A 58,948-nucleotide genomic window follows, 5' to 3' on the forward strand; every position below is an offset into this window, starting at 1 on the left:
CACCTCATGGATGAGAACTGAGTGCATCTGTACAGTGGGTGACACCTCAGCACCACTCCAGTCCAAATGGACCAGTATAAGTTTTTTCCAGTGTCTGAAGTGCCAATCCTGCCACCAACCCTCAAATTTTCCTGTAAGCTGGAGGACCTCCTTACAGAGCTGGATGTAGATTAACGTCATACCCAGGGCGAAGCAGTTGCAGGTTAAGAGCCTTGCTCAAGGACCCAACAAGGTAGGATCACTCCTGGTATTCAGGGGATTGAACTAAAGGAAGGATTCAAAAAGCAGGGTAGACCTAACAGTAGAGTGTGCTTAAATCACAAACAGGCTCTGTATGAGAAAGAATACACTGGATTACATGGAAGAAGCAAACCCATAGATTGAAGGTTTATAAAAGTGAGAAGTACTGTTAGTCTACTGTAAAATAGAGGTATTAGTGGTTTGTACAGAGGTTTGATGTTAACATGTGTTAGTCCCAGTAACTTGGGCAGTGGAGGCTTGATGGTTAAGGAAGCACACTTGTAATTGAAAGATTGTAGGTTCAAATCCCCAACCAGCAAGGTGCCACCCCCAAGCACTGCTCCCCGGGTGCTGAATTAGCTGCCCCATGCTATGTCACAAAAGTCACATATGGGTTAAATGCAGAGGACACATTGTGGTGTGTTGACACTGATCACTAAATTCTTGAAGGTTCATTCTAAATTGGCTGAAGACACTTTTTGGATGCAGCCAGATGCTACAGTATTACAGCAATCTAGTCTGAAGGTATTAAAAGTGAACCAGTTTTTTGTGCTTTATTCATAGACAGCATTTTTTGACCTTGGCTTTATTCTGTGAAGGAAATGTGGAAATAGACTTTATATTTGAATGGTAAAAAAAAGGTATTTTATATTTTAGATAAAGGTTTTGGCATTTACATAAATCAAAAGGTATTTTTATGATAGTTCTGGGCCCCCGTATAATGGGAAAGTACAGTTTAGTTAAATTTGGTAGGATACATCATGTTTTTCAAGAGCCTGCTGTGTCATCCTAAGTCCCTAAATTAGGGTTAGCCAACTGAAGCTAGGGTTATGGTTAGAAAATATATGGCTTTTTCTGAAATTTTCAAGATAGTTCTAGGCCCTCACATAACGGGACACCACAGTTAAGTTCAATTGAGTAGGATATTGAGTAGGACACTGACGAAGACTTTGCCATCTTTGATAAGAAGATTGCTCAAATCTGTCAGACATTGTCTCCCACCCAAACGATTACACTACAGGTGCAGATGTCTATCACCGCCAGTCCCTGCTGAAACTAAAACAGGGACAAGATAATAACCCTGAGGATGGACTGTTGGATAAGCTACGCAGCCTCGACTTGCTACAGGGACCAGGCCCTCAGACAGCAGCATCTCCTGATGGCATTGGCTGGAGGAGGAGACATCGCAAGCGGTGCGCAAGGAAGTGGGCAGGGGTCCATGCTAAGCTAAAAGCTAACGCTACCCGGCCAGCTATCCTATCCATCCTATGCACCAATGTTAGCTCGCTGGATAATAAACTGGACTATATCCGACTCCAGTGGTCTACCCAGCATGAGTTGAGAGTCTGCAGTGTTTTTTTTTATGAAAACATGGCTCAGCGAATGTGTCCCGGATAATGGAATACAGCTATCCAGCTTGCTAGAGTTTCGTTTGGATAGAATTGAAGCTCTGTCCAGTAAGACCCTATGTAGCTGCATCACAGCTTGGTATGGGAATTACACCACTTCGGGCTGCAAGACTCTACAGGAGATAGGTAGGACAGCGGAGAAGATCATCGGGGTCTCCCTCCCTTCTGTCGCAGACATTTACACGTCCGCAAAGCCACCAGCATTGTGGATGATCCATCGCACTCCTCCCACATCCTCTTCTCCCTCCTTCCGTCTGGCAAAGGGTTCCATAGCATACAGGCCTTCACTGCCAGGATGGGAAACAGTTTTCTCCCTCAGGCTATCAGACTTCTGAACCAGAAATAAATAACAAACTCTATTTCATATGCCATTTATTATATACTGCACACTCATGTACTGCTAATACTGGTTGCCCTTCCGCACTTTTATTACTATTTATTGCTGTCTTGCTGCTAAAATACAGTATAGGTTATACTACTTATTCAATATCCACTCAAACCAGCACGGTAACTACTGTTGCTACTGTCGACTGCACTGTGTGTTGTCGCATCCCGTAAATTGCACTGTGTAGTCCTGTGTTATTTCTGTCTTTTTGATTTTTTGTGCACCTTGGTCCTGGAGAAACAATGTTTTGTTTCACTGTATACTGTATAGATGGCTGAAATGACAATTGAACCTACTTGACTTGACATGATTACCAACTGGTACCACTTCTCTCTTTTCTTTCAAAAATCCTTGAATACAGTTTACAATCAACTAATGTCTACCTCCAAGAGTCTAACCAATCAGGCTTCAAAGCAGCACATTCAACAGAGGCTACCCGTTTTGCTATCACTGAGAAGCTGCATGCTGTCAGAGCGGCCAAACTGTCATTTGCTTCCATCCTTCTTGACCTTTCAGCAGCAATTGACACAGTCAACCACAAGACTTTCTTGTCCATCCTTATGAGTCTTGGAATTTGAAGCTCAGCATACCAATGGTTTGCTTCCTACCTAGAAGGTTGGTCATATAAAGTGACACGGAAGAGATCCACATCTACTCCGCGCAGAGTCTCTACTGTCGTCTCTCAGGGCTCAATTCTTGGTCCTCTTCTGTTCTCCCTCTTTACTCGATCTCTTGGTGAAGTCATACCCTCACATGGGTTCTCATATCACTGGTATGCAGATGGCACTCAACTTTGCAGCCTCGGGGTAATCATGGACAATCACCTGTCCTTATCCTCTCACATTGCTAATCTTTCCCACTCATGTCGATTCCTCCTCTTCAACATCAGAAGTGTTCGTTCATTTCATTCCACACAGGCCACACAGGTGTTCAATCCCTCGTCATCTCGAGACTAGACTACTGTAAGTCAATCCTAGTAGGTCTGCCTCTGAGCACCTTGCGTCCTCTGCAACTGATCCAGAATGCAGCTGCCTGACTCATTTTCCACCTTCGCAAGTTCTCCCACACCACACCATTGCTACGTTCCCTCCTCTGGCTTCCTGTAGCTGCCTGCATCAGATTCAAGACACTGATGCCTGCCTACAAAGCCAAAAATGGACCAACACCCTCCTACCTAAAAGAACTTCTCACCCTGCACTGTACCTCCTTCTCTCTGATCCTTCTTCACTGCTCTAGATTTCCGAATAGCTGAGTCACTGGGTGTCTTCAAACGATGACTAAAATCCTACTTCTTTCAGAAGTACTTGAATTTAGCAAGCACTTCCAGAATTATACTCTTATTTGGAAAAAAAAAAAACTTGTTAACAGAGTTACTTGTTAACAGAGTTTCTTAGAGTGATAGTATTCTTAGCCGGGTATTATTGAACAAGTATCAGAATGTATTACCTGATGAGACTTCTAAGCACTTCTGTGAGTTGCTCTGGCTAAGGGAGTCTGCCAAATGCCATAAATGTAATTGTTCCATATTTTGCAATGGCCTGTCATGTAACCCTATTTCCCCAAATTAGGAGAGCCAACTGACGCTATGGTTACGGTTAAAAAATGTATGACTTTTTCAGGCATCATAAGGTGTTTTTATGATACTTCAGGGCTCCCGTATAACGGCATTAACTCAATTTAATAGCACATTTCATACTTTCCAACAGCCTGTGGTGTCACCTTGAGTTAGCCAACTAGGGCTGGGGTAAAAAAAGAGCATCTCGTCACAGTTCTGTGGGGGAAATTCTGTCTCGTTTCGTTCCTAATGTTTAAATATGTGTCATCGAGGTAGAAATGACACTTACCAGCAACCCAATTACATATAATTTGATTAGGTCTGGTGATGACCTGACAGAATCAAGATTTTCTTCTCTACCTAAAACAAAATGGACAATATTTACTAAATGTGATCATTGTGTTACAGTCCAGATCTACTTCAAATTAGCTGGGCTTGTTTTGAAATGTTAACGTAAACAAAAAAATTGATTAATCACTTTTTTTAAAATGCTAATACATAATTTATTACACTGTATATGATATAGCAAATTTTTGCCCTTACTGTGAACATCAGGTTGGTGTAGCACAACCAAGTCTTCCATCCATCTTCCAACCGCTTATCCTTATCAAGGTCACGAGAGACCTGGAACCTATCCCAGGAAGTATAGGGCACAAGGCCGGAGTACACCCTGGACATGATGCCAGTCTGTTGAAGGGAGCAGTTACCCAAGGTAGGGTACCAGCATTTTAACAGCAGTATTTGAATACTTCATTTTAGCTAATATAGCTTAACGTAATTTTAATTTGGATCCAACATATTTCAGATTTAAAAGGTTCATTAAATGAATCAAACTAAAATTAATTAGCTACTTCAACTAAATCAAAACTCAGCACTGATGGCAGACATCTACGACCTGTCTAGGTTTGGGAAATGCTGACATACGAGAAGTTCTCATATTCTGTCAGCACATTTTTAAAATATTATTTCACAAGAAAGCCCTGACTGGCTTACAATAGTTGATGACAGTTTCTTTAGACATGATTGCATTTTACCAGTCTGCTCACCTGATGGTAATGGTATTCCTAGCTTTCAGTTTGCTTTATGGAAGAAATAGCATTTAAAAAGGATTTAATAGCAAACATGCACTGCATGTTCTATGACTGAAGGGCGCATTAATGCACAGCCTGACCTAGACTGAAGTCCAGAGCATGCTAATTGTATATATATGTTTAATTAAAACAATATCCAAGTTTTAAGTGGTGTGGGATTCGGGTAACAAGCTCAGGAGCTTCCAAAATCAGTATCATGGTCTTTGCATTAGGGCATGAGAATGAGCTGGTTTTTTTTTTTTTTTTAAAGCAATTTTTATTTCACAATTTCTGAACAGTTATACCAAATATACAATGTTGACTGTACAGATTTCAAATGTTTAATCAGCATTGTTCACAAGACCACTCTGGCGGGGGAAAATGATGTCATTTTTACAAAAAACAATTATGTATGAAAATTGCCAGTCTCAAACATTTAAATTCAAGTTACACATACAGAAATTGGAAAATGTCACAGGGGGAAGTTACCGTGTCTTTATAGAAAGTGCATCTTCCGGTTCTCCAGAACACAACCTCAAATCCACATCATTTGTTTTGGTATTGTTGCCTTTGTCCAGTGTCAAGTCAAAACCCTGAAGCAAGCATGGGAAAATACCATACTCTGTATAAGAAGGAAGTATTTCAGGAACCAAAAAGCTAAGTCAATATGCAAAGAAGCATTTCAGGAACTAGATAAAAAAAAAATATCTAAAAACACTGGAAGCAATTTAAAGTAGAACTCAATCCAAGTTATTCTACAGATCATTTTGAAATATTGGAGAAAATGTAAGCAACATAAAGGCACCAAATGGACCTGTTTGGCACAAGAACAACTGTCAATGCCAACTGTTCATCAGAAGGGTTTGTTTTGCTTTTATTTCACACATCCATCCATCTTCCGGATGCATACCCAGTACAGGGTCGAGACCTTTATTTTCAAACCCAAGTTACATTAAAGGCAAAGCAGCACATACTAACGGTCAATGGTAAGTATGAAAACCCAACATTTGTTTAAATAGTTGTACTCTAGAGATGTAAAAGTAATACCAAGTATGAAATACATTTGTAAATAATTAGACTGAATGTTTTTTTAAATAAAATGGAGCTATTACTGAAGCTAGTGTATTTTGTAAGGTGAGAAAATATTCAGTCCAGGAGCAGCCCACTGATCAGTTACCATGTCTGGATTCTCCAAAGGGAAATCTGTTTTACCTTGCATGAGGAAAGTGGAAATGAAATGTGCTCTCTCTAACTGGGCCACAATATAAGTATCTACTCATGGATGCGATGTTTTATACAAAACACGGCCATTTAATCATGCCCTGAATTAAAATGCTTGCAATACAAAGTGATGAAATTCAGCACACACATTTCTGAACAGTCTGAAGAGCGCATTCTGATGCATTATTTAAATCTCAACCAAAACCCAACAGAATCTTCCCCAGAGGCTTTGGAAAAAGCCACTAGGTGCCCTTAAAGTGAATGATTTTAAATGAAAATAAAAATATGTTCAGGTGAACAAAGGAATCTTCCCAAAAATGGAATTCTAGGGTATGGCCAAATACTAAAATAAAAACCTACAATACAGCACACTAATCTGTGTCGCCATTTTAAAGAAACAGCTTTATAGATACTGCATAGTAATATGACACCATGGCTTCCTTTATCTTAACAAAACGGATGAAATGTCATTTCACAGTGCACCATATAAAACTGTCAAAATTTAAACCTGCACCCTTTTCGAAAGAAAAAAAAAAAAGACACATGAAAGGTGATAATTGTTCCACTATCTAGCAACTGCGCTCCTACACTGTGCACTGTCCCTTTAATGCAGGAAAGGCGAAACACAGACATTACATACGTTGTCTTTGCTGGATGAAAGGGTAAATTCGACCCTAAATGTCTTTTTCCCATTATAAAAATGCTTCGACGTTGAGTTCAGGCTCAACAAGGCATTGGTAGAAAAGTAAAAATAAAAGCTAGTTGCAGGGATCATGCAGAGCTTTTGTAGCATGAGTATGATTTACACGGGGTAAGTGATGAGTGGTTGAATTTCAATAACGGGCGACAAATTAACTTGCAAAATCTTCTGGGCTTTTCTTCGTACCTCTTCATCTGTGATGGAATCATCCACCTTGATCACCTTGAACCTAAGATTGTTCTCGTTTAGCCTGGAATCCTCTTGACCTTTCACAACCCAGACTCCGTTTTTAGCCGTCTTCCTCAGCATCTTGTCCTCGGCTTCCTCATGCCGTTTTCTCTTCCGCACCCGAGCTGCACCCTTATCCCTCAAGCCCAGCTTTTTGTTAGCCACAGTGGATCTGCGACGTTTTATGGGCACTGGTTTGTAGTTGTTGCTTTCCTTCAAGACCCTACCATTCTCATGTACTGCTGGAACAGTCTCTCGTTTCAGCATCACTCCCAACTTTATTGGGCAGGAAACCATTCTTTTCTCCAAAGCTACCACTTTAGCAGTTTTTGCTGAATGTTCCAGTGGTTGCACAGGTATCTCTGACAGTCCAGGTAACCTGTGGGAGTTGGGCAAAGCAACTGATCGAGACCCTAATCCTGTATGAATCTGCAACTTTGCTGTATGGCCCCTAGAGGGCCCTTTGATATTAGTCAGTTTAAGACATGGCATCTGGACAGGCCTGATGTTTAAAACCGGTCGCTTGGAATGGACTGTCCGTTTTAAAGTCTCTCTTGAGAGGTTTGTCAATAGAATTTTAGGTTGATTCTTCAAAATGAGTTTAGCCGCTGCACTCAAGAGTGTATAATTAATTTCTTTCTTCTTGGTACCAGGTTTCCTTCTGCGTCGCTTACCAGATTTTTGTAACTTTGGAACCTTGTTAAAAGGTTCCTGTATTTTTGATAACTTTGCTTCCGGAATTGGTTCTGCTGTGCAGGAATTGTAGCCATAGACATCCTTGCTCTTCAGCACAGTGGGCTTATGACCTTCTTCTTTGAGGCCCTGAAGAAAGGATACCAGCTGTATCTCAGTGTCCAGAAGATCCTTGGACATGGGACTAAAAACCCTCAAGGCTTCCAAAAGTGCAGTCTTTCCAGCCGAGGTGAACCTGGACCAGGAATGCACTGCCTTCTCTGTAACCTCGTCTTCACAATTCATGCCAACTGTATGTCAACAGTGAAACTGCATGAATCACTCAAATTACTGGAGAAGACGTTCCCTGAAAATGGAAGAAGCATGGAAATTAGTTTGCATGATACTCAAGTATATGCTTGGGCATCAGCAACAGAGCACAAAAGGATCATCTCAAAAACAAAACAAGTAACCTCTCTAGGTTTTCACTCACGGTCACATTTATCGATAAAGATGCGACTTCAAGGGTTTTTTGTCATTCAAATGTACCGAGCCTGGGTGGCCAGAAGGCAGCTCCTCCACTGATCCACATCCCTGCCTACTCTGACCTCTTATCTTACTACAAGCTGGTTCCATGTTAGAGGATATACTTCTTGTATGAGTATTATACACCTCTAACACCTGCAGAAAGAAAAAGGTCTAATTTGCCTGATAGACTTGACAAAGAAGACAGCAAACTCCCTGCAGATTTACCATCAACCCTTCCCATGTCAGACGAACCTTATTTACTCTTCCGTCAGAAACAGAGCAGTCCAGATCTTAACTGTGCTCCAGAGATAACTCCCCACTCGGTTAATGCTAGGGTAAAGGCAAAACACCATCTCAATCTTATTCATTTTATATGAGCTAATTTGGTTTTTACAAGCAGAAGGCAAGTGTATGCTCATCCAATTCGTTACAGAAAATGGCAGCTTGTCAGACCGCTTAGCTAGGCCATGCTGAAGAACTGGCTGCCATTATATGGGCTGCATAACAAACAACTCAATCCACAATCAAACACTGGTGGTTATGCTGCGCTTATTATTTATTCATTTGTTGCATCAAGGGGTTGAACAGAATAACTGTTCTGCTGCATAAGATTCTAGAAGTGAATTAGCTCTGCTGTATCCCATGTTGTAAAACCTCTACTTTCCTGCCAGTTTTTGTCTTGCTTATTAATTTGCTTGTTTTCTGTGGATGCTTTGCCCACTGTTATCAGATCAAATGCACAAAAAACTGGGCGGGTGGGGAGTGAGACACAGTGGGTGAACAGACATATTTAATTATTCCAAAATTAATCAAGGACAGTTTCCTTAACTGTACATCCCATCCTTCTAGGGCACTGACCTGACCAGCAAGTAAACAAAGGAAATAATCCATATTTTTGTCAGCCCTTTAATTATGTCAGATGTTTGCCCAGGGCCATAATACATCAGCTATATATAACCAGTGCAGTTTAGATTGATACAGTTGTGAGAAAAAGTTTGTTGATATTATCGGGGTTTCTGCATGAATGGCTCCATTAACGTGATCCAATTTTCTTCCAGTCGAAGCCATTACAACAAAGACATTAAAACACACACATTTCGTTACCATATCTTTATAGAACAAATATTGTATGTGAACCCTTATATTAACTAATTAATACACACTGGCAATACACGGCACTCGGATGGCAGTTCCATATTTCAGCCAATTCCTCTGTATTAAATAGATTCAGCTGATACATTATTTTTTGGGATGTGTTGCTTGCATGCCTGTTTTCACTACATATGAAAAGCCGAGATACTAAGACATAATTATGAGATGACGCAGACCAATCACATTGCTTCATATACACAGCTTGCACCTCATATTCGATATTCAGTTTTTCAGCTGGAACTATATCTTATATAGCATGATGCAAGCAATTTTGAAAACTTTTCTAGTTTCATGAGCTTCAACAGCTTCTCTTCTGCAGTACCGCTGGGATTTCTTGGGATTGGCCCATATCATACTTGAACACAAGTCTGTTGTGAAGAGCAAGTAACCAAATTCAGGTGGTTGCGCAGCAGGGCAGGCTGAAACCATATCTCAACTCACTGGAACACTGGGCTCCAATTACTTTTTGAAGAGATCATTATCCTAGAAGTTCACATACTTTGCCCATCAATGACCTTGACTGTTCAATGCTGTATTTTGATTAGGGATGGGCCGATCCACATTTTTTCAGTTCTGATCTGATTCCGATACACAACTGCTGATACCAATACGGATTCCGATACAAGAGCTCTTTTTACTTTGTTATATTTTATATATTAATTTTTTTAAGCTAGTAAATAGACGGAAAAAATGTATGACAAAAAATATTTAATTAGGCTACTACAAACATACATAACGTACTGTTCCACCTCATTTGTACGTTTTGTTTTAAGTGTTTTTGAGGCATTTGCAGTTAAATATGAATATATTCAAAACAAGTATATACAAGTGTCAAATGCTTAAAATTTTAACACAATTCTTCTCCCATTGGTGTCAGCTCAGTTACACTGTTGCGATGGCGCCCCTCTTGTATCCCAAGCTGCAGCGAGTTCGCAAAACAGTCCAAGTTAGCGACTCCCAAACCATCCTTTGCTTTTTTTTTTTTTTTTTAACCGCACAATTCATATTTCTTTTGTTTTAAAAAGCTTCTAAGCGATATTTCAAAATGGGTGTGACGTACAAAGACATGAATTACAGTTAATACTTAAAACTGAATTAATTCCTTAATTAGTTTCCTTCACTCTCAAAGGGTGCTTTTCCACAACACCAAGTACCATACTTTTTGCACATTCCCCTTTTCCATTGACTTCCAGTTGAGTACCAGTACTAAAAGTTCCTGTACCAAAAGCGCCAAATCAACTGGGATACTTCTTTGGTACTTAGGTACTTTGGGGTGTGACTTGAAACGCTTTCTTTGTCAATTGGTTATGCAAATAGCCTGTGAACAGCGAAAGATATAAATCAAATATTGACAAAAAAGTCAATTTTCAACTGTTATTCTTGCACGGTTTATGTCAGATGGTACAACCCATGAAAAAAAACATTAAAATACTGTAATATGATACAACTATCGGTTTTTAAAGTTGTACATATACATTAGATATCAAGAACAAACGTTTGTGCAGGTGTTCAAAGATATGTTTGTTTAATTTGAAATGACTTAAAATGCAGATGGTACAACCACAATTAATATTATTACTAATCATAAATTCAAAAAACAAATAGCAATTAACAATGTACGATGCATTACAGAAACTTAAATGGTTAATTTATGAAGGTTTTCATTTGGAATAAAATAATTGTAAAATATACATTTTTGGTTGCACCACCTAACATTTTTCAGTTGGTGAAAGCCTTATTTGTTATTCACCCAAGAGTTAAAGGAATCTTCATTTTCTGGTTGATGTCTTTTAATTTTTGAAAATGTTCCATATGTTAAAGCGCATAAAGGCTTTAGCTTACTCTATATAAGGCTATGTCAGGAAGGAGTATTAAAGCACTGGGGTTCCTTTGCACAAAAGATGTGATACTCTCATTTCCACCCACACACAGAAATGCACACAATAGTAAAAACCGCCCTAGTAGACGGCAGTTGATGAGAAACGGGTACAATCCAGGAGCAGAAATAGAGGTAAAAAAAAACACAGCAACCATGATGTCTAACCTGAAGACCACTTGATCAAGGCCAACATTCTCGCACCCACTGCAATGATAACAGAAGAGCCATCAATTCAAATGATTCAAGCCCATTTTCCTTTTATACCCCTGGACCGGCAATCTTAGAGGACCTGACCATTTAATCATCTTCTGTAGACTATTATAATCCTTGCCATTTATTCCCGAACAGTCTGCATAACCATTACTTAAACATTCATGCACTAATGAAGGCATTTCACAATTACAGGTTATTCGGCTTCTCCAGCACAAAGCACAGCTGCAGTCACATGGTTTGCTCTGTCTGGCAGCCATTTTACCCCCGAAACACAAAATGGAGCACAGGTAAGCTCAGGCATGAAATATGTTAGCAAGACGATTAATAATGATACTTTAAATCATGATGCGAAAATAATCTGTTTTGATGCATTCTGGTATCTGTTGCAGTAATTACTATCGTCAATACTCTTGCACAATATGCACAGAGAAACACAGGCTTAAATCGGGGTTCATTTATATAGTGTTGCACTATGTTCAAGACATCAGTAATTTCCAGACGTACTTTTTTTTTTTTAAACAACTGGACCACTACTTTCAATTGTTTCCCTTGGAATTCCTCAGACTTAGCTAATGATTATGGGAATGGATGGGTAAAAAAGAAGGGACTTGGCAGTAGTGAACGGCACAGTCTGTGTCCTGCTTGAAAACACTTTTGTTTTCAAACGAAAATATCCAGGGCTTTCTCATCCTATTAAATAACAGATGAGTTCATGAACTGCCAGATGATTAACCAAACTGGTAATATGTTTCAGAATGTTGCTAATTTACTACAAAAATTTACTACTTCATTTAATCATTAGGTCAACTGTGTTATGCAGAGGACAAGCTACTGTCAAAAGAAATTAATGTATTTCAGCATCTAGCTGTAGTAAAATTAATATATACAATTTATCCATTTAAATTGTGTATTGTCTATTAAAATACTTCAAATACTTCGAAAAAAAATCTCAAACCATACTAGTCAAATGTAATACAACTATTAAAAATTTGATGTGGTAACATTAATTTACTTTGCAGTTGTAAAATAGACAACTGTTATTAATGGGCTGTATCAGCTATGAATTTGACTTGTGCTACAATGCTATTAACCGATATACACTAGGGATGTAAATCGTTGGCTAATTATGATTATTGAAGCAATTCTTTGCATTGGAAATATAGTTGAGCGAGGTATCAAATTTGTCTATTATACTCGATACATTTTTACATACAATATTGATTTTATTGTAGACATAAAATGACAAAATGAATAGATCAGTCAGTACCAGAAAAAGTAACGTGATATACGCATGCTCAAAAATGCTAGGCATGTGCATACATGTGAGGTACAAATCAGGCAGGTGATATGGATTGTTGATCAGGGGGCAGAAACCCCCCACAAAGCCCTGCCCACCCACACCTTGTCAAAAAGTGGCAAAATAGTGAAATGCAAAGAAAACTGTAGCACAAAGGGAAAAAAATATTGCAAAGGTCAGCGCACATGCAGTAAAATATATATTCAAAAACCAGCAAAGAAAGAAATCTTAATACATTGATTTTGTCTGCAGTATATGTGTTTTTGTTTACAGTACACACATTTGTTTGCAGCACTATGTGGCTGCAATTTAACTCCATACAGTAAACTTCTGAACAACCTAGCTGTTAAATATTTGAAACATGAAACTGTCTTTTAAAATTTTCAGTTTTTCCCCTCTCCGGGTCCCTTCTAGGGCTCTGTACATATTTACTTAATTTGTTATTCTTTTTTTGTTGTTTCTTTTTCTTTGGTTCATGTGGAACAGTTCAGCAGAGGAACACAACGGTACTGAAAAAAATGTCATATAATACCTTATTCGGATATAAGCATTTACCTGAAGAACCTATGTGTTACATACTTGAAATATTTGTTTACATATTTTTTTCATATTTTAACATCTTATGTGATATTGCATTGTTCAGCAGAAATGCACTTTTCATGTTTTCCAGTTGGGAAACATGGATGTGAATAAAACCATAATTCATGACTTAGTCCTGACATTTTAAAATAACTTTTGAAAATTTTTAATAATATCAATATCAATTGATTATCGATACAGTAACCTAAAATATCGAGATGATGTTTTTCAGCCCAGTCCTAATTGGAAATCTTTCATTCATATCACAATCAGATTAATCAATTATTGGATTAATTTTACAACCTAAATTCATATCTTTTTTAACCTCACTGAAAAAAAAAATCACAAATGTTACCTCAGGAATTTAATTACACACTATTAATAGAATACAAAGATATTGTCAAAAAACCAACTACTATACAGAAGAAGAAAAAATCAAACACATTAAAGAAAACAGGGGGGGGATTTTGCTGGCACAGATTATGTGGATTTTTATTCTGTGGAAAGCAAAACAAAGATTTGTGGGTCAGATTAAATAATGAATTATAAACATGCTGCAGGTACTTAGATACATCTTGTGAGTGGTGAATGAGGTGACAAAATCTCTCATCTTCCACTACATGGCTGATGGTACAGAGTAATCTCCATTAATTTAGTAGATTTTAGTGTCTGTGGCTCTGGTGCTGCTAACTTTGAATACTGATAAAGTTTAAATATCAGCTGGCAATAAAAATTTTGCCAGCAAAAATTGATTGATACAGTGGAATCACCACCTTAATAAAATCAGTTCATCATGATGCATCAATACTTTTCTATGCCCCCAATATACAGTACAGCTTTTACATTGCTGTGTGTGCACGCCATATGAAGAGGGTGGAAGAGATCGTTACTGAAGCAATCATCATGTAGATCCATTATTTCCCTAATGGCTTTCAGGTTATTTTCCTGTTTCCATGGTTGCTGTATGGCTATTGACACAATGGATAGTATGTGTGAGGAAATGCAATGCACGAGGCCTTCTTTGTGGCACCAAAATAAATGGTAGTATTAGTGGTGCAACGATACGGAAATTTTGACCAATACCGATAACCAATATATTTTTGTCTAATATCATCGATACCAATAAACTTGCCAGTGCAGATTAGTGGAATAAATATTTTTTTTTCATTCTGTGGAAAAGTAAAGATTGATCTGTGGGGTAGATTTAACAAATTTTAAACATGCTGCAAGCCATATAAAACTGTCTCACAGGCTGGAACTTTGAGACCTCTTCAGAGTAGAGTTCGTGTTGTACAGGATTGTTCTATATTGTGAAATTAAATGCTTTGACCTGTTTTGAACCAATAAGGGACACGATTTATTCCATATTTTTGGATCATGTGATCAATCCTCCCCACTTCTCACCACTCGTCAAAGGTTGCCTGCATGACAAAATTAAAAAGTTTCTTTTAATTTTTTGTTCTGGTGGCAACAGTATCATTAATGCAATGGTGCACCGCCACTGAAGGAATTAAAGGACAAGACATTAGTCTGAGGGTTTTTTTTTTTATTTAAGTTTGATTTTTTTTCAAGCCTCAGGTAACCTGCTGGATTCTAAATCCACTATTAACAGGAGTGACTCAGAGTCAGAACTAATTACAAAAGGAAACTTTACTTCATTGGATCAGTCAAAGCAAAACCTAGGTGAAATTCACAAACAAATACAGTGGTACCTCAGTTCTCGAACTCATTAGAAATTGAATTTCTTAAAAGTGGAACCAACCAGTTCGAAAAAAAATAACCTAGAACTCAATCTGAATCTCAGAAGTCAAACCGTGAACGCCGACCCAAGATAACTTGTACGCACGGGGAAATGAGTCACGCGGCACGTCTCTCACTGGAAACAAATGGTAACGCTTCAGTCTTAGCCTCGCATTCGCTGTGATAGCATCGTGCATGTTTACACTAGCTGAATACATATATTGTCAGTAAAAAATTTAGACAATGATAGTAACGGTAATTATTATATAATAATAAAATATATTTAAAAATAGATTTCTTATTAATTATTTTAATATCATTAATAATAAACCATTAATACATTTAATTATTATAATATTGTTCTGCGGAGCGGGTATGGAACGGAGACAAAGGTGAAGACGTCAGGGTATCGGGGAATACGGAGTTTAATTACAGGTAAGGCAGGCAAAACGCAGACAGATAATACAATGACCAGACTGGGGAAACAAACTGAAGCGCGGACTAAATACATAGGACTAATGACAACAACCAGAAACGGCTGATCACACAGGGATTCCACACGGGGTTAACGAGGGGGCGTGGCACATGGAAGAAGCGGCTGATAGGGGCAGGACACATTGTTTTTATTTTTGTTTTTTTAACTTTACACATTGTTTGAATACATTTATTTTCTTACTTTACAAATTATGTTTTGATAAATGTGCTTAGATGTGTTTAGTACAGTACATGCTCTTCTTGTTTTATCCCGTTCATTTTGTCTTTAAATGCTAAAAAAAAAAAACATATTTAGGTGTAATTTTTTGGGGCCGGGAACCCTATTAATTGGTTTTCCATTACTTACTATGGGGAAAATTCGATCAAAACTCGAACTTTTTAGGATTCGAACCCGAGTTCTGAACGGATTAAGATCGAGTTCTGAGGTACCATTGAAATTCCAAGTAGTACACTAAGACCTTAAACAAAACCTTTGGATCACATCATATATCAGGCTTAGCAGTAGAAAGCAGCAACCACGATAAGCAGCAAGCATGACTAGTTGCAGAGATCAAAGAAAAAGCCATATTTGGCAAGTGCATAGCACAACTAACAATTCTTGGCATAAATAAATCACTTTATACAATTTAAAATACATACTTCATTAAATAAAAAGTATATATTAATTCATATTTTAAAAAATAATATTCAGCATTGTATAGTAAAATTAAGTTGCTATGACTATTGAGAAAAACAAATATTCAAACAGAAGTATATCACATGAACTTCCATATTAGCATACCTTAACGTCTGCCCTGGCAGAACGGAGTACGTGCTACTTTCAACTGAGTTTGTAATTAGCTTGTAATAAAATATTCAAAAACTGGCATTGGTCCAGCCTTATTACAACAGATGCAGACAATTTTAATTAATTGCCCTGTTTTATTAAAACTCCTGAAAGTAGTATTTTCACTGGGGAAGATTCATTTCAGTAAGTGGATAGGCAAGTTGTAATGTTTTTCAGATTAAAAGTTAATGCACTTCGTAAACTAGACATAAAAACATTCTGCATCTGTCAATTCAGAAGCATGCCTTATTTAAAATGCCAGACTACATAAACCTATTTTGATTAGTTGGCTGGATGAAATCTGAATGACAGTGTAGATTAGAATGACATAAAAATTTATGTCTCAATGTTGTTGGTTCAATAACTTTTTTTTGCAGAATCACAAAAGTCTACTGATAGTATAAAAAGATTGGAAAAAAAGACAACAGCATTCATGAGTCAATCATAATGCAATTTTGCACTATAAGGGCTAAAATGGTTACAAATACAACTACAGAAAAATGACTGTTGCCAACAGCAACAACTTGTAACGGCTGTCTAAAAAGAAAGGAGGACTATCTGAATGTGTGTAGCATAACAAGGTTTGTATAATTCAGGGGTTTCAACTTTAAATAGCAAAAAAAAAAATAAGGATGTTTCTTAATGCACTACGAAGCATTAAAGATGAGGGCTTCCATAATGCATTATAATGGTCAGTATAAGAATGAATAAAACATTACAGAATTTTTTATTGACGGTCATAAGGCATTACAGTGTTGATAATACTTTATAAGCTCCAAAAAGTTCTCATCTATAATGTATTACAGATACCTTCATAATACATTACAAAGCATCCCTCATTCTTATACTGACCATTATAATGCATTATGGATGCTATAAGATGCTTTTTGAAGGTATCTATAATGCATTTTAGATGAGAGTTTCAAGTAAAATGTTACCAAAAACTGTTGTTTACTAGTTAGTCCTGCTACAACGCGTGATATCACACCGGGAGTCTGTTCTAACAAAATTGATATATTGGTACCAAAGTCTAATACATTACGGAATCGCATTCGTATTTGTGTGATTTTCAGTCGGAGAGAAAAGCACAATGTGAACTAAAACGTGATATGGTCTTAGCAAAAAACACTATTTGTTCGCAAAAACAGCTATACAAGTGAACAATATTGATGCCAAAAACAGGAACAAAAAATTCTTCTGAAGCGGTTCTTTTCAGTATCTGCATACCATAATCCATTGTTTTTATGCTGTGCGAATGCCCGACTGCAGGGTGACTGTGGCTCACTACTCCTGACCAATGATGGCTAAAGCGAGACTTCGTGACACTTTGCATTATCGTTTTAAATTTTTATTATTATTAAAACTGGTGCTTTGAAGAAAAAAAAATCTCTATGCTCAACCATTCCCAGACACACGTGTGCAGGTGCAAGAAGCAGCGTGGGTTCGTTTTATGTAGGTAAAAAGATGGTGGAAACAGTTACAGCACTCTGGAGATTTTTCAGCCATTTAAGAGGACTAAGTCTGGTGTGGTCGCATTTTCTTCATGGCCACCACCCACTACTTCATAGCAAATGCCAGGTAAGTTAACTTTTAGTTCAATGCATGATGTTGGAACTTCAGATTGGGAAGGAAATGTCGTGGTTTGTCTATTAGCAAGTATTTTTTATGCAAACAATACATGCAGAGTGCTGCTAAAATTTGTGGTTTTCAATATAAAACTGTGAAATTTTAATAAACAATAATAGTGCGTTTCACAGACTTACAGTGCAGCACAGACCTCAAAGCAAAGTTTAACTGATGCAAACAGACCCAGACATGACTGCCCAATTTCACGATTGCACAAGTTACCCTCATCTTCACTAGAGTTGCCCAAATAGTTCAAGCAGGTAATGTCTCTTTGGAAGCACATTTCTTTGTGAGACACTTTTCCCCCACTATGAACTTCAATAAATCACAATACAGACCCAGGCTGTCTAATGTCTGATGGCCATGTCCAGGCTATTCTCCGAGTGTCCACTGTCAAGTCCCTCAATGCAAATCTTACTCATCTTACTCAGCAGGAGCAATGCTGTGTTTCTGGTAGTAAGTGATAAACAAATACTGACCAGATCACCAGAATGACTGTATATATTTAAACTTTCACTTGAAAAAGATGGAAGACTTTTTTTTTCTTTGTGTATGATTTATCACATGGCCCCCTTGGGGTATCACCACATAGCCAGTGGCCCCCAGGTAATTTGAGTTTAAGACCCCTGCCCTAACCCTATTTTTCCCAATGGATGTGTATTTTAGTACAAAATTTTAGTGAATGCGAGTTTTTAAGAAACATATGAGTTGCACTGTAGCAGGACTGACTTGTACAAATTCAACCAAAACACAAATATTGCATACAAGAGTATGACAGTTCATTCTTTTAAAAAAAATATATTGCCAGAAGAAAGCTGAGCATCAACACCAAATTTTTGTTGGCTCATCTTCAGATATATGGGAATACATGGTAAAAATATGAAAATGATGGTTTACTGCCCACATGTTCAAAAGAGGACATGAAAATAGGTGATTTTGAGGAACTGAAAATACTGCCCATTTCAAAACATTATTCTGACACTCCTATAACAGTAATAAATATTGTTACTCCATATTCATGGCCTAATATGTCATAAATGACAAGGGAAAAAACCTGAGTGCTTTATCAAGCATACTGTTTCAGTGAGAAGCTTTGAAAGGGGCATTATGTTATATTTTGAATTTTCTGCTATTTTCAGAGCCTTGGAAGAGGAAATGTACTTAAGATTTACCTGATCTGATTGCACTTTTGAATTGTAAAGAAAGAATTAACCCTAATCGTAACGTTTCAAAGCGGAACATGCCACATCAAAGGAGATATGAATGTGGGAATCTTGGACCAAAAGGCTCATTCAGCAAACTGGATAAAATTAAAAATGATAAAGGGCTGTAGTTTCAAAACGCTTAGATATATAGATATAATATTTAGGATTTCTACATAAGTTTGGTGTAAGAGCACCTGTAATTTTTTTCCAGGGGAATCTGGGAGGGTGATCTGGGACCCTGTGGGTGATTTAATTTGGGTCATTCCATAATGTTTTTTCCTAAAGGGGTGTGCCTGCCATATCTACCTGACCCTCCAGTCTCCTCCTTCACGTGGGTCTAATAAGCCACACCTGTTACTCGTTTATCTTACCTCTCATTCCTACCCTTGTGTTAATCACTCCCAGCTGCCTCTCATTAGCTCCCTCAGTCTGGTATATGTGCTTCCCAGTCCTGTACTCCCCAGTCCAGCCACTGACGGCGTACCTTCTGTTAGGTCGTGGCCATTCCAGCATTCTCATTTTGATCCCTCACTGTTCTTTTTACTTCTAGTTCCTTTTGTTTAGTTTAGTTCAATAAAAATCCCTTTTGTTTTGACCAACATCTGCCCTCGAGTCCTTTGTCCTTCGTGTAATGACAGGATGTTTTACGGTTTCGTCCATTTAAACATGGTGCATTTAATGGAGCAATTCAGTTCAAGTTTGTGTTTAGGGACATGAAAAAGCAGCATTCAACTTACAACACAACATCCTTAGCCACAAAGAGTAGGTACTGGCAGATAAAAATTGAATATTGGTCCAGGTTAGATTGTCAGATCAGACTATTATTTTGATTACAAAATAAAGCAAATAAATAAATAAAATCAGTGGGATATGACTATTGAGGTCATTTTTGACTTGAGTGGGGACTTCACTTTCATTTCCATGGTGGATTTTCACCATTGGTTGTGAGGTTTTGCCCAGAATCGGCTGAAAAACTTCACAAGCTTTTTTGGTACTTAGTATAGGGGGAGTTTTCATGGGGTTCTATGAAAACACCGAGGGGGAAACTGACCAATATTTCTGGTTGAACTGTTGAAACCTTGATTTTAGTTTCAGTGCAGATTTCAGAAATAAGGTATAGAATGGAAAAAAAAAATATATATATATATATATATCCTATTATTGGGGAAAAAAATAAATAAATATATATATATATATATATATATATATGTGTGTGTGTGTGTGTGTGTGTGTGTGTGTGTGTGTGTGTGTGTGCACTCACCTAAAGGATTATTAGGAACACCTGTTCAATTTCTCATTAATGCAATTATCTAATCAACCAATCACATGGCAGTTGCTTCAATGCATTTAGGGGTGTGGTCCTGGTCAAGACAATCTCCCGAACTCCAAACTGAATGTCAGAATGGGAAAGAAAGGTGATTTAAGCAATTTTGAGCGTGGCATGGTTGTTGGTGCCAGACGGGCCGGTCTGAATATTTCACAATCTGCTCAGTTACTGGGATTTTCACGCACAACCATTTCTAGGGTTTACAAAGAATGGTGTGCAAAGGGAAAAACATCCAGTATGCGGCAGTCCTGTGGCCGAAAATGCCTTGTTGATGCCAGAGGAGAATGGGCCGACTGATTCAAGCTGATAGAAGAGCAACTTTGACTGAAATAACCACTCGTTACAACCGAGGTATGCAGCAAAGCATTTGTGAAGCCACAACACGCACAACCTTGAGGCGGATGGGCTACAACAGCAGAAGACCCCACCGGGTACCACTCATCTCCACTACAAATAGGAAAAAGAGGCTACAATTTGCACGAGCTCACCAAAATTGGACAGTTGAAGACTGGAAAAATGTTGCCTGGTCTGATGAGTCTCGATTTCTGTTGAGACATTCAAATGGTAGAGTCAGAATTTGGCGTAAACAGAATGAGAACATGGATCCATCATGCCTTGTTACCACTGTGCAGGCTGGTGGTGGTGGTGGTGTAATGGTGTGGGGGATGTTTTCTTGGCACACTTTAGGTCCCTTAGTGCCAATTGGGCATCGTTTAAATGCCACAGCCTACCTGAGCATTGTTTCTGACCATGTCCATCCCTTTATGACTACCATGTACCCATCCTCTGATGGCTACTTCCAGCAGAATAATGCACCATGTCACAAAGCTCGAATCATTTCAAATTGGTTTCTTGAACATGACAATGAGTTCACTGTACTAAAATGGCCCCCACAGTCACCAGATCTCAACCCAATAGAGCATCTTTGGGATGTGGTGGAACGGGAGCTTCGTGCCCTGGATGTGCATCCCACAAATCTCCATCAACTGCAAGATGCTATCCTATCAATATGGGCCAACATTTCTAAAGAATGCTTTCAGCACCTTGTTGAATCAATGCCACGTAGAATTAAGGCAGTTCTGAAGGTGAAAGGGGGTCAAACACCGTATTAGTATGGTGTTCCTAATAATCCTTTAGGTGAGTGTATATGTCCTGAAGTGTCACAAGTTGAATCTTAAGTGTCTCAGGCCAGTTTTCCCCCACTTTCTCCCAGGGGTGTGCATTTCTCTTTTTAAAGTAATGTACATACACGTGAAGCTCTATTATGTTTTTATAAACTGGGCGAACAAATGCTTGACTGCCCAAACAATTTCAGCAACTACTTAAATCAACTCATAATAAAATCCACAATAACTTTTCTGTTTTTTATGGAAATGTATTAAGACATCTGGTCCTTTGAGCATTATAAACTTAATATTATTTGTACAGATAGTAATAATCCAAATAGGCTACACTTTACTTCTTAGCCCATCCCTCTCCTCATTTCTCAGTGTAGTTGGATTTCTTCTACTAAACAAAACCCTCAGTTCAAAAAGCAAGGGAGTCATTATCTCCTGCCTTTTAATTTTTTGCAATAGAAAACTGAAACCAAGACCTCTGACCTATCAATAATTCAAATTTTCTTGTCTCTCGCAAAAACCCTACTCATGGCCAATAATCACTGAATCAAGTCAAGGTTGCAGTCATATTACGGCTTTTCTGAATTCCTAAAACAAATGCAAGAGGCTCCTTGAAATCAGACCATTAGCATAAGAATACAGCCGAACAGAATTGCAAACACAATGTTTTGGTACCTTTATGGATTAATCTGGTTTTTGTGGTTAAGACTGCAGTATCAGGAAAAAATGGTAAAAATTGGTACTTTTGCTTGTCACTGGGGCTGTGCCCTTGTAATTGTACATTTTAAGGTACAGAAATTGACTCTAAGGAACATCCCAAAGGTACAAACAGCATTCATGTACCATCAGTGGTACAGAAAGGCTGCATTTCTGTACATTAAAATGTACAATTACCTGCAGCCAAGGGTACAATTGGCTTTCTGTAGGGTATTGAGGGTACAGTGCGAATGACAAGCAAAGGTACACATTTTTATCTTTTTTTCTGAGAGTGTGGGATGCTTACCATCTGTTACACATCGTTTCTATGGAATCATACATTCCAAACTCCTGACATGACTTCCAATTAATCTGAATTGAGAAGTCCCTGTAAAGTTAATTAGTACAACTGGAGTATTACGTGCAGGTAGATACGATGGGGAAAGCAAACATCACCAAGGCTCCTGCAGCGGCTAGAGCCCCTCGTAAACAAACACAAACTTATGTATTTCTAACCCATTAAACCATAAGAAAAGTCGATAAACGAAATAGCTACTCAGATGATCGTTTATCCGTGTTACCCAACAAGCAGAGAGAACCGAGAAATGACGTATTTCATACAGGACAACTGCAGTAAAAAGTAAACCATGCATACACCAACGTGGCTTGCTAGATACATATGATTAGCTGTACAGATGCAGCCAGGAATAATCAGTCCCCCGTTATACTGCAAAAACTTAGGTTTTGTCGGATGTCTTTGTAATTCATACTCGATTCACACCAGCTATTAAGACAGACCACGAATATAAGTGCTGTAATACTGATCTAAATAAGTATTTCAGCCGGATACACAATGAACCGCTTAACTGGTTACCAGTGCCAACAGCCTCTTAGATAAACTTTGTACTTGCATCGCTACAGTCTGCCTCACAAATGAGAAGCAAAACTCAACCGCAATTCACAAAATTGCAAGATGCACCTCAGCCTCTAACACCAACGTTAGTACCCAATTAACTGGCTGAGTAGTCTGCTACATATACCAACATAATATCAACAGAAGTGTGAGACAATTTTTGCTACTGCCACAAAAAACACGTCAACGGTACACCCAAAACAAGTCGCTTAAATAAGACACTTTACACGTTGAAATTACAAAAATTTGCTTCTATTAAGGTTGCTAGACGTCAGCTATTGGATTGCCGGCGTATGCCGTCGCTTTACCTTGTCGTCGCCCGTGCAGAAGACTTTAATGCCAATTCTTTGATGCATATGCACGCACAATTTTAAAGAAGTTCTCCGGCGACAAAGTGCAAACGCGAAAAAAGACACGACCTCCTCGCCTTTGTCTGCCCAGGTTAGGTGTTTTATTACGGACTGAGCAGAGCAGAAAGACAGAACAAATTAAGATGGCTACCACTTCGTACAGTGGGGGGAGTTGCAGATACAGATAGGAAACAGACAGAGAAAGAAGGCGGGGATTCGCAGGCTGAAAAATCGCAAGAAGAGAATAGCTAGTTCGAAACAGGCACGAAACGATATTTCATAACTATAAAATGAAAGGGGCGTGACTTACACCAGCGGAGTTGATGCTCATTGGACTGTTTATTATTATTTTTTTTCCTTCAGAAGCCGGAAGTGCAAGATCCGGCAATTGTTAAACGTGACTCGTATAGTGGCTTTTTGATTTTGATAGGGTAATGATAATAAGTGGGATAGTCTATAGGCGAGATTGGCAGGTATGACAACAGCTGGATGCGGTCGGGGAGGGGGGTTGTGGTCGGAGTTTAACTGGGTGGGTCCTTGCATCTGTGATCGAAGAGAGCAAATTTCCCGGTAATTGTACTGTACTAGAAATATTGCGAAAAACTACAAAATTAAAAATGCTTACGTTCAGACAATAAAACAATCGTTACATGTTGTACCATGTAACCAGCTATAAATTCCAGGTAAATTTTCCTTCTCTTTTTAATTTAAAAAATCGTTTATTAATCATTTTTAAAATGGTTGTAATATTTCTGGCACAATGTATTCAATTAGGACAGGGTCAGTAGATGCCTATCCCAAGTAGTATAGGGAATATGGCAGTAGTACTAGCGATGTAAATCAGTTTTATTCTTATTTAGTTTGATCGATTAAACTAAAAAAATATCCGGTCATTGATTTGTCTCCTTTTTTTTAAAAAAAAAAAACAATAAAATAAATGTTTCTGTTAATAAAATGTAATTAAAATGATATCTGTTATGATCTGCCTGCAGGTGAACGGGGAAGCAGGCAAGCGGAGTCGTGAAGTCCAATAAACGTGGATTTAATGGTCACAGACGGGCAGAACAGGACAGGACAGGCACTACGCAAACCAACATTAATGACCGATCTGGGAAACAGTGGGAGACGCGGACTAATATGGACAGGATACGGTGAACAGAACAGGCCACAGATGAGAACAATTAGGGATGAACACGAGGTAACGAGGTGGGCGTGGCACACATCGGGATCGAACGGAGCTGATCGTGACAGAACCCCCCCTCAAAGGCGCGCACTCCGGGCGCGCCCCAAAGGGAGGCGACGAAGGAGACCAAACCGGGGAAACAGGACCGAGACACAGAACTGAAACAAAGACCAACCAAAAGACAGGACGCGACAAAGAACAGGAAACGCGGAAAGACAAACCAGGAAGGGAGACACGGGAGGCACAGAAGGAACACCCACAGGCGACACACAGGGGCCAGGAGTGAACAAAGGAACCAGAGGGGGACGAGGAGCAGAGACAGGAGGCAGAAAGGGAAAGGGAGGAGGAATAAGGGGCGCCCGAAGGACCCCAGACGGGCGACGGGCAGCGGCTGGAGGGGCCGCAGGCGAGAGGGAGAAGGGAGCAGGAGGGAACCACACAGGGGCCGAGGGAACGGGACGAGGGAGAGACAGAGGGGACATGGAGGGAGCAGGAGGGAACACCAGTGAAGGCGGGCAGGAGGGGGAAGCTGCGGCAGGCGACGGCGTAGCAAGGGGGGCCCGGAGGCGACCGACATGGAGCCAGAGGCGACGCCGAGGACTGGCACCAAGGCACCGGGGGGGGACCCGGAGGGGACCGCCGACCCAGAGCCGGAGGACCCGCAGGCAGCCACCGAGCGACAGCCAGGGGCCGAACGGTCGAGCCAGGGGGCAGGGCGGGCGGGACCTGGGCCCGACGCCTGTGTCCCCGTCCCTTGCGGGACACTGAAAGGCGGGGTCCCGGGGAGCGTCGGCCTTGTCGGGGCAAGGGCGAAGGAGTCATTAGGGCTGGGGGAACTAGAGGCAGGGCCTCTGGTGAGGCAGCAGGCGCGGCCGCAGGCGGTGCAGCCGGAGCCGCGGGCGGTGCAGCCGGAGCCGCGAGCTGGACGGGAGAGCCGGGTTGAACCGGAGAGCCGGGCTGGACGGGAGAGGCGGCCTCAGGCAGGGCTGCGGGCTGGACGGGAGAGGCGGCCTCCGGCAGGGCCGCGGGCTGGATGGGAGAGGCGGCCTCTGGCAGGGCCGCGGGCGTGTGGCCAGCAGGAGGCGCCTCGGCGGGCGCCATCATCACTTGGCCAGCAGGGGGCGCCTCGGCAGGCACCTTGGACGTGTGGCCAGCAGGGGGCGCCTCGGCAGGCACCCCAATCATGTGGTCCGCAGGGGGCGCCGCAGCGGGTGCCGCCATCACGCGGCCAGCAGGGGGCGCAACTGCGGCCACCTCGGGCAGTGCTGCAGGCAGAGTGGTGGCAGTTGCAGGGACTGCAGGCAGAACAGGTGGGTCAGGCAGGACAGGCGGGTCAGGCAGTGCCGCGGGCAGATCGGCGGCAGCAGCAGGCGGCATGGCCTGCAGGTCCGGAGCAGGCAGGTGTGAGATCGGCGCCACGATCGGCGCCAGGCGTGCAGGTGCTGTCCCTTTAAGGGCCTTGGGGATCCGGGGAATAGTGTCTCTAATGGCGCGTATTCCGCCCTGCCCCAGACGCTCCGGCCGATGAAAGGAAGCCACCCACGGAGGCGGCTGCTCTCCGTGGAAGCTGGCTAGGCGGGCAGGGGCGATGTCATCCCAGGCAAGGAGCAGAGAGCAGGCTCCCAGGAAGATCGTGGTCTCCTCCCCGTGTTGCGTTTGGTGTTGCTTTGGCCGTTCTTTCTTGCCGCTGGAGGTAGAGGGCGGAGCCGGCTCAGAGACGTTGCCCAGGCTCCAGGCAACGCGCTTGTCCCGTCGCTCCGAAATCCTCTTTCTCAGGCGCTGAAGGGATTTCCTTGTTTTCGTCAGCGGATAGTCCTGACCTGCCGGGCGCTCTTTCTCGAGGAGGTCCGTGCCCCAGTTAGCAAGATCCAGGGCAACAGGGTCCTCCTTGACTTCTGGCTGGGCGCGCCAATACACGAATTCCTGCAGCAGCCTGAGCCGGTGATGCTCGGACTGCTGCTTCGTGCTTTGTTCGAGATCGGTCATTCTGTTATGATCTGCGTGCAGGTGAACGGGGAAGCAGGCAAGCGGAGTCGTGAAGTTCAATAAACGTGGATTTAATAGTCACAGACGGGCAGAACAGGACAGGACAGGCACTACGCAAACCAACATTAATGACCGATCTGGGAAACAGTGGGAGACGCGGACTAATATGGACAGGATACGGTGAACAGAACAGGCCACAGATGAGAACAATTAGGGATGAACACGAGGTAACGAGGTGGCCGTGGCGCACATCATGATCGAACGGAGCAGATCGTGACAATATCCTCCTGAGACCCAAGGAAAAAAGTGTCCTTCAATTGTAGGTTATTTGTCTTTGAAGGAAATAACATCTTACAATTTAGATTTTTTCTTTCTTTAGTGCACAACAAGAATAAATATGTTTCCCAACATCAGTGAAAAAATAAATGCAAAAATACAATGTCCACTACAATGGACATAAATTAATAGGTCGGGTCTCAGGAGGATATATTACGTTTAATTTAATTTCCCTTAAACTGATCAAGACTTTCAGGGGCCCAGACACTAGGGGGGGACTGAGTATGTGATCATGGAAAACAAATGGGAGCTTTGGTTTGGATCGAGTTGGGAAGCCCAGCCATGTTTTTGTGCGACCCTGATCATACACTTACTGAGCATTTTATTCGCAATACCCATGGCAGTATTTCATTAGGAATAACTGTGGACCAATACATAGTGTAAAATTATTCTTCAGTAAAATCCAGTTATAACGGACTTCAAGGGACCAGTTATATCCAGAGTTGCTGTATGCCCAGAACACAACTACAGGACACCATTTACTCGAGCTGACAGAATGGCTACAGTAACTCAGATAACCACTCTGCACAACTGTGGTGAGCAGAAAAGCATCTCGAGAATGTAGGACATGTCGAAACTTGAGGTGGATGAGCTACAACACAGAAGACCATGTTGGGGTTCACTCTTGTCAGACAAAAACAGAAAGCTGAGGCTGCAGTGGGCATAGGCTGACCAGAACTGGACAGGTGAAGACTGGAGAAACTGTCACGCCCAGCTCGTCCACGCCCCCTCATTACCAATGTGTACTACCCTGATTGTTCCCAGCTATTTGATGTTATTTTCGGCTTGTTTAGTGTAAATTGTTGGTGCCGCACTCCTCCAGGGTCCGTAGATGAGAAGAGATTCACAGCAGAGACGAGGAGTAGCTGCAAGTCACCAGTTTATTCTCTGACAGATTGCAATCAGGGAGCGATTATCTGACATTCAGCATGTACAGCAAGAAGCTCGAACAGTAGTTTATAGCTAGGCCCTCCGGGGTGTTCCCCCCCTTTCTTGGTATTTTTCCATCTACGTGACAACAACATATTTTGACATTTGCTCCAGTTAGTTAGTACATGTCCCCCCACCCTGCATTTTATCGCATCAGCACTTTTACACCCCTCCTTGTGTTAGGCTAGAGTTAAATAAGTATCGCTTATGCCATCTGTCTCTATTTTCCAACCGTCTAGGTCAGGTCACCCTGCCCTGCCGGTACACTGTTAGTTCCTGTTTCTGTTAGCTGCATTATCTTAGAATTAACACCTTAATTTCAGTCCATGCCTTCATCCGTTTCCCAGATCTGTCATTGACGTTGTCTACCATGTGCCTGCAATAAACCCCGTTTGCTGGACTTCCGTGTGTCCGGAATCTGCTTCCCCGTTCAGTGCTCACTCGCCCGGAGCATGGTCGCAACTAGGGATGCTCATTTCGATTAATTTTCCCAACCGACAACCGCCGTTCGTTATCCGAATATTAATCGTTAACTGATCAGATAGAATATTAGAATATTAAATTAGAATTGAATGAAAATAGAACTGAGTGTGACGTTCCCGGTCCCGGAGGGGCGGGACTCGACAGGTGTAGCGACTCTGACTTCATCATCGGAGATATAAAAGGAAGTAGGATCCAAACCATGGTGCGAAGTATTGAGCCAATGTCACTATTGTGCCTTACCGAGCAGCTTCTTGTCTCTCGTCTCCCCGCTTACCTCGTGTCCGTCAGTCTTACCTTTGTCCAGCGCCTTTCGTTCTTACCTTTTCTCTCCAGCCCAGCTCCCGTTCCTGATCAGCCTGCCCAGCCCAGTGTCCTGTTTTGCCTTCCTCTCCGGTGTCTCGTCTACGTACCTCTTCGTCGGACTGCCATCCCGGACTTCGACCTTCCTGCCTGCCCCCGACTCGGATTCTTGCCTCTCGTTTTGGACACTTCAGCTGCTGTGTCAAGACCGGTTAATAAACCCTGCTTGCCTTGCTTATCTGGGTCCGACTCTCTGTCACTCCGCGTCACACTGAGGAGTGTCTGATTAAATATGCGAACATTTTTTTTCAGTTTTATTTTAACATGTGCGAACAACAGCACACAGAACATATCAAGAACAGAATCTGGATTCACACATTCACATCTGGATTCACACAATTTTCACGCACCTGCAGCGTTTCCGACAACAGAGAAAAGCAAATTAATATAAATAAAAAGAATAAGTACTTCTTTTCACTCGCTTCATTTTGCTTGCCCGGCAAAATACGTCTGAATTAAGTCATGTGTGGTTGCACGTGATAACGCCCCATGAGTTAACAAATAGCGTATGTGTAGCATATTTATGCCCCAAAACTTTATACTACTACTACTAATAATAATAATTAAATATATATATATATATATATATATATATATATATATATATATATATATATTAGGGGTGTGCAAAGCAGCCGGTATTTGTATCTGTATTTGTATTTGTTGAGGGGGGAAAAGTATTTGTATTTGTATTCGTATTCGAGTAAAATTCAAAATAGGCGTAAAAATCCAGTTTTTTTGCGTTGCACTTCTAATTTACGTTATAGTGTAAGTATTCTTTAATTATATCCATTAAAATAATTATGGATATGCAGTAGACAGAGTAACTTAAACGTACCATATAACTCCTACAAGTGCATACAATTCGACACAACTACACAAGCATTGTTTTAACCTTTTTAACCAAACGTTAACGTTACTCTGTCAACAGCCTATTGTCTAAATTACCGAGCTAACAGAGCTACGTAAACAGAGCGAACATGAGAGCACCTGACTGCAGACGTCAATAATGCAGTGTAATGGAATAATCTCCCGATCAAACTCCGCTTCCCGAAAGTTATAAACTGCCTCCGGAACCCAGTTAAGGTACAAAAATAGTGATACAGTTAAGTCTTTTTTCACTCAGCCGAGCCTTCTCTGTTGCTGTGTGGAGCAGCCTGTGTCAGTCACCTCTTTTACTCCCCCCCGACTCCTGAACTCACTCACTCATCCGGGCATGCACTGCGGTCTCAAGAGGAAACGCAGCTTTTTGATATAAAGTTTTTCTTGTTCCCGAATACAAATATTTTTTTAAGTATTTGTTCGAAATAAGTATTCGTAAAAAACACATTATTTGTGCCTTTCCGAATACCGTATTCGGGTTCGGCTCCACCCCTAATATATATATATATATATATATATATATATTTATATATCAGTATGAGCATCCCTTGTCGCAACAGAATGATGGATCTCCAAGAAGACATACCACAGCAGACCGAGAACCAGCAGACCCTCCGACGCCTCGTCGGCAGTCCTCGGTCCCGCCTCCATCGGTCGCCTGCGGGTTCCCTGGCATTGACTCCTCGGTCGCCTGCAGTTCCCCCTCCTTCGACTCCTCGGTCTGCTGCACCTTAGCCGGCTGTGGCTGCGCTGTCGCCTGCCGCGGCTCCACCTCCCTTCTTGCCTGCATCAGGCTCCCCTCCGACTCCCTCCTCACCTCCCCTGGTGCCCCCTCCAACTCCCTCCTCGTCCCCTTTGTCTGTCCCTCGGCCAATCTCCTTGGTCCCTTCGTGGTCCCCTCCTGCCTCCCTGTCGCCTGCGGCCCCTCCAGCTGCTACCCGTCGCCCACTGTGGCGCCCTCGAGCTCCCCTTTGTCCCCCGGCCTTCCCTGTCTGGCCTTCCTTGTCTGCTCCTCGTCCCTTTGTCCCTCCTGTCTCAGCTCCTCGTCCCCTTGTGGTCCCTCCATTCACTCCTGGCCCTTCCGTTCCGCCCGTTGGTATTCCACCTGTGTCTCTCTTCCTGGTCTGCCTGTCTGCATTTCCCATCTTGTGTCAGGTGTTGTCTTGGCTTTTGCCCCTGTGCTTGTTCTGTGTTTCTGTTCTGTTTCCTGTTCCCCGTTGATGCTTTGGTCTTGTTTTCCAGGTCCCGTGCCCCTGGTCTCGTCCGTCACCTCCCCTGGGATGCACTTGGAGTGTGTGCCTTTGGGGGGGGGTTCTGTCACACCCAGCTCGTCCAATCCTCCTCATTAACCACGTGTACTACCCTGATTGTTCCCAGCTGTTTCATGTTATTTTCGGCTTGTTTAATGTATTTCAGTCCACGTCTTCATCCGTTTCCCAGATCTGTCATTGACGTCTACTGTGTCTTTGTACCTATGCCTGCAATAAACCCCGTTTGCTGGACTTCCGTGTGTCCGGAACCTGCTTCCCTGTTCACTGCTCGCTCACCTGGAGCGTGGTCGCAACAGAAACATAGTCTGGTTTGATGAATCTTGATTTTTTTTTTGAGGCACACAGAAGGTATGGCCAGTATTTAGCATCAACAGAGGGAATCCATGGTTTTTGGCACACTTTAGGTCTGTTAACACCAATTGATCATCAACTGACTACAACAGGCTTTTTTAGTATTGTTGCTAGCCATATGCACCTCTTCATGACCACAATTTGCCCTTCTAAGGCCTGCTTCCAGCATGAGAATTCACCATGTCACAAAATAAAAGTGATCTCCAAATGGTGTTCTTCAGTAGTCTTCTCAGTCACTAGATCTGAATCTAATAGAGTGTCTTTGGGCAGTGGTAGACAAATCTACAGAAATTGTGAGGCAATCCTATCAGCATGAACCAGAATCTCAAACAAATTCTTCCATCATCTTCGGGAATCCATGCCATTAATATCTGAGAACAAAGAGAGCTCCTACCAAGTATTAGAATAATGTTCCTAATCAAGTGCTCAGTGAGTGTATATGATAGTAATGATACTTCATTCAACACTGCACAAAAACAATTACAGTGGTACCTCAGAACTCGAACTTATTCCGTTCAGAGCTCCAGATCGAATCCTAAAAAGTTCGGGTTCTGATTGAATTTTCCCTATAAGAAATAATGGAAAACCAATTTGTTCTCAGCCCCCAAAAATATACCTAAATATGTTTTTTATTTTTTTAGCATTTAAACACAAAATGAATCGGATAAAACAAGAAGAGCATGTACTGTACTAAACACATCTAAGCACATTTATCAAAACAGTAATTTGTAAAGTAAGAAAATAAATGTATCCAAACAATGTGTAAAATTAAAAAAAAAAACATGTCCTGCCCCGATCGTTCATGTGCCACGCCCCCTCGTTAACCCCATATGGAATCCCGGCGTGATCAGCTGTTTCTGGTTGTTGTCATTAGTCCTGTGTATTTCGTCCACGTTTCAGTTTGTTTCCCCAGTCCGGTCACTGTATTGTCTGTCTGTGTTTTGCCTGCCTTACCTGTAATTAAACCCCATATTCCCCGATACCCTGACATCTGCGCTTTTGTCTCCGTTCCATCTCCGCTTGGCATGACAATATTATTATAATTAAATGTATTAATGGTTTATTATTAATATTAAAATAATGAATAAGAAATCTTTATTTTTAAATGTATTTTATTATATAATAATAATTACTGTTACTGTCTATCATTGTCTAAATGTATTTTTACTGTCTAAATATATGTATTCAGCTAGTGTAAACATGCACGATGCTATCACAGCGAATGCGAGGCTGAGACTGAAGCTTTACCCTTTGTTTCTGCTGAGAGATGTGCTGCGTGACTCATTTCCCTACACGTACAAGTTAACTTAGGCCGGCATTCATGGTTTGACTTCTGAGATTCAGATCGAGTTCTAGGTATTTTTTTTTCGAACTGGTTAGTTCAATTTTTAAGAAATTCGAGTTCTAATGAGTTTGAGAACTGATGTACCACTGTATATGTAAATCCTTTAGCTTTTGCATATCCTATCTTGTCCTATGAGCAGGGGCGTAGCACCAAATTCTGGGCCCTATGCAGAAACAGTGCCCATGCCCCCCCCAAAAAAAAAAAAACAGCCTAATCACACAAGACTTCACTGGAATTTGGTTTTATTTGCAGAATGATTGAAAGCTATAACAGGAAATGTCACCAAAGGTAGCCTAACATCATAGGCCTGCATGAAAATTGAACACTTTTGCATTTGGCTGAAGAGAGCAGCTTTTTATCAAGTAGCCTATTTATTATTATTACATAAAAGAAAAATGCCATTTCAGATTTCCACATTGACAAACTACTATATTTATAATGAAAGATAAACAAAACTTGATTCACTAGTCATTTTTTATTAAAAAAGGGCAAAAAGAAAACACTGAAAAATGGCAATGGGCAAAAGGCTTTTGATGTTGTCCCCCACAAGAGGCTCTTGTGAGAGAGAGCGACAGGTATTTTAGGAACTGTAGCGACCTGGATTGATAACTGGTTAACGGATAGGAAGCAGCGAGTAGTTATAAGAGGCTCAATGTCACAGTGGGCCTGCGTTCATAGTGGGGTACCGCAGGGTTCAATTTTAGGACCACTATTGTTCCTAATTTACATAAATGATATAGACACCAATATATACAGTAAACTGGTGAAATTTGCAGATGACACCAAGGTGGGTGGCGTAGCAGATACTGAACTACCGGCTCAGCAGCTACAGCGGGATCTTAATTTAATTAGTGACTGTGCTGACACCTGGCAGATGAAATTTAACATAGACAAATGTAAGGTACTCCATGTAGGGAGCAGAAATATAAAGTACAGGTATTTTATGGGACCTACTGAAATAAAGGTAGCTGATTATGAGAAAGACCTTGGTGTGTATGTTGATGCTTCCATGTCTCATTCTCGCCAGTACGGGGAAGCAATAAAAAAGGCTAATAGGATGTTGGGGTATATCTCCAGGTGTGTGGAGTTTAAGTCAAGGGAGGTAATGCTAAGATTATACAATTCCTTGGTGAGACCTCACCTTGAATATTGTGTGCAGGTTTGGTCACCATATCTTAAAAAGGACATAGCGGCCTTAGAAAAGGTGCAGCGTAGGGCCACAAGAATGATTCCTGGTCTTAGAGGAATGTCATACGAGGAAAGGTTATTTGAGCTAAATCTGTTCAGCCTCAAGCAAAGGAGACTGAGGGGGGACATGATCCAGGTCTATAAGATTCTAACAGGTTTGGATGTTGTTCAACCGAATAGTTACTTCAGCATTAGTTCAAATACAAGAACTCGTGGCCATAGGTGGAAATTAGCAGGAGAACATTTCAAACTGGATTTAAGGAAGCACTTCTTTACACAGCGTGTAGTCAGAGTATGGAATAGTCTTCCTGATAACGTAGTGCAAGCTGAATCCTTGGGTTCCTTTAAATCAGAGCTAGATAAGATTTTAACAACTCTGAGCTATTAGTTAAGTTCTCCCCAAGCGAGCTAGATGGGCCGAATGGCCTCCTCTCGTTTGTATAGTTCTTATGTTCTTATGTTAAAAGCTAAACACTGAAATTTATATCCCAGTTAGTGCCCACTGGGATACGCGGAAGTGCGGCTGTTTAGAATGTGAATAGCGATCTTCACGCCCCCATGCAGGTAAAACAAAGGTGACATGGTTTACTTTTTGCCGATTTAACCTAATTTTAAAAACTTTAAATACCTCCGACAATGGACGTTTTGGAAAAAAGACAGATTACAGATTTAGCCAGCGTTTTTTTCCATGATTCTACTGGAACATTTCAGCGAGATATAAACTGAAATAGACGAGAAAGATACGTGGCATCGCCGACGATGCCGTGGAACCCAGGTGGTTAAGCAAACAAAAAAAATATTTAGACTTATCTAGACTACATCATGTTAAGCTATGTGTAATTTCGCGGTGGTATTGAAGTGTTTAATAATCATAGTTCATTTAATGTAGGCCATTTGCTTTCACATTTGGGCTCACCTTTCTTGGGGAAAAAGTTTGTACGCAGTTGCTTTCCCTCATTTCTTTTTTTGTTTCTTTCCTGCCTCTCTTTTCTTTTTTGAAAACCAGATTTAGCTTTCTTTGGCATCATTTTCCAGCACGGATTCAGCTGTTTCAACAGAATGACCGCTAAATTAAATGCGCCTAGTTAAAAAGCCCGGTGAAGACTAAACCATTGCAAGGGGTGAGGGTGCTTGTCCTCAGGCACTGTAAGCTGGGACACAATTCAATCCGTCAACCGATTTATTTTCCCACAAAAATTACATGTTTATTAGTTAGCAACATTTATTGTGATCTTTGAATAATATTAATATTTAAAGGAAAATAAAATTCCAGATTCTTTAGGGGCCCTCCCCCCACATGGGGCCCTGGTAACTCAGTCCCCTTTTTCCCCCTACTACGACGCCCCTGCCTATGAGAGTAATGCTTGGGGTACGATTTTTCTGGCACCCCTGTAACAGTTTTCTGGGTTAAGCGTCCAACAGTGATATTATTATACACTGCTTGCCAGAGACAGGTACAGATTCACAACACACAGAGCCACACAACCCCCTACACTATATACAGCGCTACAAAAAATTAAGAGACCACTACATATTTTGTAAGCATCTGCATTGTTAAATCCTGGTTTAATTCTGGCTCTGCAGGTAGAAGGCGAAACTGAGTGGCAGGTTGCTTCCAGGCCCAAAATTTCTAAGACCAAAGTACATAATAATAAATACAGTGGTACCTCAGTTCTCGAACTCATTAGAACTCGAAGTCGAACCAACCAGTTCGAAAAAAAAAAAACTCGTTCTGAATCTCAGAAGTCAAACGGTGAAGGCCGACGTAAGATAACTTGTACGTGCGGGAAAATGAGTCACGCCGCACGTCTCTCACTGGAAACAAAGGGTAGTGCTTCAGTCTCAGCCTCACATTCGCTGTGATGGCATCCTGCATGTTTACACTAGCTGAATACATATTTTTAGACAGTAAAAATACATATAGACAATGATAGACAGTAACATGATTTATTATATAATAAATTACATTTAAAAATAAAGATTTCTTATTAATTATTTCAATATTAATAATAAACTATTAATACATTTAATTATAATAATATTGTCGTGCCCAGCGGGGACGGAACGGAGACAAAGGCGCAGACGTCAGGGTATCAGGGAATACGGGGTTTAATTACAGGTAAGGCAGGCAAAATGCAGATGGACAGCTGATCACACAGGGATTCCACACGGGGTTAACGAGGGGGCGTGGCACACGGAAGGAGCGGACGATTGGGGCAGGACACATTGTTTTATTTTAACTGTACACATTGTTTGGATACATTTATTTTCTTACTTTAAAAATTACTGTTTTGATAATTGTGCTAGATTTAGTACAGTGTATGCTCTTCTTGTTTTATCTGGTTCATTTTGTGTTTAACTGCTTAAAAAAAACATATTTCGGTGTAACTTTTTGGGGCTGGGAACCAATTAATTGGTTTTCCATTATTTCTTATGGGAAAAATTCGATCAGAACTCGAACTTTTTAGGATTCGATCCGGAGCTCTGAACAGATTAAGTTCGAGTTCTGAGGTACCACTGTAATTGTTTTTGTGCAGTGTTGAACGAAGTATCATTACTATCATATACACTCACTGAGCACTTGATTAGGAACATTATTCTAATACTGGGTAGGAGCTCTCTTTGTTCTCAGAATATTCATGGCATGGATTCCAGAAGATGATGGAAGAATTTGTGTGAGATTCTGGTTCATGCTGATAGGATTGCATCACGCAGTTTCTGCAGATATTTGTGGAGTGTTTATGTCTATAATAATCTCCTACCACCCTAAACATGGAGGGGAGCAGATATTTATGGAGTGCTTATGTCTATAATAATATCCTACCACCCTAAACATGGAGGGGAGCAGATATTTACAGAGTGTTTACGTCTATAATAATGTCCTACCACCCTTAACAGAGAGGGGAGCAGATATTTATGGAGTGTTTATGTCTATAATAATATCCTACCACCCTACACATGGAAGGGAGCAGATATTTATGGAGTGTTTATAATAATAATAATAATAATAATAATACATTTTATTTATAACGCACTTTTCATGAACAAAATCTCAAAGTGCCACATTAAAAACAACAAAGTTAAAAACATCCATAAAATCTAAAAATATCACAACTACTAAATATGATATCTCAGCAGTTGTATGCTTTCCTAAATAAAAAAAAGTCTTCAAATTTGCTTTGAAGGAGTCCAGGTTCTGTGTAACTCGCAGCTGGACAGGAAGATGGTTCCATAGCTGTGGGGCAACAGAGCAAAAAGCTCGACCTCCCATAGTACACAGCTTAGTAGAGGGAACTTGAAGTAGCATACTACCTGATGATCTGAGGGTGCGGTTGGAGGTTTGCAAACTCATCAAATCTTGAAGATATGAAGGTGCCAGGCCAAAAATACATTTATGGGTTAACAGAAGAATTTTGTACTCGATCCGGGAAGAAACAGGGAGCCAATGAAGTGATTTGGGGATGGGAGTAATATGTTCAAATTTCCTGTTTCCTGTTTATGTCTATAATAATGTCCTACCACCCTTAACATGGAGGGGAGCCGATATTTATGAAGTGTTTACATCTATCATAATGTCCTACTGTACCACCCTTAGAGAGGGGAGCAGATGTTTATGCTGGTAGGATATTATCACAAGGTAGGACAAAATAACAGACATTTTAGGTAGGAAAAAATTTCAGAATACTGGGAACCAATTGGTTTTCCATTATTTCTTATGGGGAAAATTTGATCAGAACTTGAACTTTTTAGGATTTGATCTGGAGTTCTGAATGGATTAAATTTGAGTTCTGAGGTACCACTGTACTTTATTGAAGTTGTCTTTATGCCTCCCTCAGCTTTGCTCTTTGTAGAGTATGCTGGTTGTAAAGGGCAGCCACCTGTTGGGGCACCCAGGGAACTTGGGGGGGGGATAAGGGCCTTCCTTAAGGACCTATAGACATGCTGAGGCTGGGTGTGAACTGGTGACCTTCTGATTACAGGCACACAGGCTTAGCCCACTGAGCCACACGCTGCCCCCCAATGTGAAGAACAATGTGAAGCAGAAGACACTGGGAATGACCATAAACTAGCCAGGTAGAGGGCAGCAACAATGTTCCAATGCCAGGCCGTCAACTTATCCAACAGTCCCTCATGAATCAGATGATGACATAAAGTGACCTTCAAAAAGAATGGTAAACATTAAATGATGTGAAGTGCACGGCTAGGACAAGTGCGTAACAGGCGCCTAGAGGCAGGACTGACATTCCATAAAGCAAGGCAGAAGCCCTTCATCAATGAGAAACAGAGAACCAGAGAGCCAGGTTGGAGTATACAAATAATGTGTATTTTACACAGAAGCATACCAATAAATTGAGCAATGAGTTAAACTAAAAAATTTTCTGTGGTTTCTTAATTTCTTCCAGAGCTGTGTGTGTGTGTGTGTGTGTGTGTATATATATATATATATATATATATATATATATATATATATATATATATATATATATATATATATATGTATATATATACAGTATATATATATATACACACACACACACAGAAATATATATATATATATACACACACACACAGACACAGAAATATATACGTATATACATATATATCTGTGATGTCTTCTGTTTTGTGGATACCATTATTAAACCATACCTGTATGTTGATGCAAAGATCAGAAATTTTATTTCTCAATTTTCACATAATGGTGACAAAAAAGTTAAATTGGGAAGAATATCAGAAGCTGTCATGACCTCCATCATGTCCCATTTGACTAGCAGGTTCTGGCCATCCCATAATCCCATAATCCTGTAATTTTTTCTGACCTAATGTGTCAACTCTTTACAACTGTCTTTGGTTTGTCAATTGTGATATGTGTATATAGGTTCCTGTCCAGTCGTTTACTTTTGTCTTGTCAGTACCCAGTCCTAGGCTATCTCTGTGTTCCACACCTTTCTGAATCACACTCCTTTTTTGGTTTGATGACTCATACTCCCTTTGGTTTTCCTTTTATTAACTGTTTTGAGTCCAATTGAGCTCTAACTTCACAAAGCACCAATCTGTTTGTTGATGGTCCCTCTCTCATGTCCTTCCGGTTGAGACAAAATCATTAAAAATGTTATTGCTGCATGTAATTTTATAATTCCTCGCTGTAAACAAAAAAAAAAATATGCCATGATCTAAAATTCTTTGGTAATTTTTTTAGGAATTCAAGAACAAAATCTAATGTCATCCTATGTTGAATCTCCAGACCCCTTCAAAATCGCAGATAGGGAATACATACATTTATATACATATATATATTTTTGGGATTGGTCTGCCACCGCTTCCACTGCAGATACTTAGCTCTTTAGAGAAACAACTCAAAATGAATTTCACAGATTTTTATCAAACTTTCTACGGCGGAAACCTGGAAGTCCTCAAATTTTGAGACAAATTGCACCAAAATTGCAGCAGTGCCACACAGTGGCAGCCAGGGGTGGAAACAACTTCTCTGGAGGCCCTAGGCTAACATGGGTAAGGGGTCCCCAAAGTGGGCCATATGATCAATATATTATTCATATTTTAAAAATAATTAATTAAACACACTTTAAAGAACATTCGTAAATGTATTTTATTGATGTGAATGCTTGCTGCAGTAGTAAAGGTGAACTTGAAACTTATGGGGTAGCTTGAAACTGCTTCATCACAATTGCATCATTAGCCAAACAGCTGAGCAATGCATCACAAGGGGAAGAGATTGGGCACTGCTTTGGCATTTAGTTTTTTCTTTGTTTACCATCCCATCCAGTATGGATAGATCTAGAGTGGAGTGGCGGCTCTAAGGTTAGGGATCTGTACTGACAACTGGGAGGTTGCTGGTTCAAATCCTGTGAATGCCCCGAGTGATTCTACTCTCAGAGCAAGACCCTTATCCTGCAGTTGTTTCATCCTGGGTATGATGTTAATCTACATCCAGCCCTATAAGGAGGTCCTCTAATTTAGAGGGAAAACTTTGGGGGTTGGTGGCAGGATTGGCACTCCAGCCACTGGGGGGGGAAAACTCACACTGGTCCATTTGGACTGGTGTGGTGCTGCACACAGGCTCTCCCTGAGGTGGTTTATCATGCGATGGGTGTGGCAACACACTGCATCAGTGCATGTTCCTTACCTCTCTCCATCCAGGATATACCATGGTCTTTGGTGCCTTGGATAAGCTCTAGAAGGAAGATGGATGGAATTATTGCTTTTTATTTTATTCAGGGTGACTTTGATAGCAGACTCTCTTCTGGAATTATGAAGCAGCTCTTTTATGATAGACATGAAGCATTTATTCACGATGATTTTTGTAGGTTGTGTTATCCATGGTTAAGCAAAGTTAACTCTGGGTTAGGAAAAAATTTGAAACATAAAATAATAGTTTTTGATTTAAAAATTTAAGAGGACATATACTGTATATGATTCTGTATTTGAATGTAATTTCTGCTTAATTTTCAGAATTGTTTGAAATTAAATTGTATTTCAGTTCAGGTGTTACTTTGTACTGTCTTTACTCTGCCTGACCTAAAAAAGGTTGCACATTTTTATATTTAATTTGACTGCTTTTAACTTTGATTATGGTGCACATTCATCATGGCATTGTTTCTATGTGCTTATACAACATCTCAACATTTTTTTTCCATCTAGATTTGCATTCATTTCTCATTGTGTTGATGATAGGTGTGTTGAACCATGTAAAATCTTCTTCAACACATCTCAATGACTTTCAACGGGGTTAAGTTCAAGACTCTGTGGTGGCCAAATCATGTGTGAAAATGATTCCTCATGCTCCCTGAGCCACTCTTTCACAATTTGAGCCCAATGAATCTTGGCATTCTCATCCTGGAAAATGCCCATGCCATTAGGAATGGAAAAAATCAATTGATGGGATAACCTGGCCATTCAGTAGATTCCGGTACGCAGCTGACTTCACTTTATTGCTGCATAATGTTGCTGAGCTGTAATAATGATCCAGTCATTAGCTCTTAAGTACTTGCTGATTTAAATTCAAATGGTTACTTTTTTTTCAGCCAGTGAACTTTATCATCGAAAAGAGATATTTATGTAGTGGATTTTAGGAGATACTCCTCAGCACTGTCCATCCACAAAATATCCCTGAGTCCTTGAGTCACCTGTGGAGACCTTCAGGTTTCTACGAATCATCATTTCCCAAGACCTCAAGTGGGAGACCAGCATCAACTCCATCCTCAAAAAGGCCCAGCAGAGGATGTACTATCTGCGGAGAAGGACAATTGTCCTGTGTACATCCATCACAGTCTGGTTTGGAGCAACCACCAAACAGGACACAAACAGACTGCAGCAAACAATAGGGACAGCACAAAAAAACCATTGGTGTTCCTCTGCCCACCCTCCAGGACTTGAACTCTTCAAGAACCAGGATATAGGCAGGGAAAATCATTGCAGTTTCCTCACATGCTGGAGAAGTCTTTTTCAGCTTGTCCCCTTCAGAAGATGTAACAGAACCCTGTATACCAAAATGAACAGACACAGGAGCCGTTTCTTCCCTCATCAGCCTCATAAATAGCTGACCAGTATCATCTGCTGGGCCACAGCTACTCTTGTCTTTACACCCTGCCTCACATCTACAAATATTGTATTGTACAATCTCATTTCCATACATAATGATCACCGTTACTTTTGGCACTTTATGTATATCATTTGTTTTGTGTTTAATCTCTGTATGGCTTGTATATTGTGTATTGTCTGTCTTCTTAGTAATTGAATCTCTTCATCTCTTAGGTGTTTCATTCAAACCCATTGCCACAGCACAACTGTGAATTCAAGCATAGTACTGTCAATGGATGCCACAGCTGCAATAAGTCAGTTCATGAAATTTCTTCCCTGCTAGATATTCCATTGTCAAATGTATGTGGTATTGTTGCAAAGTGGAAGTGTTTAGGAACAACAGAAACTCAGAAGTGGCAGGCCACGTAAAGTAACAGAGCAGGGTCCCTCTGAGGCACATAGTGTATAAAAGTTGCTAATGCTGTCTTGACTCAATAACTGCAGAATTCCAAAATTCCTGTAGCATTAACCACAGCACAGAAACTGTCAGTGGGGAGATTCATGGAATGGGCTTCCATGGCCGAGTAGCCGCATGCAAGCCTCACACCACCAAACGCAATGCCAAGCATCAGATGGAGTGGTGTAAAGCACGCTGCCACTGGACTCTGGAGCAGTGGAAATGTGTTCCGTCGAATGACAAATCACGATTCTTTGTGAGGCAGTTTGATGATGGATGAGTCTGGGTTTGGCAGATGCCAGAAGAATGGAACCTGCCTGACTGCATTGTGCCACCTGTACAGTTTGGTGGAGGAGGGACAGGCCCTTTAGATCCATTGAACGGAACTCTTCATGCTTCAGTATACCAAGACATTTTGAAAAATTCTACGCTGACCTCAACCCCATCAAATTCCTTTAGAATGAACTAGAACAGAGATTGTGAGCCAGGCCTTCAAGTCCAGCATAAGTGCCTGACCTCACAAATGCTCTTCTGGATGAATGGGCAAAAATTCCCACAGACACACTCCGAAGTCTTGCGGAAAGCCTTCCCAGAAGAGTGGCAGCTGTTATGGCTGCAAAGGGAGGACCAACTCCATAATGATGCTTATAGATTTAGAATACAATGTCATAGAAGTTCCTGTGGGTGTAATGACCTGGTGTTCTAATACATTGTTCCATATAGTGTATGTTCATTGTCAATATATTGTTTAACTTGAGAGACAGCACTGGTTGGAACCAAATTCCTTGTGTGGTGTAACATACTTGGCCAATAAATCCGAATCTGATCTTTGGTCTTGTTTTCCAAATTGAATATCTGTTAGCATTCATAGTAACTGTAACTTTGTGATGTAACTAGTTAATATTTGCTGCAATAATTGACAGTATAAAAAGATTTTGCCCATTGATTTTTTTTTTATTGATACCGCATTAAATATGCAAACTAGTATGCTTGTATTCAGTGAAAAAAACAACTGTGAATATTAAAATATACTTTGATCATTTTGAGTTCTGTTAAACATAGTCACATCATATAACCTATTTTTGCAAATATGAAATATTACATCAGTATCTAGTGTATATTCGATATACCCACAAAATGCTTCTTTTATTGACATAAATACTTAACACAGACAAATCGCAGACTTCACGATACACGTGCCACTTACTATAGCTTAAGATGCCTATAAAATACTGTTTCATAGGCAAAATAGCCTTTAAATTCCAGGTATTACTTTTGATATTGTTCATAATACAAGAACCAATAAGTCTGCATCGATCTACACATTTATTTTGAGATGCAGCCATGTGATGTTCCATAATCCAATTGCAAATTCAGCTATACTTACATAAAAAAACTGTTCCTTTATTGGTATGTTTCTAAATAAGAAATTATGAACATATGGAAGCAATTAGTTCACAAAAATGTGACAGTTTCCCTATACAGGGGACAGAAAGTTACAGCCACTGCCATTGATGAAAAGTCACTTTTACAATCCTGACTATAACTAAACTGCAATTCCTACATACTTCAAGATATTCTGCATATCATAATGACTCATATTCTAACAAGTATAGCACAAAAGGTGATTCAGAGGAAAACACTTTTGACTTCGTCCTGGAATATATCTGTTATATTCCTTGCCACGGTCATTTTTTAAATTATCACAATAACACAATATATGGCAAGGCCACAAGTACTAATACAATTAATACAAAACACATTACCACAAACAAAATTTAGACTTTAAAAAAGCCTATAAAAACCATACTGAATGGAAAACTGCTTTATTTTAAAAAGTTTTTCGATAACCATATAAAAGTTATTGCTGTTAATTCCATTTCAATATTTAACATTTACTGTAACATTTAAGTTCTACTGAAATGTTTGTGGGGTCTCTTTACAAAAACAAGAACTTCTATAATGATTTCTAAAATGATTTCTATGTGTGTCGTTGTACCGTATGTAAAATCATGTGATGCAATTCTTTTTCATTTTTAACAAAGTCAGTAAATACAGTACAACAGACACTGGTACTATTTTATTGTCAGCCTAGTCCTTTAATCCTCAACCTTGCGAGCAAGTCTGCAGAATGTCCAGTGATGTTCCACTGTATTCTCATTGGCCCGTTCACTCATGTGATGCACCCTAGTATTCCGTATGACAAAGCCTTGCTTAGTAATGAAGTCCATGAGATGGACTCTAAGAGATACTTCCTGGTGGTAGTCACATGGTCCGAAAGTGAAAGACACCTGGCAGTCCCTGGTGTCCATCATATGCTTATTCCACTTGGTGAAGTTGTTGGCAATACCCTCCAGAAGGGAATGTACCTTGGTGGTAATGGTCAGCTGGGTAATGATGACTGCTACTGGGTTGGAGTACTTTGACAGTTTACGTGTACTGGACAGCTCCACTACCTGCTCAAATGTGTCCAGTGGGTGAAGAGGTTTGGGATCATTTAGACACTGGATCAGAGGCTCAATCTGGTAGAAATCAGCCTCTTTGCGTAGGAGGTCTGTCTCTTTGAAGTCCACGGGAAGAGTGAGTTCAGATGTACGCAGAAAGTTCAGGACATAACGAAAGAGAGGTCCGTCACGGTCAATGAAGTAGTTGCCATGGGCATCTCGAGCAGAAGGGAAATCTCCGCGGAACATGGCCCCCAGCATTGAGTCAGGGTACCGCTGCAGAGTGGACAGTGAGGTGGTGTACAGGTGACCACCAACATTCAGAGTAACTGGATCAGTCATCTGAAAAAGGAAAGAAGGCCATATACACACAGTAATCATTACAGAGCTGTACACATATAACTCCAGCTTTTGGCAAACTCTGGAACTGGAATGCAGAAAAATTCAATGGGGCAGCTCAGTGGCTTGGCTGGCAGTACTGTTGCCTCACACCTCCACGGATGGGGGGACTGAATCCAGCCTTTGTTCTGTGTGAGCAGATGCTGGCCATTTTCCTTGTGCTGTGCAGGTTTTGTCTGTTTACTCCCACAATTCAAATACATGCAGTTAAGTTAACTGGCACTTCCAATTTTCCCCATTGTGTGAGTAAATGTGCACCCTGTGATGGACTGGCACCCTGCCCAGGGTGCATCTCTGCCTTGCCCTGTGCTGCCTGGGATAGGCTTCAGGCCTCCTACAACCCCGACCAGAGTGAGTGGATGGAAGATACATATCAACTAATTATTTTCATTCTGGATCTCAGAAGTGACAGAATATCAAAGGACATGAATTAAATATTTGCAGTTCCAAATGTTACCAAAATTAGTACAAGATGTAAACACAATACACAAATGGGTTGGGGGTGGTTTATAAGCTATGAACTAAACAAGCAATAAGAAAGCAAGCATTAACACCCGATACATACTTTCCTGAAAAGGTACTTTATGTTTTATGACCACCAGACAACTACTAAGTTTGGTACCTATTCAAACTATGAGTCTTATTAATCACAGGATAACTACCATTATCACTGAAAACTCATTATGAAACTTAAAATGGAACCAGTATTGTTGTAGACAAAGGATAACCACTTTACCGTGGTTTAAATATTGCAAATGCTCAGAATATACATAGTAAAATCAAATTATGTATATCACATATACATTAAAGAAGTAAAACGAGTCAACAGACAATCAAAAGGGATTACATTAATGCTTTCCAGTACGTGCGAGCCTCCCCTCTTCCACTAACCATGCATCCCCAGTCTCCATTATCCATATGCATCACTGCTGGCTTCACTGGGCCGTCACAGGTTGGGGAAGGCCTGTTCACAGCTGAGAATATCACTTGCATAAACAGAAGAATAAAATTCAACCGCTAAAGTATCACATATATAAGCCTTCCTTACATACTTTGCACTTAAACAAGCATATTTTGACACATAATAATTACGTATTTATATATATGTTATTATATAACTACAAAGATTATCAAAGACACAACAGAGGTCACCCGACTCATAATGCCGACAGATGTATACTGCCAACTCAGCGAGGTTAAAGACCTTTCTTTCAATACAAAAAATATTAACTGCTAAGAGACTGATCTCCTAATTCGACAAACGGGAGCTGCAATTGACGAAACAGTGAAACAGTAATACTTCAGGAGCAGCGATCTAAAATCGATAAACTTCACTCCAAATAAATGAAGACTGCCTCAATCCAAATGATGTGGCTTTCTTAATGTTTCAGGAAACGGTCATTAGATATTTGAGATGCATTTCAGACAATCTGGTTATAAACTGCTGGATGATGTGACATTTCTGGGCACTCTGACCTCTAATTGGCTTAGGTATTACTGCGACAAATGTTGGCTTTCCCAGTCAACTGATTGCTTACACTCTCTACGGGTGATACATTGCATGAAACAGGGTTTACCACGTTTGCATGCCTCGATTTTAAAACCGCAAACGCGCAGCAGCGGTTTTCAGACTTAAGAGACAATGCAATATACCAGTGTAACTGGCCAGCCGGATGATGCAGCCATGGCGTGTATACAATATTACCAGCATTAACTAGCTAGCTACAGTAGCTTACCTACCGAGGATACAAAGCAAGATATAGCTCTAGGCAACCGAGTGCACATATAAGTACCCGAGCAATAAAGAAAAAGAGCTTAATCATAGTTTACTCGCTTACCTTCTTAGTCGAATTATGCAGCTGCATTAGTCACCCTTTGAAAACAATACCGCACTTTGGTCCATATGGCATGGCAGTCGGGCCATTCAAGTCTATAGGGTTTGGATACGTTCAGCGATCAGCAAGTTGGCCGACAGGCTGAATAAAGAACTCCGCCCGGCTCTCGGGTCGTAGCAATATGAGGACAACAAGCTACTAACCCGGAGTTACACTATTTACGGGGCAAGTGGAAAGACTATGTGGCGGACTGCAGACTGACCGAGTTTTTCGGCATTGCACCAGAAAGGTACTTCCGGTTGTAGTTTTCTTACGGCGTAATATATTGAAATTCTTATGTTGAGGCCCAAACATCCATATTTAAATTAAAAGCAGTTGCCAATTAAAGCAAGGCCAGTACAGATCTGTCTAGTAATTTCCTCATTTTGACATTCTGTCATTTGTTAAAGATTTTAAGCACACAAATGAAGCACACATGGGTTAAAAATGTAACCTTATATTTTTCCCAAAATACACAGAACAAAAAGTTTCAGCGAGAGATATTGCCGGTAACAGGATAAAAACTGTGAAAATTTTCCTATCTATTAGCATGTAATGTTCATCAATGAATGTGTAAAGCCTGCTGATACTGCACGATATAAGCACAAGGGCCCTAAGCAATGAAGACTACTTTTTCCAGTACAGCATTTTCCTAGTGGCTACCCATTTACTTAACACAGAGTTAAACTACCTGTTTGCAATCTGTGGTCATTTATACTGCTTAATTTGTATAACTGTATATTATTAAGCAATACAAATGTCTAAATATGCACCTATATACCTTATTTTATGATTAGCTCTCCATAAAGTATGGGAAGCAAGTCAACACTTAATAGGTTGTACTTAGATTGTCCCTGTTTGTGGATTTATAACCTCTTATTTTATTCTGATACACTTAAAATGTGTGCTCTTAAAGAAGTCACTTTGGACAAAAGCAATTGGCAAATGAAAATTGTGTGTTTAACTTTGCATTATGGACTAATAAATAATAAGCAGTGATGAGGAGGGAGTATGCAAGATCAGAGCTTTCTATACACTGTTCTTATACTGAGATGGAAAAAAATATGTTTCAAGCATTTAGCAAACAGAGCATTAATGCAGTTTTGTTGTCATGAGGATAAAGAGCCTATGCTTATACCGGAGGGTAGGGAGGGTGAGGAATTCAATAACCAACTAGACATTCAGTGTCTTTTTCACAGAAAAAATGATGTCTTTGATCTGAGGTACACTGTTGTCCTCCAAAATCTTTGCGTAAGGCATGGGGATGTCCACACCAGTCACGCGCACAGCGGGTGCATCCAAATAATTGAAAGCCGGCCCTGAAAGTAAAGAGGCACAAAGTATAAATAAAGATTATTACAAGTCATAAATGCAGCCTCTCTATTCTTAAAAAACAGACCAAGGCTGAAAAATACAAGTTTTACTTAGATCTAGCAGAAGAGTGCCTATAAATATTTATGGCAGTATTCTGAATTTGATTTAGACATTTTTCAACAAAGATTAAATCAAACGTTCGAGATCTGTCAAGTTGCCCTGTGTATCATCACCTTAACACTATTAAAACTCTATACACAACTTTTCAAACTAAATTTTTGACACAATCCTAAGGAGCCACTGCTTGAGAACCTGAAGTACTTCATGCATTTTGCCACTAACCAGTCAACAGTCTCTTACAGCCTCTTGTACATCTACTGTATAGTGTGGACTGGGAAGCACATAAGAGCTGTGGTCCTACCGTATTGAAAATAAATTACAGTTGTGGTTTGATTTACCTTTGGTAAAGTGACTTTCTATCCAAATAGTTATTTAAATAACAATTATTAGCCAAAGCAGAGGGAAAAACCAGCTCAGCATATCTCTCTCAAGGGCTGGATTTCTAGTTGACATTAAAAGTTTCAATAGCTTTCATAAGAGGCAATATCCGCTTTGTAGGCAGAAGTGTTGTCAGGGAAGGTACACAATTGGATGAAACTGATCACTCAGTACAGTAAAATATTTAACAGAATTAAATCTTTGAAACTTTCAAACTCTGGCTTCATAAGAGAATCTTGTGGTGCTAAAACCAGACATATGGATGCAGTACCATTTCCTTCTGTTCAAATTTTAAATTTTGTTATTTTTATTGAAGAAATCTACCCAAGCTAATTCACGTGACAGAATATTTCATTCAGGAAAAATATGTAGTTTTACCCTCCATGATCATGGCACAGATCTCTGCTCCAACACCAAACTGTGGCCATCCACCCTCCACTGTCACCAGGTGGTTTGTTTTCATTACACTTGTCTCTATGGTTTCCACATCCATAGGCCGAATGGTACGAAGGTTAATTACCTGAAATTGGGAGGGTAGGAGAGAGGACAACAGCAACTGAATATGGAGGTGGCTAATCTGGCAGCATAATCCTAAACTAATTTTTGAGGGTTGGACATGAACAGTGGGCAAGCCAACATATACCAGAAAGGCCTGGGATAAGAACTGACCCTGCAGTATAATGTCGCAATAAAGGCTCATGAGTTTTCATGATGCAATATAAATGGAAACCAAATGTTGGCAACAAATTCAGTTATTAGAGGCAGTTTCCATGTATTAATGGGTTAGGAAATTTGTACTTAACATTTATACACTTTTATTATCAGTCTTTGTGGTTCAGTTGCCTATTTGCATCCTTAATGAATACATTGGTGGAGAATTTCATCCATGTTTTTCCTACTCTAGCTAAAGAAAATCATTTCTAATTGAGCCTATGGATCTCTCTGTTAGGGAAGACCACTGTATAGACTATAAACAAGAGATGCACCGACTGTATAAGCCAGTGACCGGTATCGGCTGATATAGCAACAATCAGTCATTGGCGATGCTTAAACATTAGCTGGTATTTACCCCCAATAACACCTGTGACTAACCAGTTAGAAAAAGTTTGCTGAGTGGAATTATTGTAACGTCAGCGAAAACAATGTTAGAAATGCATTTTGCAAACATTGGGCCTCATTCACCAATATTTTCTTAAGAATTCTCTTAAATTTGTTCCTACAAAATTTAACAACCTACGTCGGATTCATGACGTGTTCTTAAGTAGCAGAATTGTTCGCACCTTTGTTCTTAAGAATGGTGAAACCCACGTCTTCGTAACAAAGTGCATGTCAGTTTGTCCTAATTAGAATAGGGAAACGCCCTGCAATTTCCCATAAATGGCATGAGACTGTAGGGCCATGTGCAAGGAATGGCGAAAATGCACAGAATGTGAGCCGCTTGGCACTAAGAGGAAAAAAAACTTCAGTAATGCTGAAGTATTAATACAGTAAAATCCCATTATAGTGGACTCGCTTATAACGGAATATCGTCTATAATGGAAATGCTCCACCCATCTGCTCTTCTGCCCTTCCTCGTCTGGTATCGCTCTTCCTTCCTTGTCTTTGACTGGTCTCTCTGGCTCTGCAAACTTTCCTGAAAGTTTCTTTATAGTAGCGTACAGGTCTCTTGTGTTGCCATGATAAGCTGCTTCTTCTGCTTCTATCGCTAATGTCTCTATAAACTTCCTTTTATCTGCCTTGATATTGCGTTTAATGTTTCTATGGGCTTCCATATCCTCTTCTTGTGCTTTGATTTTTGCTGCTCTTGTTCTGCTATTGTTCATGGCAGTCTTCTTTTCTCTTCTTACTTTAATCTTCTTTAATGTCTCTTGTGATATACATTCCTTGTGAGTGTGTGATTTGGAGTTCAGTATTTCTTGGCATGTTGATGTAATCACTTTTTTTGGTCTCTGCCACTTCTGTTCTATGGTCTCCTCTTCTGGTAGTTCTTCTAAAACCTGGAACTTATTGGAAAGGGTGATCTTGAATTATTCTTGTTTCTTGTCTTTCAGCGCGGTGGTGTTATAACGCTGGCGTTGACTAGACTGTCTTATCCAGTTTCTCTTTAGCTTCAGCTTCAGTCGGGCGACCAGGAGGTGGTGGTCTGAACCAATGTCTGCTCCTCTCCTGACGCGTACATCCTGAAGTGCGCGGCGAAACTTCCTCGTGATGCACACATGATCAATTTGATTTTCCGTCGATAGATCTGGTGAAACCCAAGTTGCCTTGTGTATCCTTCTATGATGGAAGACACTTCCTCCGATAACCAAGTTGCTTGTGGCACCCAGTTCAGCGAATCTCTCCCTGTTTTCGTTCATTTCTCCTAAGCCCTGCTGCTCCATAATCTCCTCATAGCCCCGGTTGTCGCTGCCTATCTTGGCGTTAAAATCACCCATCACTATGATGATGTTTTTCTTTGGCCTCCCTTGTATGATGGTCAACAGTCTGCTGTAACAGTCTTCTTTCCCCTCCTCTTCACTGTCGTTTGTTGGGGCATAACACTGGATTACGTCCATGTTAATCCACTTCTTCTTTGTACGAAAGGAGGCCATCATAATCAAAACATAAAACAGACCTATTTATAATCCGCATGATCACTGTTACTACCATGAAAATAATTTTTACACTTTATAATTATTTTTTATATTTTACTTTTATAAATTATTCAAATACTATCACTTTATGAACTGTAGAATGAACAAAACTGCTATAACCGATTCTTTTGAACAAACTCATTACTCATTACTAAAAGGTGCGTATGAATGGTCTTGAGTGTGCATAGATTCTGTTCTTAGCGAAGAACAAATTCAGATAAGAAAACATTGGTGAATGTCAGAATCTTCATAAAAAAGTGCGTATGTGGGGTTTAAGAACAAATTTGTTCATAAGAACGGTTGGTGAATGAGGCCCATTGCTCTGCTAGAATTTCAGGAGGAGGATATCAACACAACAAATTAGACTGCTCAACTTGCGAGACAGTGAAGAGTATGAAGAGTTTCTGAAAAATAAATCGTACGGTACTACCGTCAGTAATGCAAGCATTTGATAGCAAAAGAAAATTAATTACAGAAAGTGCAAAATCAGAAGATATTACTTTGAAAATTACAGAGTTTATCACACTCGATGATCAGCCCTTCTCTGTTGTAGATATTATAAATATATAAGATGTATATAGTTATAAAATATAGTGCTCTGGAGCTGTTGCATGACAGTCAGTGTTTTCTTACCAAATAAATACTTTTTCAAATTTTTGGAATGTAATTAATTTATTTTTTAATTTATTTCAGTGGAGTGTCCCTTTAAACTTATTTAAGCAGAACCTCCCAAGCATGCGATATCGGTGTCAGTTTTCAAAATAATCAGCTATCGTTATCGGTCAGAAATCTTCTTTACTGGAACATCACTAGAATAAACGCCAAAAAACCAGTTTGAAAAAGCTGTCAGTTTTAATGCAGAACATTTCCCAAATATCTTTTATTAGTGGGATTTCCAAAATAAAACAATAAATTAGAAACATTTGTATAAAAAGGAAAAGATAATGTAGGTCCCTTGATTTTTTCTCAGTTTAAAATAGCTGGAACTAAGATTAAATGGTTTGCAATTTTAGTTTACATTAAATTTTGCTCAAAATAATTTCAAAAGGTGATGGAAAGAAATCATTGTACCCTTTCTGCTGGGGAAAAGAATCAATTTGTAATCTATATAATACTGCATATATATATATATATATATATATATATATATATATATATATATATATATATACACGATAACTCATAATGGCAATTAAGGCCTAATGAGTTAATTAGGGTCAGGGACCTACCTAAAAAAATTCAGCATCACTGGACAAGTTACTATTTTCTTTGTTCCTATATTTTGACGTTCAAGAAATAAAAAGTAACTCTGCATTAACATTTGCAAATATGTTGTTTTTTTAAGTGTTGTTTGCTACTTTTCACTTACATAATTAACTGAATATGTAATTTGGCCAGGAGTGCCTGAACTTATGCATACATCGGGCCGTAGCCTAATGAGCAGCTGGTGGTCTAGTGCTTAGGACGCTTGCCTCTGGACCAAGAGTCCCACTTCTGGCACTACCATCATTGGGTCCCTGAGCAAGACCCTTAACCACAACTTTCCTGAATTTAGAAAAATGGCTCTGGATAAGAGTGTCTGCTAAATGCTGTAAATGTAAAATGTGACACTCTCAAAGGCTTGGCTTATGGGATTGTTTTTTTTTTTTGTTTTATACTTCTCTCACAAAGACCTCAACGGGCCATTAAAAAGCATCTCTCACCTCACATTCAATACCTTCTTTTGCCAAGATGGCTGCCGCCTCGAGACAGTGCCCCACATATCGGGAATGAGATACCACTGTAATGTGATCACCTGGGGGAATACAAGCATGACAATCAAGGTGAAGGAATCTTGTAGGTTTTTGAGGAAAGCTCTGGTATGAGAATGAGTCTGTAAACATTAGAAGCAATGGTAGATGGTAGAATGGTGGCAAAATTGTACACTGGTATGAATTATGAGGTCCATCCTCTCAAGCAAGAGGTAGTATAGCTGAACAGCATCTTTAGCCATGGGCGCATCTACCTGAAAAGAAGAACTCAATGCTTGAGGGCCTCCTGTGTACCTACTGCCATTCTTTTGGTCAGTGCTTCCAGTCTGACTTCACCCAGGCTAGAGAACACTAACCCAACTCTGTTTCCCTGTTTTATTTTTCCACCTGCACTAAATTAGGCACCCTCCATGTTTACAATACATGTGTCTACCACAGTTGTACTGCCCAACCTTAACTATGCATAATCTTGTTATTTATCCATTTCTTTGGAGGGGTGGGGAACTATCATGCTGGCTTATTTTTGTCATGCTACTGGAGAACAAAGCTTTACTCCCTTGGGGAGCAATGAAGTTCTCTCCTTTTTAAAATATTGTGCTAATGGAACAGTTTGGGATCCCAGTTTTACTCTAACCTGGTCTCTCCACTTTTGCTTTTCCAATGGGAATGGTGAAATCCTTCGACTGTGCTTCTTCTGACATCTCAAATGGCACACCATACATCAACTCATTCTCCAGGAATACCACTAGATGACAGACAAGATACACATAACTACATACCTGGTCACATAACACAAAATACAATCTTTAAAATGGTGAATATCATCTAATAATTTAGGGTAGACATATTTTCTGAGTAATATACTGTAGGTTTGATCTCACCAGGATTGTCATCACGGATAGCTGACTTGAGAAGCCCTTTAGCGTCCTCAGAGTTCCACGGGCTGATGACTTTGAGGCCAGGGCAGTGTCCATACCAAGCTGCAAAGCACTGCGAGTGCTGGGCCGCCACCCCGGCCGAGGCTCCATTGGGCCCCCGGAACACGACTGGCACGGGCTGCAGTCCTGCGGACATGTAGTATGTCTTGGCTGCAGAGTTGATGACTTGGTCGATGGCTTGCATAGAGAAGTTAAAGGTCATGAATTCACAGATGGGCCTCAGACCAGCCTAAAATACAAGAAGAGTGTACAGAAAATGATAACCGGATATTTCCAACAGAGAAGGGGCGGAGATTCTGCTCGAGCTTCTCTTGCGTTTTAAAAATTTGTGGAAAGACCTGGCCACTATTTTCAAGTACACAAATTATTACATGTTCTTCCTGAGATAAAACATCTTTTGAAATTTGATTTATACAAGAGTGACTTTCCTTACCATAGCTGCACCAACAGCAATCCCTGCGAATCCCATCTGTAGAAGGAATTCAATTAAATATGTAGTGCAGATTTGATGAATTTTAAACATATTAAATCTCTTTTAAAATGCTTCCCTCACCTCAGTTATAGGAGTGTCAACGATGCGCTTGTCTCCATATTTCTTCCACAGACCCCTGCTAACCTGATAAAAATTAAATGCCCATCAAGCACCAATGCAGGGGTGCCAACTTTATTCAGCTGATTGGAATGAAATTTTCAATTCAAGACAAGTTTGCACACACATTTAATGTATGTGGCAGTTTTATTACCTTTTCAATAGTCTGCAGGGTTTGCAAACTACCCCAATGCTTTTGATGTATCTAATTTTAGGTTAATAATGGAATAATATATATTTGCCATGATTTCTTGTGTGAGCATGGAAAGAGCTGACAACCCTTATACTTAATGCACAGTTAGTTCCCCCTCACTCAACAATTATGTTAACCAGACTTACTTTGTACGCCCCATCATACTGAGCAACCTCCTCACCAAGGAGGAATACTAGCTCATCTCGTTCCAGCTCCTCGTCCATGGCTTGGTTTAGGGCATCTCGCACTGTCATCTACACCAAAGAGAAGAAATGTAAACCTTCTTCAGAGGAAAATGCATTCCTATCTAAACGGAAGTGTACACAGTGGCTCAGATAACTTGCAGTTGTATTAGTTACAATTTTAAAAGCTGGTTATATTGCATTAACTTACACAGAAAATACTGAACGCCTTATTCAGTTTGCATGAGCAGTTTTTATAATGTTTATCACCAATGACAGTATGACCGTTGAAGAAGCCTATTACAACTCACTAGAATTATTATCATTTTAAAAGTCAGGTTGGACCGGACACACGAGTTGTTAGGGTGTGAACTAGGCAAGATGTTTAGTTGTTGTTGTTGTTTTTTTTAAGGAGAAATTGTTTGACGAGGTAGATACAGTGACGGACGGACAATATAACTTCGATCCAAAGCGTGCTGCAAAACACTGCTCACTGCTTGACTCTGCTTCAGGAATTAAAATATGATCATCACAATACAGTCATCATCTTATCTTACTTGTAGTGAGGCAGCCGATGTCTTGTGGAACTCTCTCCGTAAGATAGCGCCAACTGCATCCTGAAAGAATGTCTTTTAGCTTATGCAGAGACCAAATACTTTAAAAAATAAGACAGTATACATTTAGTGTACTTTTACATCTCGACATACCTTCCCCGATCGCAGAGCACATCTAAGCAACGCCATTTTGGTCTCTAACCACGTCAGGGGGTTGTTCCCTATCACAGTCGCTGCATGTGGGACGTATCAGGAACTGTTTTAAGGGCACAACAAACCGATACTTTTATGATTTCGTTTTTGCCTGACGGAAGAGTAAGTGGGAATTGTAAATGGTAATTAAATCGTATTCGAAGGCTGCGCAAGAACGAACATGAATAAATAACTCCCTAAATGTAATAATTTATTAAGTACATAATTAATACAATAAAGAAACACCAACAACAAACATTTACATATTGCTAATGTGTTTCGCTGTTTCATGTAGCTCTGGGTGTCCTGTGCAGCGTAGCCAACTTTGGTCAGCTGGCTGGTGTGAGATTTTCAATCCGAGACAAGACTGCACACTCATTTACGTGTGTGTAACAATTTTATTACCTTGTAAATCTGACTGTAGGGTTTGCATGCTACACCAACGCTTTTGATGCAGCTAATTTTAGGTGCATAATCTAATATAGATTTGCCGTAAGAAATTTTGCGGGAGCCTGAGAGCCAGAAAGTGTCACGCCAGATGCGTGAGGCTTGGCAAAATTCTGTCCGTCTATTTTTATTAATATTTTTTAATCAAAGCCTATATCCCATTGGTGACGTTACAGGATTCCTAAGTGTAACAGCTGACAGCACTGATAAGCTCCGCAGTAAGACGGACAGTGAAATGGTATTTAACTATAAATCTGGTAATTGCTGATCTCCTTGTATTTATACCCAAAACGTATCTATGTAGCCCGGGTGTCCAATACTCTGAGTTGACACTGGCTAAACATTTTCTGCGTTGTATGTGTTTATGGAGCAGAAGATGATGACTCGGACTCCTTCTGTCGACTGGGGGGTTTATTCTGAATAATAAAAGTTTAAAAGACACATGTACAGCACTTCTGAGGCTACTGCTTGGTCTCTGTCACTTTCCTTTCCAAATGAAAATAACGGTCAGCACGAAATCAACCGTCGCTTTATTTTATACCGTTAACTTACTAAGCGGCCAACATATGACCTTATCTTGCGGTGTACACAGCAAAACACTTTTCCAACAGCGAACGGGATTAAAAAAAATAACTCATTATCTACTTAACAATAAAATCATAGCACTTTTTAAAGTTTGTACCCTAGTTCTTAATGAAATTAACTGATAGACAAATAAACGACCGAACAAACGTACCTCTCCTCAGCCCGGCTCGCGACCACCTTGGGGAAAGACGCGCGAATCCCAAAGAAGCGACGGTACCAAGCACCTTTTTAAAAATGAATAACAAAACAAAAATACAGTACAAGTAAATAAAACTGTTACATAAACTAAATAAAAGCAGGATTTTAGTTGAAATTAACTATTCTCTGACACCAGTTACATCTATATAAAATTGTATTTCTCTTACTAACAATACATAGATAATGCATATTATATATTGAAATGTTCTTTGTTCAATGTCAGAAGTTCAAACGACTGTATGAAATTACATAATCGCATTGTCTCCACCTGGAGGACAGCATTGTTATCACCAAAAACAGGCTGGCCAGAACGCATGGATTAAGATAGCAGTTATAAACCCCATCATATGGGTACTGAAGTGCAGTGTGGTGACGCGCTTTCACTGGGATGGCAGTGTTTCAGAATAATGCATATAAACGTGCTGTGCAGTGGACACACGTGCTCTATCACGTGTTCTAGGTCTTCTAATGCCTCAGCTGTAGACATCAATCCCTGTTTCCCCTCTGCCTGGTCTTTTGCCAAGTCAAAACCTTGATATCTCATAGTTGCTTTCACATAAAAGGTCTATGACTTGCTTAATTTCTCAGTAAAATTGAAAGTAAAACTTCCTTTCCATTTGCCTTGGCTCACTTGGTTACTGATTGTGTTGTGGTGCAGAATCAGACGCAATGCCTTAGAGTGCCTAAGACAATTTGCACGTTACTGTATATGTAGTGCTGATCTATAAAATAGTTTTAGAGGCTCAGCACCTGCCTGCGTTGTAGGTTGATCAAAATCTTCCTCCAAACTTGAGAGAAATGTCACACACACTTCACTCTCAGAAAAAAGGAGTAAAAATTTGTACCTTTGCTTGTCACTGGGACTGTACCCTCAAGGGTCTGCTAATTGTACGTTTTAAGGTACAGAAACGGACTCTGAGGAACACTTCTGTAAAATTGATGGTACATTAATGCTGTTTGTACCTTTGGCATGTTCCTCAGAGTCCATTGCTGTACCTTAAAAGGTACAATTACAAGGGTACAGCCCCAAAATACAACACATTTCCTTAGAACAAAAAAATACAAATACAAAATACATATGAAAATTACAATAAATACAATAAAAACTAGTAAAAATTTCTTTAAGGCTAAGACTCTGTGTTGACTCGGGCTGTCCTTTTTTACCTCTGTCCAGACACTTGATGACATTTTAAAAGCTCAAGGGACTCTTACCAACCCCAAAGTTCATTATTATATGTGGCAGCTCATTTCTGGGTTGAAATGCATTCATGACCAATTCTATATCCACAGAGACATCAAATTAAGTATGTGTATCTGTACACATCCTATGCTTAATACTTTGTATATTAATGTTGGGATTTCACACGGCAGTGTCTCTGTAGTTCATAAGGATGTCTGCATACTGTTCATTTTGCAACTGGGCAATTAGTTTAAGTATTTGACAACAAATTAGTTAATGAAAGAACATGAAGCTGAAAATTGGGGACTTTGAACAGGCAGTCAAGCTGGAGTGCAAGTATAAGTGTATGCTGTTTGCAGATTGGCAAAGCTTCAAACTGCTTATACTAAAGCACTTACACACTTGATGTTTTCCTTTTGTGTGTAACGTAGAGGGTTTTGCAGAACACCATGTTATGTGACCTCTAAAATGTGAATGGAGGGACACACACAAGAATCAGAAGTAAAGTACACTCGCTTCAGCATCTCCATACTTTCTTAGTCTCACCTTCATGCGGGTAGGAGCCACATGACAGCAAGAAGCACAGCAGGGTCCGGGTTGCCCACAGTCACCCGGTGTTGAACAAGTCGAAAGCAGGTCACTGACCATCCAGCCAATGGCAGAGTCAAATCAGTCTCAGTGGTTGAGACAAGGATGTACTGTTGACTAGGTCAACAGTTAGTGAAGCGTGGTTCATCACCCCAAAATGTTTTTCCACTGCTTTACTGTCTAATGTCAACGTGCTTCACAAAAGTTGAGTTGACGCGTTGTGTTGCAACTAGCAATGTTAAGCTTGTACACGGCTGCTTGGCCATGAACAGTCTATCAAGCTAATTTTGTCAGGTATGTCAGATTTAAGTTCTTAAGGTTTCGATTTTCCAAGCTTTTAGTTTTACTGAAATTTCGTTCTCTGTGGACTGTTGCATAGGAATAGCCTGCTAATGTTAACCATTCAGCAAATGCCAAAGTTTAGAATTTATTTACAGTTTTTGTTAAAGTTAAATGTAAACCGTTTAAGCACCTCTCACTCCTGAGACTGTCCTGTTACTGTACGTGCAGGAGTCCAGGAGGGTCCATTCACCATTTTAATTTTGACGGAATAAAGTTGTACCGTTCCGCGGATCCATCAGGCCATCATTTATTAAGACAACACAACGCAGAGGCAAAGTGATGCTGGTTACACCAGTGTCTTAACGTGACAAGCCA

At 40.2% G+C, this 58,948-nt stretch overlaps 3 protein-coding genes across 8 annotated transcripts; all 3 read right to left on the reverse strand.

Annotated features, from left to right (window-relative positions):
- Nucleotides 1-4,977: 4,977 nt before the first annotated feature.
- LOC111855786 (coiled-coil domain-containing protein 71-like) lies at nucleotides 4,978-28,898 on the reverse strand. Of its 3 annotated transcripts, none has more exons than XM_023835170.2 (2): nucleotides 28,753-28,898; nucleotides 4,978-7,847 (listed from the first exon to the last, which is right to left on the reverse strand). In XM_023835170.2, the coding sequence occupies exon 2, from the start codon at nucleotides 7,784-7,786 to the stop codon at nucleotides 6,683-6,685; it is 1,104 nt and encodes a 367-aa protein (XP_023690938.1). In that variant the 5' UTR covers nucleotides 7,787-7,847; nucleotides 28,753-28,898; the 3' UTR covers nucleotides 4,978-6,682. The 3 variants fall into 3 exon arrangements, with proteins under 3 accessions (XP_023690938.1, XP_023690936.1, XP_023690933.1); XM_023835168.2 differs by lacking the exon at nucleotides 28,753-28,898 and adding an exon at nucleotides 23,735-23,834; XM_023835165.2 differs by lacking the exon at nucleotides 28,753-28,898 and adding an exon at nucleotides 23,383-23,719.
- Nucleotides 28,899-42,859: 13,961 nt separating this feature from the next.
- LOC111855772 (BTB/POZ domain-containing protein KCTD6) lies at nucleotides 42,860-46,737 on the reverse strand. Of its 4 annotated transcripts, none has more exons than XM_023835128.2 (3): nucleotides 46,414-46,737; nucleotides 45,467-45,549; nucleotides 42,860-44,518 (listed from the first exon to the last, which is right to left on the reverse strand). In XM_023835128.2, the coding sequence occupies exons 2-3, from the start codon at nucleotides 45,497-45,499 to the stop codon at nucleotides 43,832-43,834; spliced, it is 720 nt and encodes a 239-aa protein (XP_023690896.1). In that variant the 5' UTR covers nucleotides 45,500-45,549; nucleotides 46,414-46,737; the 3' UTR covers nucleotides 42,860-43,831. The 4 variants fall into 4 exon arrangements, with proteins under 4 accessions (XP_023690896.1, XP_023690895.1, XP_023690898.1 ...); XM_023835127.2 differs by having other exon boundaries at nucleotides 45,467-45,561; XM_023835130.2 differs by having other exon boundaries at nucleotides 45,423-45,561.
- A 153-nt stretch (nucleotides 46,738-46,890) lies between these two features.
- LOC111855770 (pyruvate dehydrogenase E1 component subunit beta, mitochondrial) lies at nucleotides 46,891-56,549 on the reverse strand. The gene is made up of 11 exons (XM_023835126.2): nucleotides 56,477-56,549; nucleotides 55,255-55,357; nucleotides 55,105-55,164; nucleotides 54,512-54,619; nucleotides 54,137-54,199; nucleotides 54,017-54,052; nucleotides 53,527-53,812; nucleotides 53,280-53,390; nucleotides 52,598-52,689; nucleotides 48,640-48,781; nucleotides 46,891-47,768 (listed from the first exon to the last, which is right to left on the reverse strand). The coding sequence occupies exons 2-11, from the start codon at nucleotides 55,288-55,290 to the stop codon at nucleotides 47,623-47,625; spliced, it is 1,080 nt and encodes a 359-aa protein (XP_023690894.1). The 5' UTR covers nucleotides 55,291-55,357; nucleotides 56,477-56,549; the 3' UTR covers nucleotides 46,891-47,622.
- Between the last annotated feature and the right edge of the window lie 2,399 nt (nucleotides 56,550-58,948).

The sequence above is a fragment of the Paramormyrops kingsleyae genome, chromosome 6 (assembly GCF_048594095.1).
Source record: "Paramormyrops kingsleyae isolate MSU_618 chromosome 6, PKINGS_0.4, whole genome shotgun sequence".
Classification (NCBI taxonomy): domain Eukaryota; kingdom Metazoa; phylum Chordata; class Actinopteri; order Osteoglossiformes; family Mormyridae; genus Paramormyrops; species Paramormyrops kingsleyae.

Excerpts from the sequence above, each read along its gene's own strand:
- LOC111855786 (XM_023835170.2), bottom strand. The coding sequence starts at position 7,786 with ATGAATTGTGAAGACGAGGTTACAGAGAAGGCAGTGCATTCCTGGTCC.
- LOC111855772 (XM_023835128.2), bottom strand. The coding sequence starts at position 45,499 with ATGCATATGGATAATGGAGACTGGGGATGCATG. Across the intron at positions 44,519-45,466 it reads ATGGAGACTGGGGATGCATG|ATGACTGATCCAGTTACTCT; the intron begins GTTAGTGGAAGA and ends TTCCTTTTTCAG.
- LOC111855770 (XM_023835126.2), bottom strand. The coding sequence starts at position 55,290 with ATGGCGTTGCTTAGATGTGCTCTGCGATCGGGGAAG. Across the intron at positions 54,620-55,104 it reads CATCGGCTGCCTCACTACAA|ATGACAGTGCGAGATGCCCT; the intron begins GTAAGATAAGAT and ends TCTTTGGTGTAG. Across the intron at positions 53,391-53,526 it reads TATCCGTGATGACAATCCTG|TGGTATTCCTGGAGAATGAG; the intron begins GTGAGATCAAAC and ends TCTGTCATCTAG.